At 37.6% G+C, this 66,977-nt stretch overlaps 3 protein-coding genes and 2 pseudogenes across 6 annotated transcripts in view; 3 read left to right on the top strand and 2 right to left on the bottom strand.

The window, feature by feature from the left end:
* The window catches only part of LOC107583709 (epsin-3-like), a 26,864-nt gene extending 7,815 nt beyond the window's left edge, over window positions 1-19,049 (top strand). For 2 of the 3 annotated variants that reach the window (XM_016269994.1, XM_016270000.1), the window contains 10 exons: window positions 1,532-2,247; window positions 6,911-7,029; window positions 11,427-11,504; window positions 11,630-11,734; window positions 13,781-13,867; window positions 14,294-14,432; window positions 15,869-16,039; window positions 16,183-16,278; window positions 16,994-17,224; window positions 17,321-19,049. In XM_016269994.1, the coding sequence (XP_016125480.1) occupies window positions 1,650-2,247; window positions 6,911-7,029; window positions 11,427-11,504; window positions 11,630-11,734; window positions 13,781-13,867; window positions 14,294-14,432; window positions 15,869-16,039; window positions 16,183-16,278; window positions 16,994-17,224; window positions 17,321-17,607 (1,911 nt within the window). In that variant the 5' untranslated portion in view covers window positions 1,532-1,649 and the 3' untranslated portion in view covers window positions 17,608-19,049. The remainder of the gene's footprint in view (window positions 1-1,531; window positions 2,248-6,910; window positions 7,030-11,426; window positions 11,505-11,629; window positions 11,735-13,780; window positions 13,868-14,293; window positions 14,433-15,868; window positions 16,040-16,182; window positions 16,279-16,993; window positions 17,225-17,320) is intronic. The other variant, XM_016270009.1, reaches the window with a different exon arrangement.
* Window positions 19,050-21,997: 2,948 nt separating this feature from the next.
* LOC107583744 (ADP-ribosylation factor-like protein 16) lies at window positions 21,998-27,122 on the bottom strand. 2 transcript variants are annotated; one of them, XM_016270054.1, is made up of 5 exons: window positions 26,924-27,122; window positions 26,795-26,845; window positions 25,935-26,051; window positions 22,451-22,566; window positions 21,998-22,349 (listed from the first exon to the last, which is right to left on the bottom strand). In XM_016270054.1, the coding sequence occupies exons 2-5, from the start codon at window positions 26,834-26,836 to the stop codon at window positions 22,178-22,180; spliced, it is 447 nt and encodes a 148-aa protein (XP_016125540.1). In that variant the 5' UTR covers window positions 26,837-26,845; window positions 26,924-27,122; the 3' UTR covers window positions 21,998-22,177. The 2 variants fall into 2 exon arrangements, with proteins under 2 accessions (XP_016125540.1, XP_016125531.1); XM_016270045.1 differs by having other exon boundaries at window positions 26,795-27,122.
* Window positions 27,123-28,098: 976 nt separating this feature from the next.
* LOC107583735 (Ig lambda chain V-I region NIG-64-like) lies at window positions 28,099-30,875 on the top strand (annotated as a pseudogene).
* Window positions 30,876-41,938: 11,063 nt separating this feature from the next.
* On the top strand, window positions 41,939-42,356 carry LOC107585771 (Ig lambda chain V-III region LOI-like; annotated as a pseudogene).
* A 2,584-nt stretch (window positions 42,357-44,940) lies between these two features.
* LOC107583726 (germ cell-specific gene 1-like protein) lies at window positions 44,941-53,771 on the bottom strand. Its single transcript, XM_016270023.1, has 5 exons — window positions 53,471-53,771; window positions 50,568-50,615; window positions 49,782-49,934; window positions 47,531-47,642; window positions 44,941-45,220 (listed from the first exon to the last, which is right to left on the bottom strand). Exons 1-5 carry the CDS (start codon window positions 53,769-53,771, stop codon window positions 44,941-44,943), a joined length of 894 nt encoding a protein of 297 aa, XP_016125509.1.
* Window positions 53,772-66,977: the final 13,206 nt, after the last annotated feature.

Here is a 66,977-nt window from a genome sequence, read left to right on the forward strand (position 1 = left end):
AGCGCTTCTGAATCAGCGACTGTAAATATGTTTTGTTATTAGTTTAAGTATTTGCTATTGACTGTTCAAATGCGGAGTTTTGCACAGCGCAGAGTAACGCGTCGTGTGTGTGTGTGTGTGAGGGGAACAGGGTCACATCACAGGAGAGTGAACTGCCTGTCAGAAATCATAGCACGTCAGCTGTCTTAACCGCGGCTTGTGTACTGCATCATCACTGTGTCTGTCACGCGACTCTGTTGCCCTTTCAGGCTTGAACTGATGGTAAAACTAACAACATTATTAACTGTCTTGATATTTACTTTGAAAGCTGACGCTCGCGATTATGGTAAGGGGCGTTACATTTCTGACGCGTGATTGCGGTGTTCGGCCAATCACAATGCACTGTGTCAGCTGGCCAATCAGAGCAGACTGCGCTTGTCGGAAGGAGGGACTTTGTAGAAAACAAAGTGTTTGAGAGAGGCGGGGCGTAGAGGACCTACAATAATGTACAGTATTTGAAAAATAATGTGTTTTTTTGAACATTAAATCATGTCAACATATTCTGTTACACCAAATACACTGCTACTTTAAAATAGCATCATATGACCCCTTTAATATATTTTAAATGTACTAAATTGCAACTTCATTACAAATGTGTAATTTTAAATATATTTAAATCGATGACACAGTTTTAATATGATATTAAATGATTAAAGTATATCTTAGTTTACCATAAATGCTTGTCAGTACATTCGGCAGTACACATTTAACTAATTACAACACTTACAAAATATTTACAACAGAAGTAATTATGAAATGACATGTAGATGTACTAAAGCTATACATAAGTGGGTCAAAAAAGCATTTTGATGGGGTTTAATGTAAATTTACACTATAATGCATTTTCAATTAATTGTAAAAAACATGCAGTTAAGTGTCCAAAAACATTACATTCTGTTCACACTGAAGTATATAACAAATAAAATATTTCATATTTTAGTAAGTTTATTTTTATTTTTATTGATGTTATTTTAAAATAATTTATTTTAATTTTACATTTTTATGATTTAATTAATTATTAGATTTTCATTAAACTCACAAACCCCCTTAAAATCCCCATTTTGGGAAACCTTGACATAATATACTGTTTAATGCACTTCATGTTGTTAATTACAACGAATTTAATATTTTCTTACTCTTTGTATTTTTATATCAATATAGTACAAAATTATCCTATTTAAATCAATGTGATAAATGAGTTAGGTCAAAAGGTAGTCTGATTATATTACCTAAAACATGTAATGGATTACGTTACTGACTACAAATTTTGTCATGAAATTTGGAATCAGTAACAGATTACAATTTTTAAGTAATCTACCCAGCACTGATAATAAGTACTCTTTCTATAAGTATGCTAAAATGCACTTCTTTTCCAGAAGGATAGGCTTGCCAAAAAGCTAATGAATCCATTGAAATATCAGGTGCATGTTTTTCCAAAGAAGTTCAGGGAATCAGTCCATTGCAATGAGGCATGTATCTCTCTTTTTTTTAGGCTAACAAAGCTGTAGATTCTACTGGAGATTCCTGACCATTGCGTCTTCGTGGCACACACTGCATCGCATCTCTTCTATATCACAAACCATCTTCATCATCCCACACCCAAAGTCATCATGACGACCTCTTCTTTACGGCGCCAGATGAAGAACATCGTGAACAACTACACGGATGCAGAGATCAAGGTCAGGGAGGCGACCTCCAACGATCCGTGGGGTCCTCCGACCTCGCTCTTGATGGAAATCACAGACCTGACCTTCAACGTGGTGGCGTTGACCGAGGTCATGGGCATCATCTGGAAGAGGCTCAACGACCACGGCAAGAACTGGCGGCATGTCTACAAGGCCCTCACTCTGCTGGACTATCTGATCAAGTCAGGATCAGAGCGAGTGGCCCAGCAGTGCAAGGAGAACATCTATGCCATCCAGACTCTGCGGGATTTCCAGTACATCGACCGGGACGGGCAGGACCAGGGCATGGGCATACGGGAAAAGTCCAAGCAGCTGGTGGCTCTGCTCAGGGACGATGAGCGGCTCAAGCAGGAGAGATCGCAGGCGCATAAGACTCGTGAGCGCGTGACAGGAACCAGCAGTGCCATGGGTTATGGATCTTTACCACCTCCCTATCCTGGACGTCACACCAGTCAGCCTAGCGTGGAAGTGCTGTATGGGGAAGAGCATGGCAGGGTGAGGCACTCACCTTCCTCTGTCAACTGTGAGTATGACTGTTCATATTGTTCATGAATGGCCAGAATATGTAGGTAAAAATTACACACTCATGGGGCAGTTGAATATTAAGTTATGCACAATAATTTAATAATTTACCATTGTCTTTTACTGTTTTGATAGAAATATAGTCTTGCTAGTGTGTGTATTGATCCAGAGATCAAGCCTGAAATGCAGTATTTGCTTATCCAAGTCAAAACTGAAACTATAACATTGTGATTAGATATGGCAAAAAAACATGTTAACAGCAAGTTCAATAGTATATTGAGTTATGGGGTTTAGGTCAGTGGATAAATGGATCCAGATGAATTGGCATGGATCAACAATTTACTTTTAAGCTGGGGCGATTACAGGATTTTCATTTTAGGGGGGCTCAGCCCCCAATGAGGGTAAGTTAGGCTATAATATATAGGCTATATACTGTATATATATATATATATATATATATATATATATATATATATATATTCAAATAACGCATAAAGTATATGTGCATATGTGCTTTATTTTCACTGAAGGAAATCTGTGGTGTGATGAGGGGTGAATGCAGCGAAAACTTAGGCTACAGTAGATGAGGAACCGATTGCTCCCCCATGATATTTTGTAAACTGTATTTATGACAAAGAACTGCACAGATGAAGATATAACAATCTAGATAAACACACACCTTGTCCTCTGTTTCTTGCTCTGCGCCGCCGCGGTCTGCGGATTGAAAGAGAACATGCTGAAAGGAGGACTGAGGGGACTGAGGTGATCAAGAGTTCGTGCAACGTTTATGGAACTAATCGCAAAATTTTAGGGGGGCTGAGTAGTCATTTTAGGGGGGCTATAGCCCCCCCAAAATGGCCTAGCGACACCCATGCTTTTAAGGATGCACCGATATTGAAATTCTTAAACTTATAATTTAGGCATCACAACATTATAATGTACATTATGAAAGTTAATTTTCGAGTGTTAGATGAACATTTAAATATCCAATAGACCTTAGTCAGGTTAGATGCCAAATAGAATTTAACACGGATGAAAATTATTTTTTCGCCAACTCACAACTTTCAAAACTATTTTATGGAGGTTTTGTCTGTTCTTTTCAGAAAGACATTTTATCAGCTGAACAATTGGTATGAAATTGAAAAAAAAAAAACTTTTAAGATTACAATTTTTAAGACTGTAATTTAAGATTACTACAAGTGCACGTTCAATACAATTAAGCATATTTCTTTTTCACAAGGGATAGAGCACATTAAATATGGTAACAGGAAGCTTAAATGTGCTTGCTTGACATGCAAGAACAAATCTCATTGGATTTCCTTTGAAGTTTTTGAAGCGTCAAATTTTGGGGCGAATGGACTTTGAGTGAAGAAATCTGTTCTGAAGGTGAATGAAAGTCATACAGGTTTGGAATGTCAAGAAGATGACAGAATGTTCATTTCTGAATGAACTACCCCTTAAATGTTTGTCAGGAGTGAGCACATATTTGTTTCACTTTGATTTCACTGAAATGAAGAGTACTTCCTTCCTTCACTGACTGAGGATTTGGAAATGGGTTTTATAATCAATCAGCTGCTGAAGTTAACTTAACCAATGAGTAATCTATGTCAATAGTGACAAATGTGTACACACATTGTTTACTTAGAGAGGTGTATCACACACTGCCTTGTGCTTTTAACCCAAATGCTTAATTCTTTTGGAAGTTCTACTTCCTCTTTTTTTTTTAGTTTGATCCCTACGGTTTTAATGTGAAGTGCCTCATCCGTATAGATCTGATCACTTGATGCATGTGTAACTGTGGACCGGATATGCATCTACATTCTTCCCATGTTCAATCATATACTCACTCTATGAAACTCTTTTCTTACATGTATGTTAATTTTTGAAGGCTTCAGGTTGATTTTTGTCTTTGAGCAATGCTGTTTTGAAGAGATAGTTCACTCAAAAATGACAGTTCTGTTATTTACTCAATCTCATGTCTTTCCAAATGGTATCTTTCACCTGTCGGACATACATGAAACTTTCACACAGAGAATTTTGACGCAGCTCGCTTCCATATATCAGTAGTTGCTTAGCATGGCTTCTTCAGTTTGGCCCACAGTTTAGAAACTGAAACTGATGAGCTTTGAGCTGTTAAATCAATGGCATGTCAATACGCGTCAATAATAATAAATGCATCAACGATGTTATTCCTCTGCATATTTACAGAGAAAAACACAGTGAAACACAGAACATTTTCTGTTGTATTTTCTGCCTCATTGAATTCCTCACATATTTATAGAGCTGAACTCCAGTATATGCATGTGGGGAATGTGCCTCTACAGCATTTATAGTGAAAATATACATATAAATATGGCATTAAATGTTGGGATAAGTAATTTTTTCACCAAGGATGCAATTGATTGTTTAAAAGTGAGTGACAACAATTATAATGAAACAAAAGATTTCTGTTTCAAATAAATTTGGTTCTTTTGAACACCAACTTTCTATTCTTGAAAGAATCCTGAAAAAAAAAAAAAATGAGGCAGCACATTTGATCAAATATATGCAGCCTTTGAGCACTTAAGAGATTTCTACCAAAAACATTCAAACATTTTACTGACCCCAAACTGGTGGTGTATATATGCAATTACTTTCTAATAATCCGCTTATCATGTAATTAATTTGATTAAAATGTGTAATTTGTACAATTTTATAGTCATGATTTTTTCTACATTCCAGGGCCTCTCTCGTACAGTATGACAGACCACATCAGTTTCTACAAGGAACTCTTTGACATTCGATAATCTACTGAAATCAAACCTTTGATGACATAAGGAGCAGTGTGGTTTCACTTTTATTTAAAATAAACCGACATGTTTGTAATGATGCCAGGTATTTTGGGAAAGTACAGAAATTTCCCATCCTGTGTTTCCGTGGGTGCTTAGTGAAAAATGTGTTAAAAAAAAGGACAGTTCACCCAAAAATGAAAATGACCCCATAATTTACTCACCCTCAAGCCATCCTAGGTGTGTATGACTTTCTTCTTTCAGACGAATCAATCAGAAAACACAAAAATGTCCAAGCTTTATAATGGCAGTGAGTGGGTGTTATTTTTCGAATAAAGCACATCCATCCATAATAAAAAGTGCCCCACATGGCAAACGCGTTGATTCACTACAGGAGGACTTTATTCACCCCCCGGAGCCATTTGGGACACTTTTTATTATGGATTGATTCGCTTTATTTGATGTCTTTTGGACTATTGAAAAATAACACCCATTCACTGCCATTATAAAGCTGGGTGAACTATCCTTTTAATGGTCACCGTTTTCAGGGTTAGATGGTCATGAGCCTTGCAAAGAGTCGACGAGGTGAAAAGTTGTGATTTGTGCCACAGAGGTGCCAGTGGTCATGTGGAGTTGACCGTATCTCTACACAAGTGCATTCCAGGCCAGATGCAGCCATTCAGAGCCACTGTAGTGGAAGTGATCACAACTGGAAAACGGCACTGCCAGTTTCTAGTTCTTTCCTCTGTTCTGGTCCAGGGCTGTTTTCTATGAGAAAGCAGTTCTATCTTCTTCTTCTTCAAAAAAAAAAGAAAGAAAAGAAGAAAAAAAAGTATATATATAGACAAGGTTGTAATTCACAGTACAAAAATAAATAAATAAAATACAACAACAGGGTTAATGTACAGACATGAAAATAGCATGCATAATAACATATATAATATTATATATTAGTCATTATACATAATAATAAAAATGAGGGATTCATTGAAATTACAAAAGTTTAACATTTTATTAAAAAGTTGAATTTTTTACTGAAACACTAAAACCAAAATTAAAGTATATAGGAAATATAATTGTATATAAGGCAGTTTTTATATCAACTTTTTAATTATATAATTATGTTTCTACTCCAGTTTATTGTTGAAATATAAACATTTAAACGGTGGCTGTAATAAAAACTTTCAATTCAAATACATTAAATAATGAAAACAATGGATTAATTAAAAATATAATGAATATGTAATATAGAGAATATATTTAGCAAAACATTTTTCTAATTAATGTGTTTATGGACATTAAATTGCTTTTTGGATATAAATGTAACGTTGTGTGATGTTTGTCTTTCTGTGGCTGAAACACTGATTGAGGGATTGCATAAAACATGATACATTTCAATAATTCAATACTGTTACCTTCTGATGTTCATTCATATTTATTTCATGCTAGTAGTAAAGAGGAAGAGATGATTGGTTCATGTGCTGCTTGAACTGATGCGCTACAACGATCTGTCACAACACATGAAAAAGCATCAAAACCTCCAATTAGGGTTTGAAAGCTCAGACTTAGTTTAATATAAAAGTAACAAAGCACAAAGCTCATTGTGATTAACGTATCAGAGGTGCACTACAAATACTGTTTAGTCTAGCTTTATTCATGCATAATATGGGGGGTTATTATAATGTAAGCCCCATTTTCCCCTTCCCTCCTGTCCTGCCCCACACAGACACCCCATTGTTTCACCAGCAGAGTAAAACAGGCACATGAAACCAATTCCAGCCCGGGCGTGGAAGAACAGTGATTTGGGTGATTGTTTAACATTCAGTGGTGGTACCAGTCCTTTCTCATCCAAAGCAAGAGGTTGAATCAAGCATTTTCTCTTTTTCTTCCTCCCAGCCTCCTCTTCCTCCTCTCATCTGGCCCCAGATATGGAGCGCGCCCGGCCGCAGACGAGCGGAGAGGAGGAACTCCAGCTGCAGCTGGCCTTGGCCATGAGCCGAGAGGAGAGCGAGAAGGTGAGGTTCACACACACACTGTTACACACACACACACACACACACACACACACCTATTATTAATTGCATCAGGATCACGGGTTCTCTAGTGGTTTTGGTTCAGGATGCAGATTTTACTTTGGTATCACATGGTACTAAAAATATCTGGTAACACTTTATTTTAAGGACCAATTCTCACTATTAACTAGTTGCTAGCATGAATATTACTAGTGTATTGGCTGTTTATTAGTACTTATAAATCACATATTAATGCATTATTCTGCACGACCATATTCTAGATCCCTTAATCCGACCCCATACCTAAACTTAACAACTACCTTACTAAGCAGCAAATTAGGAGTTTGAGGCAAAAGTCATAGTTAATAGTCCCCAAACTAAAGTGTGACCAACTATGTATTGTACCGTAGTAACAAAATCAATTAATCTTTCTAAAGTAACACTGTCCAACAGCAACACCAACTGAATAAGTTAGTTACTAGTTAGTAGTTAACAATTAGTAGTAACAAATAAAAAATATTTCAGGGTGCATTAAAGAAGTCTTTATTTTTGTTTCAATATACATGAAAATCTTTGAGAATCATTAACTTGTACAGCCTCTTACTGATATATAAACACTAGGAAGACACAAGTGTGATAAAAGGGGTTTTATTAACAAAAGGATAGACAAGAGTAACTAACAGCTACTAAATGGGTACAATGAATGGATAAAGTGCAAAATATTGATAGATGCAAGTGACTGAGTTGGATGTTACTACGTTATCTTATGTAACGATAAACTGTAGTTTCCTGGAATTAATAAGGCAAACCTTATTAAGATTCAACAAATAAATCGAGAGGTTATTTGTTATTAACTGACATCAGCTATGTAAAATCTAATGCAAATAAGATAATCATAAACTGACAATACACTCTACTGCCAATGGTCTCTGGAAAGAGGTTTGGAAGAGTGATAGTTACGTTCCACGTCTGGGCCGAGACATCTTCCACTTGTTGACCTTGGCCACGCTGCAGTGGGAGAAAGGAGTTGGATCCGTTTCACAGTCTTGAACACGAAGCACTGGTGAATGATGAACTCCTGAGCAGGTCCATAGTCTGGAAACACGCAAATGGAGTAGCCTTGAAGGTGAAGGGTCTGAAGTCTGTACAGACGATCCGAACAACCTGGAACCTGGAGAAGGATCGCTTGATGAGACGATTCTGAAGTTGTGGAAGAAAATCCTAGCAGTTTGGAACTCACAAATGGAGGATCCCTAAAGAGAAGGTTCTGAAGTAGTTGCAGAAGCTTGTGGCACTAAGCTTGTGGTCGTTGTTGCTGTGGCAGTTTCCAAACTCCCCAAATTCACTCCTTGCAGAATTTCCTTGTTTCTCAGTAGTACAACAACAGCAGCTTAGCATATCTTGGCTTACCACATTTCTCTTAGCAACAACAGTTTAGCACACTTCTTTGTCTTGAAGAGAACCTCTTCCTCAGAAGGAGGGATTTGCAAGTTGGTTTCAGTTCCAGCGTTTTGATTGGCCGATGCTGTCAGAGGTGGTCATGGTATGGCCCCTCTGACATTAGGTCTATTTGCTTAGCTTAAAGTCCAAGTTTAGAACAATGTCTTTAAGGTTTTTCCTATGCATAATTCACTTTCCAAACCAATTACAGATTAACCTACACATTGTGCCGAAAATATGAAGACCAAACATCAAAGGGTAATGCAGAAAATTTACCCATGCATTCATATATACTGTATATACCTTAATAGGTAAGGTTGCATACATTGTTGTATCACCTGCAGCACTCATTAAGTATATACAGTTCTATAAATGGATTTGAAGAAGGTTTATTCACTTTTGAATTCCATTTTGTGTGAATGCATGTGAATATGTGTCTTTCCTTTGTGGCTTTGGCCACCTGGCAAAACTTGTATCTCCTGTGAGGGGAATTTACGATCATTCACACTTTGATGAGAGAAACGGAGACAAAGCCGCTCCTGAGCGGGGGCTACTGTATGTTAATGTTAACTCCCTTTCCACAAGAGGTAGTGTTATTTTATCTGAAGACAAAAGGTGTGCTTTGTTGTCCACAAAACCTGATCAAATCAAAATGACGCTTTCCAATCATCAACTGCTGTCCACTACAATATGGATAAACTATTAAATGAAAATTGGACTTTTGTGGATGTTACACAAAAAGTACATTAGGTCCAACGTTAAAAATGGTATTTCACTGGGTTAGTCCCTCTTTTTTGTTTTCTTCCCATTATATTCCCATGGTATCGCGTTTGATCTCGTTCTGTATGGCGTATCTTGTCAGTGTCTGCGCTTGCTTGGCTATTTGTTGTGGAGAAAATAAGGAAAGTGCGTTCAAGTGCCAGCAGAAAACAATGTAAAGAAATAGTCTTTGAGAGAAGCAGTCTTTATCAGCGGAAGTTAAAAGCAGCTCGTAAGTGTATTTAATTTTCTCATTAGTGTTTAGTGCAGTTGTCGTTGCTAGAAAACGCTTGTTTTGTTTACTGTGTAGAGACGTGCTGATATCTCGTTTGGTCTCGTTCTGTATTGCGTATCTTGTCAGTGTCTGCGCTTGCTTGGCCATTTGTTGCGGAGAAAATAAGGAAAGTGTGTCCAGCTGAATTAATTTAGTATTTTGTTAGGCGGATATAAAAAAGGGTCATTTGATTTGTATTATTTGTATTTTGTTATTTATTTTAATTTTAGTTACATTATGTCTGAAGTTATTATGTCTGTATAGGTCTTTTATCAAGTTTTTAGTTTTATTTAATTTTAGTTATTTTAATACTTCAACAAACTAAATGGAAATGAAATAATATATATATTGAATTTATAAATGTGTATGTACATATACAGTATATATGTATGTGTGTGTGGTTGTACATACACATATGTAGTTGTTTTTTTTAGTGTTTGGCTTAGTGTTATGTTAGAATCATTATTATACTCTTATACCTTTTGTTCTTTAATATTTTGAATTGTTTTTAGCTTTATTTTTTGTTTTTCATTTATATGTTAAGTTTTGAAATGTTGTTGTATGCATTTGTCATTTTTATTTAATATCTTTATTTTTAAAATGTGTATAGGTAGTATAGAACAGTTTCTTTCCCCAGGCAATCTACCTCATGAACAGTTAATGTTCACCCATTGTGCAATTAAAGTACAGTATGTGCAATAACCTTATAATTATTTATCACCCTAAACCCTAGTACATCCCTACAACTTTTTATTTTATTTTATTCTATTCCTATTCCATCTATACCACACCTGTACATACAATTTATTCTTTTGTTGTGGTTTATATTTATGCATGTGTATTTTATTCACATCTAATTTTTATTATCTGTGTGTTGTTGTTGTCTCCATGTACTGGAAGCTTGTGACACTATAACAAATTCCTTGTATGTGCAAACATACTTGGCAATAAAGCTCATTCTGATTCTGATTATAAAGTTTTAGCTTTTAGTTTTGGATCTGTTTTTAGTTGTTTTAATACTACAATTGATTGCTTCTGTTGTCCTCATTTGTAAGTCGCTTTGGATAAAAGCGTCTAATAAATGACTAAATAAATAAATAAATAAATAATTCAATTATATCACTTGCTTCCAAATAGAAAATCTAAATTAAATTGGCTATTTAATAAAAAAGGATCACTATCAATAGAACACTATCATATATCAAGACAGGAAAGAAGCAGCAATTTCATGGGGTCTTTAGCTCATGAGAGGCTGTATGGAACTTTTCATCTAATCTGAGACCTTTGATTTAATGTATTAAAATGGCCTTTTGTAATGCGCTTCATGGAGGCCACTTCTCTTCAATTAGAAGTTTGTAACAACTCATTATTTACCCGGAGGCTTTAGTACAGCACCAAATTTCCAATTAGCATGTGGGCAAATGATTTGTTTTTGTAGTGCACTTGAGGTGAGACCGACATGTTGCTGTCTCCATTGCATTAGCATCCTCACTCACTGATAATGCAGGTCTAACTGAAGCTACAATGACTCTGAGTGCGTTACTGGACTGGTGCTTTGATCTAGCGCTCATAAATCAGACCGGGTGAAGCTGCTCTGTTGTTCTGTTGATGTTTAGGGAATATGTGTTATGCAGGATGTGCAGTACTTTAGTCCAAGACCCATCAGCCTTTTAATACACTATTGTTCAAAAATTGGTAAGATTTTTTGAATGACAACATTGATTCGCTTATAGTCTGGGGCTTATTTTCACTGATCCAAGCAAAAAAGTATGTGGTAAAAAAAAAAATGGAAATGGAGAATGGAAAAGTCTTTAATTTAATCCTCTAATGAATAACTGCACCACTTTTGTTTGTTTTTTAGCTAAAACTCGATTGGCTCTCTCAGGTTCGTTTGCTCCGCTCTAACCTCGTTCCTCTTTTCCTCCAGCCCGTTCCTGCTGTGGATATTGATGAACAGACGCAGCTTCAGATCGCAATGAGTCTCAGTGAGGAGGAGGCACACAAGGTACTGCAATCCCAGGAGTCACCGCTACACCTCCCCATCACCTATAAGTTGCCCAGTAGTTTCAGTAACATGCCTTTATGTTGTAAGTGACACTGCTTGCATGTTGTCTGATTGTATCTCTCTAGCCAGCTCCTCCTCCTCCTCCTCCTCCTCCTGCTGCTGTTCTGGACATGGATGAAGAGGCACAGCTTCAGCTGGCCCTCACTATAAGTAAAGAGGAACATCAGCAGGTATGACCCTGGGTCATGAGTTTTAAAACTTTAACAATATCTATTAATCTATGCAAGAAATAATTTCCTACATCTAAAACTGGGAGTGATGATATTCACAAAAATGGGGTCTTGAGTGGCAAATTTTTAACGTTCTACCCGCAAATGTAAGTATGTGGAAAAGCACCAATAATTATTTATTGTGTTGTTATTTACATAGATTTTTAAATAGTATTTAAAGAGCTTGGCAACCCTTCTGAAAAAGAAGTACACTTTAGTATGCACTTTAGCAAAATATACTTTAAAAGAGTATACTTAAGTCTGAACTGAATGTAATGTTTTAAAACAATTAATTGCATGTTAATTGCTATTAAATTATGAAATATAGTATGTATAGTATGTATATGTATTATAGCCATTTTATATAATTAATATTACATTATCTGCAAGTATACTTTTTTTTAATATACTTTTAAGGTTTAAAGCACAACAAGTGCATATTCAATACAACGAAGCACACTTCCTTTTTCACAAGGGTATGCCAAAGTGTAAACACAATGAAACATAATAAACTCTGATAAAGAAAACCTATTTCTGTTTAAACCATATAGTCATGAAGAGTTTTATGATTTTAGAAATATCAAACCATTTTTAAGAAGGCAAATGTCACAGCATAGCAGGGTCAACAGAAAGTGAGGGGCAAATTCTACATTTTCTACAAAATGCATAATGCTTTTTTCTCTATTTTGTAAATTTGAAATTGTGATTGACAAAAAAAGTTAGTTATTAATTAAAAAATATCCTTCACATTACACACTATCAGCATCTATCACATTTTTTTTTATTGTTAATTGCATCGGTATTATGTCTAAGGAAATGGCCATACTTCAGTTGTTTCAACCTTTCAATGGCAAACAGTTACACAGGTATTTGTACCACAATTGTACATTTTTATGAATTTCACAAGTAGCCTAGAGCCTAGAGGGGTCATTTCATGATGGAATCAGATTTTCCTTGTGTTCTTTGAGTTCAGTGTACTTTGAAAACTTGCTGTAATTTTTAGAACTCAAAACGTCCTTCCCAAACCAAAAAGACCATTTATTGAAACTAAACTGCCAAAATTACTTGTTCTGAAATCCTTGAGCTGCCCATTCATAGATTGTGTCCAAAAGAGGACAAGTGGTTGGTTTTGTAGGCAGTATCCAGAGGTATGAAGGCATCAAGGCACATTCAGATTCAGTCTCACATTTTCCTAACATACTGTCTACTCCGATATCTTCATCTGGTCGTTTTTTTAAGGCAGCCGTACATTAAATTAGTTTATAAATAATAAATAGTTTTTCCACTCATGATTCAATTTCTACTAAGAAAAAAAGCACTGTAGTCATTAAATATTCATTTGGTTATCTCTCAGTTAAATTTGTTCTTGATCATTACACATAATGTTATGGTGTGTTGGGAGTGAGTTCAGTCCAGTCCAGACCAGTTTCCTCAGGAGGTGCCTTCATACTAAAACATTACCTGTTTAGTCACTGACTGATTGGGCAGCAAAACAGGTTTCAGACACGACCATAGTGAGGAAATATGGAATAAATAGGAAAATGTTATTATTTCCGATACTAGAAGAACTGTTGACTATGAAAAGTGCAGTTAGTTAGTCAAACCTTGTGGTGTTCCTGGTTGTATGTAGCACCTACAGCTCTGCATATCCCAGCATTAGGAAAACACCTGAAGTTTGTTTTTGACAACATTGATGGTCACTTTAGTCTCATTCTGTCAGTTTTAATGGTGTATTTCAGGGCGGATAGTTTTATGACTTTGAAGCTTTGAAAAGTAATTTATTGAAGGATGAGGGAATTGAAACTATATTGAACTTGACAACAAACGTGCATTTTGCCAGAAAGAGTACAGCAGAAACAAATGGCTTGTTATATAAATTACATGATCATACACATCTACATGAAATAGTGGAAAAAGTATAATAGTGTGACTGTGCATACTTGCTCTAGTTGTGTTCTTAAGGATGTCTTGAACTCTGACATGTCTTCTATGTCTGTTGGTTACTAGGAGGAGCAAAGTCGGCAGGGAGACGAGTCGTTGCTCCAGAAAGCACTTGAGGAGAGCAAACGAGAATTGGAGGCCAAAGGAGGAGGAGTATGAGACTCTTTTAACCTGTTCACTCTTTATAAGCACATATAAATGAGTCTTCTGAATGCTTTTACTAAGAACAGATAAACAGATTGATAAATCATGTGTAGCCGTTCCTACGGTAAACAAGAGGACAAAGATAATAACAGACATTGAAACTGACAGGTACCAGGTGGTGTGGACCACCATTCGAAACATACGGGAAAAAGTAAAAAAAATTTGACCACTACTGGAGAGGACTTAATGTGCTTTGGTCTGTTAATTGAAGCTGGTTCATTTTTAGTTTGTCATATAAATTCAAGGTACTGTACTGCAGTGAAATGTCCCCATTGCAAGGTTTTTGTGAACGCTTGTATATAGATGCATGCTGTATTGACCTAAAAAATCTTTCTGAATGTGCTGAAAGTGCTTTTCTGTCCTTTCCTTTGGCAGTCTGCCATGCTGGATCTTGCAGATATTTTTGCTCCAGCTCCTGATGTGCCCTCTGCTGCCAGTTCTTGGGATTCATCTGGAGGCCATAGTGGCTTAGCCCAGGCTGGTCCTCTGAGGTCTGACTCCTGGGATAGTCTAGGTAAGCTTATATGATTGTATATCAGCAATGCACTCTTAAACATTAGAGGCCCACTAAGTATTTTAGATACATATAACATAATACAGTGCATAAAATGTGTCGCACTTCGTGGTGGCTGCCGGAGCAAATTACGAAAATTACTTTTTTAGCTACACCAGCCAATGGCTGTTCATTTGAGAGCGTATTTTGGCCATAAATATTTCTTAACAGTTAGACATTTTATTTTGCATTTATTTTATTTTATGTGACAGAACATGGGACAGTTGAAAGGAAACGGTAGGAAAATTATAAAGGAGTGGATTTGACCAAAGTGGGGTTTGAACTCAGGTTGCCCTCACATGAGCAAGATAATGCAACGTGATCATTATTTTTATTTAATATAATGTTCCTCAGTAACACTGGTAACCAAAAATGTTTGCTGCAACTACGTCAGTGACTCTCAGCCTTTTTGACTCCAAGGGCCCCCATCATCAAATACAATATTTATGGGCCTCTCAAGAAATGTATGATACTTCTCCTATAATGTCAAAGCTGCTCATTTTCAAACTTATGTATAGAAACTAAAATAATTAAATTCCATAATTCCAGTAGACGATTGTTCTTCCTGGTTTATACTTTTTATTACCAGTTTAGATTAGTTTTTTCCATTTTGTCCAAGATCATAAGAACCCTGGTTTTTAAGTAAAAATGTCAGTTATTAAGGGAGCAAATTAAAATAAGAAACACGTATACATCTTGATTTTTAGGTGTCTTAGCTTATTTTAAACTAAGGATGTGTGAGACTAGTCAACTAGCCTATATTGCTGCTGCTATCGACACTGGAAATACTAGTCATTTACAATACATAAATTATTTTTTTGCACATTTATGTTTTGCATTATATTTTTACAAAGGCTACATTTAACTTGTAGTCATGTTAATGTTACTCTTTAAAATCAATGTTATTTTGAAAAGTGTATATCTGGAGCGTAAAACAAAATCGTTTAATTTCTGTCATGTGTATAAGTTCTTTTCATACACGAGAAGTGCGATAAAACCTGGACACACAGGAGGTTAACATGGTTTAGTATGGTATTTGAATGTTTGATTCATAAAATAAGTAGGCTACTTAAAATGGATCGCATATACAGTCTTCCGGGGTTTGTTAAATTAGTCGTCTTGCACATCATTTGTTTTGTCTTATTTTAAATAATTTTAAGCCATTATTGGGCCCCTTTGGTATTGTGCTGAGGCCCCCTAGTGAGCCTCAGACACCTGGTTGAGAGCCACTGATCTGCACTGATATGTGTCAGTATGAAGTCCATGACTACTGTTGTTTCGGCCAGTAAAACAAACAAAAATTTACTTTAAATTAATGTACATTTCCAGCAATATTGCCTTAATAATACAACCTTACTATCTGAATTCCACACACTTACTGGATTGTGTTGAAGCAGAGCCCAGCTCTTTAAGCCATCAACATGGAAGCTCATGGATGGCGCCTCCTGCATCAAGTATTCGTTCCCAGCCTTGGGCGCAGCGACAGCCACATCCTGACCCATGGGATGCCCCTCAGAATGCTCCAAGCCCTGTGTCCATGAATCAGACCTGGATCTCCCCTGCACGTGGTACAAACTTCAACTTCTAGTTAACAATGTAGATTTGATCGCTGGTCATACCTAAAGATGCTAAATATACTAAATACACTAACTGAAGATGCTATTAATCCTATATAAGTCCAACCATTTTAGATTTGTTGTAAATTCTGTAGGAACTGGAGTGGATCCCTTTTCACCCCTAGAAGTAGACAAACAAGGATCTATTGGCCCTCTCAAAACTCCATCCCCTCGGGCAGGAAGTCCCTCAGGCAATCACAATGACTGCTCTTCTTAACCTAATTTGTTTTCTATTAATTTTAATATATTAATATTAATAATCACTCATTGCGATTGTAATATATATATATATATATATATATATATATATATATATATATTTGTAATATATGTATATATTTTTTTCCTTTTTTGTGAATAGTTTGAGTTTGTCATTTAAAAATATTTTATATTTACCATTAAAAGGTTTGGGGTCAGTAAGGTTTGTTTAATTAATGCTTTTATTCAGCAAAAACACATAAAATTGATAAAAAGTGACAGTAAAGACGTTTATAATTTATCTTTCTATTAAAGATTCCTGAAAAAATGTATCACAGTTTCCACAAAAATATGAAGTAGCACACCTGTTTTCAACATTGATAATAAGAATTGTTTCTTAAGCAGCAATGCAGCACATTAGACATTGAAGACTGGAGTAATGATGCTGAAAATTCAGATTTGCAATCATAGGAATAAATTACATTTGAAAATATATTCACATAGAAAACGGTTATTTTAAATTGTAATATTTTCACAATATTACTGTTTAACTGTTTTTTTGATTGAATAAATGCAGCATTGGTGAGCATAAGAGAGTTATTTAAAAAAACAAAAAAAATTAACATTCCCTGAACTTTTGAATGGTAGTGTGCATTTTGTATTCATTTATTTATTTATCTCATTACTTTGTTTTATTCATATTTTTAGATGACGATCTTTTTGATGAAGCTATGGATGGAGGTCAGGCAAATATAAATGGCCATAGTAGTCCTGAGCCTTTCGATATGTCTTCCCTTGGTGAAGGTCTACCAAAAACAGCTCCTCGAACCTGCAGTACTCCAGAGGCATTTCTGGGTCCCACCGGAGCATCACTCGTCAACCTGAATTCTTTGATACCCTCCAACCCTCCTTCCAAGAACTTCAACCCGTTTTTATCAGGTTTGAATGCAGCACTGGACTATTATCAAACTTCTTGTTGTCATGTGTGTCTAAATCCATAATATTTTAATTGATTGAGGACTCTTTCCCATTTAGGAATAGCTGCTCCATCGGCCTCTAATCCATTCCAACATGAGCCGCCCCGTCTCACACTTAATCAAATGCGCCCCAGCTCCACATCTCCTGTACCCACATCCCTCCCATTTAATGCCTCTCTACCCATGGCTGCCAGCAACCAGCCCAGCTCCCTGCCTACTACCTTCACACAGTCTGCGCAGGTCCCGCCGCTGATCCCTGGAAACTTGCCGCAACCGCTGCTACCCCTGTCAACGACATCCACGCTTGGAGATCCAGACCAACACAATCAGAACCCGTTCCTATGAGCAGATCCAAACAAGCTTTTGAAATGACAATTTAACCACTGACTTGACTTAAAACTGGAACACACTTTTTTAAATAGTTTTTTCTCTTTTCACAGCTTCCTGATTTTGCTCTATGCAGTCACTCTTAAGAGGCGTTTACACATACAGCGGTTTCCAGTGACAAAAAACATTCATTTTCAACAATGGGGACCAATGTTGAAGCAATGTGGCGTATCCAGTGATGTGACAAAGTTGAGAAAAGTTCAATATTATACAAATGAGCAGTTATGTAATGTGGAGACCAATAGACACTGGTGCACATGTGATCCATCTCCTAAGATACTGTAGGTCAGTTTCAGCAAAATGGATAAGTTTGTTAAGGTCCAGACCCACCAAACCGACATTAAAGTACTAGTGGCAACAAAAACCAACTGTCTGCGAAATGGAGAAGTCTGTTAAGACCCAGACACACCAAGCCGATGTCAAAGAAATAGCACTGGCGAAAACCAACTGTGGTGTGACCTAGCGTCGCCTGCGTCTGGACCAAAAATTTGAGCTTGAACATTACTAAGTATCTCCATACCAGCAGGTGGCAGTAGTCTGTATTCATCATTCAAAAATGGAAACTTGTATCGGTCTCTGTGCACATACAGGGTTAAAATTAAAAACTAAGTAGAAAACTATTTACCGACACTACACCCCATTTGTAATCAGATTTTCAAAAAATTTGGCCAGTTGTGCAGTGCACCAATAACATTAGGGCATTTAGCAATAAGAGCATCCACAATGACCACCAATACAGCCACTCAACGACCTCCAGTCATAAAATTACTGTATGTGTGAATGCCCTTGAACTATAATCATATGTGTGAATGTCAACCATGCATTATATGGCGATACAAATCGATGCTGGCTTTATAAGAAATGACAAATAAATGGCACAATTTAAAGGTTAAGAATATTTAATTCGACTCCCACAGCATCAGTGTCACCGTTAAGTATTATAAAAGTTTTTGGAAAGGATAACGCACTTGTTACCAAGCACAAGTCCAAAGCCTCTCATACATTATCATATTCTCTGATTTCCTGCACCAATTTCTAGCTCTGCTTTAGTGTCCCTTTCTTGGTCTGGAGTATCTGATGACTTTCAGTGCTGTCCTTTTATTTCCTTGACATGACTGGTATCTGTGAACAGCCGATCACATCCTGATGGGTCACACACCAGTATGACAGATAAAAGCGACTAAGATTTTTGGGGTCAATAATTTTAGCAGCAAATTGTAAATTATAAATAATGATTTTGTAATATTGGGCATTGACTGTTGAATGAATAGACCTCCAGCAAGAGAATGTACTTACAGTGGTGTTCAGATTGAATTGATGCAACATACTAACAGAATGTAAGAATGTGAGACTGTTGCACGTTGCTTATCAAATGCAAGGATGAAGATTAAACTGAATGACACGTCTGGTTTGTCTTTGTTTATGGTTCATGCTCTCCACCTCTGGCTTGCCTTTTCTTAAATATATGGTATACAGTACTAGTCAAATATTTGGACACACATACTCATAATTTATTATATTTTCCACATTTTAGAAAACTATGACATAACACAAATTGAAGAATGGAAATTGAGTAATTGTACTGTACATCTCAGCAATTCAGATGGCTGAAGATAATGGCTATACACGTTGATTCCCAAACCAGGGCCCCTGATACACTTTGATTTGGCCCATCATGCCATATTATAAGTCATAAGAGTGTGGGTGGGGAACATGCCACTGAAGAATATCTTCATTTCAAATGTTTTTTTTTTCAACATTTACTTTTTAATATATTTTATTTATCATTTATATTTGTTTTTTATTTTTTATTTTTCAATTTGAATTTTAATATCAAATAATTATAGGTATAGTGAATTTGCTTTTGCCAACCTAGGGAGGTGAAATAATGTAGTGACGGGTACTCACGTTGTGATTTTTGGATCACGTGCCACTTTAGGTGCAGTTATGAGTACATCAGATAAGAAAGATTGGTGGGATATCTAACTTGTAGAACCTCTTACTGTGTTATCAACACAAGGAAGACACCAGTGTAATCAAATAAATTATATTAACAAAAGATAGACAAAAGGAATCAACAACTACTAAATGAAATTGAAAGTGACGTGACGCGTAGCCAAGGATGGTGTCCCATATTCAGAATTTGTGCTCTGCATTTCACCCATCCAAGTGCACAAACACACAGCAGTGAATAGTACACACACACACCCATAGCAGTGGGCAGCCATTTTTGCTGCGGCTCCCGGGGAGCAATTGGGGGTTCGGTGCCTTTCTCAAGGGTCTCAGCTCAGTCGTTGTATTGAAGGTGGAGAGAGCGCTGGTTATTCACTCCCCCACCAACAATCCCTGCTGGTACCCGTGACCTTTGGGTTACAAGTCCAACTCTTTAATCAATAGGCCATGAATAAGTGATATTTCCATTGTGGTCGAGTGAGCAGTCCAATGGCAGTGACTTTTTCCACTGGTTGTGCTGGTAACATTGCATTGGGGAACAGAGCAGAAATTCATTTCAACAGCCTTGAACACGAACCACTGTAGGATGCTGATCTCCTGGAGCACCAAAGGGTCCTAAAATCTGGAACACGCAGATGTGGCCCTGGAGTAGGTGCAGAAGGTCCTTAATCTGGAACACGCAGACGAAAGTACCTTGAAGTGAAGGTTTGCTCACCTTGTTTACAAGCTTAACCTTGTTACAAATGTCTGTGTGTCTTCTGCCTCTCTGGGTTAGAGACTCAGAACTTGGTCAATCCACTTTGTCACTCTAGGAAGGAGACTCAGGACGTGCTGCATCTGTTGTTGTCTTGCTTGATGAAGACTCTGAAAGTAGAGTATCTCGTTCCTCACTGGAGGCTCAGAACATGATCAAATCTGTTGCTGTCTCAAAAGCTGGAGACTCGGGGTGTGGAATGCCTGTTTCTGTCTCTCTGGACAGGAGACTCAGAATGGGTGTGTCTGTTGTTGCCTTCCCTGTAGTGGGCTGCAGGCTCAGAACGATTTGTGTCTGTTAGTGTCTCTCTCTTCTTACAGGACTGAGACTGAGAACTTTGTTGATCTCAGAACGGTGTATCTGCTATTGTCTCTTTGTACGGGAGACTCAGAACGGTGTTTCTGTTAGTATCTCCCACCACGCAGGCCAGAGACTCAGAACACTGGTGATCTGTTTCTTTCTCCCCTTACAGGACTGAGACTCAGAATGGTGTATCTGCTATTGTCTCCCACCACGCAGGCCAGAGACTCAGAACATTGGTGATCTGTTTCTTTCTCCCCTTACAGGACTGAGACTCAGAATGGTGTATCTGCTATTGTCTCCCACCATGCAGGCCAGAGACTCAGAACTTCTTGTGTCTGTTAGTGTCTCTCCCCTTTCAGGACTGAGACTCAGAACAAGGAATGTCTTTTAGAAGGGTACCTTTACCCATTTCTGATGAGGAGGAGATTGCAATTTTGTGCTGTGATTGGCTGTTTCCATCAGAGTGGGGGGACTCGGTCTGGCCCATCCTTCTTTCCTCCTGTGTAACTTATTTGCATATTCCAAACACAAAGTTAGAAAAGTTTCACTAAAGATTTACCAGTGCATTTCTCACTTCCAAACCACAACCAGAATACCTTTGGCAACGTTACGCATTGTCCAAACATGATTGAAAAAGACTGAACTGTCATGCATGCATTAATTTGTCCATTAACAGCTGAGTTTGCGCAATACTTATTTCTCTGAATATATATAAGATGGGCTTGTTGTAGTTTGCATCAGTTTTAAGGTTTGAATGGATTTGGATGGATCTGTGTGATCTCTCTTTGTTTCACCCACTGCTGCTGCATCCGGAGATCCTAAGGAATTTTCATGGTGGTCACAGGCCAAACCTTAGGAATCAGTCTCTTGGTGGGTGAAGGGCAGAAACTGCATTTTGACCAATGTGAAGTCCTGTCCTAACCGGGCTTGGTACCAGAGGTCGTCTTCTTGCCTGGCTGTTGTCCTAGCATCTTTATCTGATGGTGTTGAATAGTTTGCTTATGTTAGTCCAACAAAATTCAATCAAAATGTAGCAAACCTTTGTCCACTGGTGTGGTCAGAGAAGGGCCCCACCATAAAAATGGCCCCTGAAATGTGCTGTTCACCACCTAGAATATAATGCAACATTTACTTTGAGCTCTCATTTAAGTTAAATTTTTGGTCCTTCTTAGTAAACCGTTTGTAAACTTAGTAAACACCTCTGCTCTAGATGGGACGTCTTTGAGCTTTGCGCTCACGCCTGGCATCTTCTGCAACTTGTGCAAGGCATGGTTCTAAAACTCTTGCACTCAAGTTAAAAGTTCAATATTTGAAAAAAAATGATCTCTAGATCTTGCAAATTAAGCGGTTCCACAGAGCACAGGAAGTCATACATGTTTGGAACAGCACAATGGTCATCAAAAGTCCTCCAAGTTGAGCTCACGCATGAGATGACTGAAAATCACAAGTGTATCTTCACGTCACATTTGTCTGATGTTTGTTTACTGTGACCCCCGCAGTTCTCTGCATCCATATCTATCACGTATCATGAGAGTGATTTGAAAACAGCCAGCTGAGCACATCCTGAAGGCCCTGTCCGGAGCGAGCGCTGATCTCTAGTGTTGTGATCGACTGAGGTGCAGTTCTAATGATCTCATCCATCCTGAACAACGACTTCAGCTCCACAAAAGAAATGGTGCATGGAAGATCCCTGAGGAAAGAAATGGACTAAATGGAGTGAGGAGTGATATGTTTAACATGCTGGATTTAGTCAGTTGTCAACAAGTGAGAGTGAGTGTGAACTCAGGTGACCTCTTGTTGAAGAGTATGAGCACAGCAGCAGAGTGCAGTGGCTCCGCAGAGAGAACAGACAGCAGCTGGACGCAAGACGACGAAATCTGGACAATGTTGGCACAGTCCACCACAAACTAAATTAAGAACAAATGCATATCAATCATGATGAAAACATTATCACATAGTAAATGTATCTACAGTCTCTCTCAAGGACTGTAAGCAATCTTCCCATCCGGTGGATGCTAACTGAGTGACTCAGATCCAACGTGTATAGCCATTATCTTCTGCCATCTGAATTGCTCTGAGATGTACAGTACACTACTTGCGAAATGTTAAACACACTCGATTCTTTAAAGCTGCAGTCCGTAACTTTTTTTGGTTAAAAATGATCCAAAATCAATATTTGAGCAAGTACATAACCAGCCAGTGTTTGAAACTATCGCCTTACTTTAGCCTGATTCACAACGGTCATCTTATAATAATGTTTTCTAATTTGAGTGGTACGGGTAGGTTTTCGTGGGAAATTCGAGCATGCCGTTTATAGCCTTTTCTCTTATTAAGATGTATAATACTTAATTAAATGTATCATTTTGATGGCGGATTGTAATCCAGAAAGGATTATGTGTTTATGAAACACGTGAATTAAATTAAATTATATTCCAGTTTTAAATGTGCTCTTGTTTCATGTGCTCTTGGGCAGACTTGTTGTTACTTACTTGTTCAGATGACAATATAATATCCAGTGAAAATGCTTATTTGAGTCATATATTCCAAGACGTAGGCTAGACTTAGGGATGTGCGGGTCTAGTCGACTAAACGGTACAGCTCCTACTAGTCGACACTGAAAACAAGTCGATTACACGACAGAAAAAAGAAAAGAAAAACAAAAACATGATTTTATCATTCAAATTACCATCATTTTAACATTGCATTTAAAACATTTTAAATAACAAGTTAAAATAAAACTTTTGAAAAATAATACATTATTTAAAAAAGTTTATCTGGGCGGAAACCTTTACCTCAGACCTCTCATGCTGTTTTCTTCGTGTCAGTTGCGGCGAGTTAAAAAATTACCATGCGAAAGACCAGAAGGTGTGGGATTATTTTGAATTAGAAGGAAACGGAAAAGTTTTGTGTAAACTGTGTAATGTCAAATTGTCTTACAATAACTCTACTGGAGCGATGCGTAATCATATTCAATACAGGCACGTAGGCGTTCGCTTAGAGACTAGCCAAAGCCAGCAAATGTCAATCACGTCATTCACTACAACCCGCCGGCGCTGTGATCCCGTCCGCGCCGTCTATTGCTCTAACGAAGACCCACTTCGGTGGTGGTGCGGGATGTCCAGCCGCTTTCTGAAACTCTATCGGCTTGCTTTTCATTATCTCTGCGTGCCTGCGACTTCAGTTCCTGCCGAGCACGTTTTTTCAAGTGCAGGAATTTTATTGTTAATCGCCTCAGGTCCCGTCTTTCACCAGACCACGTTGATAAACTGAACAAATAATGCATGGTCTGAGTAAGCAAAATGGGCATTGTTGCATTGTTTTGTTTTTAGACAATATAGCCTACACGATGTATGGTTTTTAAAAGCCATTTTAATGCTATTTCTTGATAAACCTTCCTATTGTTTTTGACTTGTGTTTTAATATGTTGACTAACGTTATATGAAGATTAAGAATTCTGTCAGGCTATTGATTGATTTTCCATTGTGCTGCATTTCCCCAGCTGATTTAAATAAATAAGCTATGCTTTGACCGACGTTGAGTGTATGCTCTTCTTTCATTTCTTTTTAACCACCACCTAAAATGAAATGATGATAACGTGAGGCAAGTGCAACTATATATTTCAAATATAGGCTCTTATATATGCTACACGCACGCACAGATGTTTTTTTTTTCTTACCATCTTTTGGGGGTTTCTTGCTTTTAGACTAGTCGGATACAAAACTTTAGTTTAAACGACAATCAAATTAGTCGTCGCGCACATCCCTAGCTAGAATCTGTGAGTGCAAAGTGCAATATCCACACCGATGCGGTGACTGACTGCCACATACTCCTCAAAACATTAGATTCATCCGTGCTGGAGCCGTGCCGCCAGACAACCCACGCAAAGAAGATAATTCCGCACACAGCTGCAATTGCAGGTTTTCAAACAGAGATGGCGACAAAAAGGCAAAACTTACTTAGGTTTAAAGGGTTAGTTCACCCAAAAATGAAAATTAGTCCATACATTACTCACCCTCAAATCATCCTAGGTGTATATGACGTTCTTCTTTCAGACGAATCTAGTCAGAGTTATATTAAAAATTGTCTTTGATCTTTCAAGCTGTTTAATGCCACTCAGCGGGTGTTTCATGCATCCATCCAAAAGCAGTTAAATAAAATGAGCCCATCCATTAAAAAAAAAAGTGTCTCACACGGCTCCGGGGGGTGAACAAAGGCCTTCTGTAGCGAATCGATGCGTTTTTGTAAGAAAAAACTTTAATGTAGCTTGCACTCACTGTTGTACACTGGAAGCAGTTCCGGGGGAATTACTTATGAGGTCAGTGCTGCGCATGCGCCAGTGAGTCTCGTGAAAACCAACGTTTGTTAACCAGGAGCAAAGGAAGCAATGTTTCCTTACTTTAGCAAAGGAAAACCAGTTTCCTCTTGGCTTATATTGAAATCCTCCGACATTCTTCTTTACAAATCCTTGTTTTGTACTTCTAATTAGTGACCGTTGTTTTGTTTTGATCTCTCCCCTGCGCTTCCGCGTGCATCACTTCTGAGCGGCGCATGCGCAAAGCTGACCTCCATACGCCATCCGCCCGGAACTGCTTCCAGTGTACAACAGTGAGCGCAAGCTACATTAAAGTGATTATTACGTTTTGAATATGGATCTTTTTCTTACAAAAACACATCGATTCGCTACAGAAGGCCTTTGTTCACCCCCGGAGCCATGTGAGACACTTTTTTTTAATGGATGGGCGCATTTTATTTAACTGCTTTTGGACTGATGCATGCAACACCCGCTGAGTGGCATTAAACAGCTTGAAAGATCAAAGACCATTTTTAATATAACTCCGACTGGATTCGTCTGAAAGAAGACTGGATTCGTCTGAAAGAAGAAAGTCATATACACCTAGCATGACTTGAGGGTGAGTACTTTATGGGCTAATTTTCATTTTTGGGTGAACTAACCCTTTACTATTTCTATTTGCATATATAACTATAAAATAAAAGACATATGGAAGTATGGGAACTTAAGTAGTGGCCAAAAATCTAATTTCTCTTATATCTTGGCTTCTGTACTATTTATTTATATTATAATTTTTTTAACATGTTTTCACTTTCATTTTTCTGTCACATTTAACTTTAGGTCTTAATTTTTTTTAATTTATTAATTATTATTATTATTATTTTATTTATTTTTTTTACAGAGTCAAAGCAGATGGCAGGTGGGCTTCTCTTGTAAAGCAACCACAAAATGGACTGATGAATAGTGTAAATTTCTGACACTCACTATAACAGGTGTGCAATCTACATAGTATTTTGGCCAAATGGGACCCATACAGCCTCCCAACTCTCGTACGGTTATCTTCCTCTTCCGGAGTATAAGGTCTGTGAGGTTGGTGCCGACCTAACACACACACACACACACACAAAGGTTTGTTTTTATGGTTTATGGGGACTCTCCATATGTGTAATGGTTTTTATACTGTACAAACCGTATTTTCTATTGCCCTACACCAACCCTACCCCTAAACCTACCCCTTACAGGAAACTTTCTGCATTTTTTTTATTTTCAAAAAAGCTCATTCTGAATTATTTATAAGCCTTTTGAATTATGGGGACACTGAAAATGTCCTCATAAATCACCTTCTCTTTGTAATACCTATGTCATACCCATGTTATTATACAAATTTGTGTCCTCATAAACCACATAAACACACACACACACAAGATTAATCTTTATGACATCTTTAAATAATCTTTTATCTTTATTTTTACAAACAAACATAAATCCTTTTGTTCCTGCATTGAGGATGTACTTCTGAACTTGTATTAGTAAACATGCTCATTAAATAAAAAGAAAATAGCTTAATACTTTGTATTTATTTTTATATTTAAGATGACAATGTACTATTAAAATAACTTTAATATATCAACTCGGGTACCATGTTTATCCACTATTAAACTAAACAAAAAAAATCATACTGACATCCTCAGTTCCAATGATTTCCCAACAGATTGTGCAGATGGCACAATCCAATTTATTTTAACACGCAAACATATTGTTTATCTTATATTGCTTGTGAAATCTTTCAAAAAGCGTTGTTTTCCTAACACAGCAACATTTAGTGAACGGGACCTCGGGCTCACCGTGGGCAGCGTGACGGGCGCTTCACCCAAATCCACGTCCATCTGGCACAACTGTTAGTGCAGATAAAGAAGCCATATTCATTAACATTAGAGCAACAGTTTTAATATCACCTGCAGCCCAAACTGTACCTGACTGCAAATGTGAAACTACATTAAGAAACTCTTTAGGGAAGCACAGCATGCAGCCTATCTAACATTAGTGTAAACAGCTGGTGAAGGATATTCTGTAGTCGCTTCAGTAAAAGCGTTTTTACAACTCCAGTTGCACCGAGCAATAAGCACATCGCCACGACCACTTAACCTGAGCGCAGATTTCTGCTTTTAAACGAGTGACTTCTAAGCGTGACATGGATAGATTTCCTCTGTCGCCACGGCAACGACGCTATTTACACAATAAAAGTCTCCATGCGTCATGAATGATTCTTTTTTTTTGTGATTGGCGCCCTCTAGCGAGCTGTAGCAGAATCGACTCTGTTCCACATGCAATTAGTTTGCAAATTCTGTAGAGTATACCGTCTATTTTAGTTAAAAACAGTATGTGAGCCAGTAGCACCGTTGTGACACGACCTTATTATAATGCACGTTTAAATGAACAGAATACTAGCACAGCCTGCTGCTTATATTAAATACTGCAAAGTACACACTCTCACCTACTTTTTTAAATAGCATATGAAAAAAATAAACATTTTAACAGCATAAACGTTTTAAACTGTAGTATGCTACATTGTTTTCATCTTAACCCATCACATTGCATGTTTAATTCAGTTAGTGTTGTTATCTTCTTTGAAATAAAAATATTATTTAAGGTTCATTCATCACACACACACACACATGCTCTAACAGCTTTTGACTATTACCTTCAAACAAATCTGTTTAAGATAACTTGAAGATTGACTAATGCAGTATCACAGCCAACCAGGAAGGTCAAAACTGCAGTTAAGTGCATTGCATTGTGGTACAGTGTTCTATGCAGTAATCTGTATACTGATGTTTTTGACAAATGTAGCAGGTTATCCAAGTAAATGTGCACATTATACTTTATACATACTCATTCATTTGTAGCTACATCCTGCCCTTCAGAATCAGATCAAAGATCTGATAAGTTCTCGATAATGACATTTGTAGTTGTATGCAAATTGAAGAACATTAAACCAGTTGCTGTTTGAGGATGAAGTGATTGGCTGAATTCTAGTGATCCTCCCACTTTCAGAGTTTCTCTTCCTCATCTTATAGATGAGTATTTCATTCTCTCTTATTCTCTTCATCTCTTCACTAAACTCAAACTCAGTCGTCACACAGGCAAGATGCTGATAATATTCTACTGCTCTCTATTCACTCTTCTGTCATGTAAGTTACTGTGCTTTTAATTTTAAACTTGTTCTCTCAAGGATGTCAAGGTCGATTAAATTAATTTTATTTATTATAATTTTACAGGTGTCAAATGTGTAAAAGTGATTACACAGAAACCCTCTATACTGACAGAACAAAAAGGGAGATCTGTGACTATGGACTGTAATATTGAAAAGGAGGAGGGTAATTATGTCGGCTGGTATAAACAGATTCCAAATGCAGCTCCTCAGTTTGTGTTGAGATCCTATCATTCTCACGACTCCCCTGACAAATATGGGGATGGTTTTTCCTCCAGCCGCTTCACATCTAATGCTCAGTCAATAATTCATTATAAGCTGATCATCAGTAATGTGGATGTGGATGATTCTGCAGTGTATTATTGCAGCTCATGGGACAGCTCTGTTAGTGAGAGCGTATCACAGTGATTCACAGCATGACAAAAACCTCCACACTGCTCACTGAACAACAATGTTCTTAAATTCAATATACATTACGGCCAGTTTTACAGTTGTGCCATGATTGCTTTATACTTCATGAATATATACTTAAATCACACTCAATATACACACACATGTAAACCTGATGAACAGGCCACTTGGAGGCATGCAGGAATGGATGTAATTTGTTTAATATTCATTTATTTAAAATGACAAATTAATGTAAAATTTAACAGTAAAAGGAATGTTTTGATGTATACATATATATAAATTTACTTTGGATGTTTGTTTTCTATATTCTATATTAAGGTAATATTTGGCATATCTAAAAAAAGGAAAAGAAAAGATGTGCACCAGAGACAGATGAAGAATTTCTTCTAGTGGATGCAGTGAGCTGTGACTCTGCTTTACCAACACACATAGACACATAATGTTGGGTTTTCATGTTTTATGAGGACTCTCCATAGACATGATATACTGCACAAACATTATGTTCTATCCCCTAAACAAAATAAATAAACAAATAAATACATGCATACATAAAAAAAGTCACACAAGGTACAAAAATTCAGGTTTTACTATCATTGTGGGGACATTTTGTCAACACAACGTAGAGTTTGCCTGGACCACACACACACACAAAAGTGTTTTGACACACAATCTCATGTAAAGCTTGTGTTTATTCTGCAGGTGTCAGTGGAGTGACTGTAGTGACTCAGAGTCCATTAATCAGTCAGTAAAGGAGAAACAGCTAAACTGCACTGTAATCTGGGGACAGAAGACAGAAAGTCCCGTTGGTTTGGAAGGAACGTTTCCTTTAGTGTCTGTCATCAGTAGAGCCATGTGTTCATGTTCAGAGTAACTTTATGACACGGAACAAAACTGATTGTGAATGGTAAGTAATCTTTCCACTTTTCTTTTCTTTTACTGTAGTACATATAGTCTATACTTCATTGTAGATATATAAACTCATTATTTTTTTAAAAATAGCATAAAAAGTGTCAGCACCTAAATATATACACAGTGCCATATAAATTCATGTACATTTAATCCAACAAAAATCCAACAAACTACATACATACAGCACTATTTAACTTTTATGTTGCAAGTTACATTTTTGTCAAAGACACTGAGATGTGTGTATTAAAATTACATTTACTGGATATTTACTTCTTTATAGATTAATTGTTTAGATGCTAAGAATATTCTGCAACTTCTTTAGTAATCTGTCTTATAATTGATCTAATCTCTTGTAGTGCTTTTATCATGTTTTTCGCCCTGTTTGAAACTGGACAGTCACTGGTCACTTTATGCTTTTGCTAAATGTCTCCTTTTGTGCTTCTCAGAAGACAGAAAGTCCTGTGGGTTTGGAAGGAATGTTTCCTTTAGTGTCTGTCATCAGTAGAGCCATGTGTTCATGTTCAGAGTGACTTTATGACACAGAACAAAACTGATTGTGAATGGTAAGTAATCTTTCCACTTTTCTTTTATTTTCTTTTACTGTAGTACATATAGTCTATACTTCATTGTAGATATATAAACTCATTATTTTTTTAAGTTAATCATGTAGTTCATTTACAGTTAAATGTGTGAATGATTTTTTTAAATAAAAAGAACACTATTTAAACTGTTTTGCAAATTTTTTTGTTATTAAGCTTTTATTAATTAATTGATAAACTACATGGAATATTTGGATTCATAAAATTTGTTAAACTGCAGGACCATTGAAAATGAGCTAGTGAAGACAAAAAGATGATTAAAAATAGCCTAAATATATACACAGTGCCATATAAATTAATGTACATTTAATCCAACAAAAAATCATTTACATTTAATCCAACAAAAATCCAAAAAACTACATACATACAGCACTATTTAACTTTTATGTTGCAAGTTACATTTTTTGTCAAAGACACTGAGATGTGTGTATTCAAATTACATTTACTGGATATTTACTTCTTTATAGATTAATTGTTTACATGTTGATGTGTGAAATTTTAGAGATGTAGAAAGTGTGAAATGTACAGTCAGACTTTAATATTTCAAATGTTTGGCTGAAATGAAGGTTTGTTTGCAGATGTTGATGATGATTTGTGTTTAGATGCTGCTGCTCCTGCTGAACATCCTCCTTCCATCCAGAGAAGAGCTGAGCTCCAGTAAACTCACTCTGGTGTGTCTGACATGTCTTGAGGCTTTTGCTGATGTGTGTTGGCTTGTGAACGGGAACTAAGTTACTTAAGGCGTTTCACTGGATCTGCTGAACAGCAGCCTGATAAGAAATTCAAGATGAGCCGTTTTTTAACCATTACATTTACATGGACAACAATACTCAGATTTTAATACGATTAAGACAATACTCTGATTAAGAATCTACCATGTAAACAGAGATTTTTGATTACCTTAATCCGGCTAAAGTCATAATCGAAGTAAACAGAAATCGAATTAAGACATGAGTATTCCTATTTTAGTCACATTACTGAAGTGCAGAATAGACATGTAAACACCTTAATCACATTATTTCTCATCGTGTAGGACTTTTCGCCGCATTTTGCGACAGGATACACACAGGGCAGCAGTGTTGCCAGATTGGAAATGTCCAAGTATCGTACCAGAAGCTCAAAATTATCGTATTTGGAAGAAAATGATCGTACACTACTCGTACAGAATACGATTAATCTACTAGACTAGAGCAACAACTTTTTGACACAACCTTCAAATCACCACAATAAATAAATAACTATGCTAGGGCCCTATGAAATACGTTTTATTTGTTCCCAAATTCTTTTTTTTTTTTTTTATTCCAAATAAATTTTTTTGGGGATTCTGTTTTTTTTTTCATTTTAATTTTTCTGGACTCCTTTTTAAATGGTTAAATTAAATGTTATTAATCAAAAGCACGTCTAATTAAATAATGAAACGTATACAATTCAACATCAAATCTATTAAAAAGTTTAACAAAAATTACATGTTTAGGGTTTTATGAAATGTTCTATTTTTTTCACCAAGTTTATTGTTGCCAAATTCTGTGTTTTAATATGTCTAATTATTTGAATGCATAAAAACTACTTTTATTTATAGCCTTATGAAATGTTTTTTTTTTCTTTAGAAATTCTGCGCTGCGTATTTTAATTTTTCTGGTTATCGAATGAAGGCATAACACATTAAAACTATGCTAGGGCCCTATGAAATACGTTTTATTTGTTCCCAAATTCTTTTTTTTTTTTTTTATTCCAAATAAATTTTTTTGGGGATTCTGTTTTTTTTTTCATTTTAATTTTTCTGGACTCCTTTTTAAATGGTTAAATTAAATGTTATTAATCAAAAGCACGTCTAATTAAATAATGAAACGTATACAATTCAACATCAAATCTATTAAAAAGTTTAACAAAAATTACATGTTTAGGGTTTTATGAAATGTTCTATTTTTTTCACCAAGTTTATTGTTGCCAAATTCTGTGTTTTAATATGTCTAATTATTTGAATGCATAAAAACTACTTTTATTTATAGCCTTATGAAATGTTTTTTTTTTCTTTAGAAATTCTGCGCTGCGTATTTTAATTTTTCTGGTTATCGAATGAAGGCATAACACATTAATTTAATTTATCTTTTAATTAATGAAAATTAAACAAATTGTTTTTTTTGGCAAACAAAGGGGATTTACAATTAAATTTAAAACATGGAAGAAATATTGTGATTATTCTATGGCTGATTTCATGGCTTCGTTTTGAGGAGGTTGACTTTGGAAAAAACACGTTCTGAAATTTCGAAATTATCGTACATTATGGGATTTTTTCATTATTGATCGTACATCGTACAGAGGTCAAAATTATCGTACAAATACGATAATTATCGTACGTCTGCACTGCATGGCAGTGTTCAACCATTTGACAGCAAATAAAAGAGCTTCAACACCGCCGTCGTCTGTATGCACGTGCAAAATGGCATCACATGGGGACGTAATAACGTGTGCCATTAATCGAACTATGTACTATAACATGTAAAACGGGAACATGAAAGGAATATTCTAAAAGAAACTCATGTAAACACCATAATCATAATATTGGCTTATTTAGAATAAGGTAAATAATTAGATTACTGATGTCCATGTAAACGTAGTCATTGAGAGCTCAGAGTGGGACAAAGACACAGCTGACATGTGAAGTGACTGTTGACTCAAAAACCACCAGTAAAAGCATCAAGAAATCTGACTGCAGCGACTGAACTGCTTGACCTCCTCTTGATTTATGTGATAGTATTTCAATTTGTTTGCATAGAGTAGAAAACATTAGCTATTAAAAATAAAGTGCCTTAGCTGCTTCATTTTCTGAATGAATGTCATGTTTAATTGTACATTACTGTGCTTTATAAACTCAAATAAACTGCATGTTAAACAAACCTTTCTTATTACTTTGTGTCCAATGTATGCACGAAAGTATATTTTAGTTTATTATTTTAGCATCAGTTTATTATATTTTTATGCAGTAGACTACTATTAAAAACAAAACATGTTTCCAATTAGAATATCTGATCAATTTTAATTATATAATTTAATTGATTAAAAAATAGAAATCAATTAAATATGAATAAAATAACTATCAATAAAACATTCTATTGAACACTATAAACTAGTACTGAAAGTCAAATTCATTTGCTGATTCCACAGGACAGATGTTATTTTGAAATGATCATTTAATAATGCTATTGATTAAAGAGATTTTTATGCATCCTCTGAATAGATCTAAAAACAGTGCTGAAGTTTGTCTTCAATTAATGCAGTGATCTGTGGAGATTTTCTTCAGGACAGGAAGTTCAGTCCTGACACAACACCTGCTCTCATAATCAGCTCTGTGTAAATGATCAGTTTCTCTGAGCTCTTTTTATCGATTCACTTGATGTTCATCCAACCAGACAAGAGCATAACAACAAATGATCATGGCAACTTCGGTTATACATGATTAATAATATAGGAGTTAATAAATGAATGAAAAATACTGGCAAAAATATTACACAACATCAAGTCCTCTTACTAAAGACAATCCAGTATACTTGAAGACTTATAATAAATGTGCTTAGTATTTTAATAAATGTGTTTATGTAAATAAATTGTCTGTCAGTCATTCAGTGATGATTCTTGATGCTGTATGATTGATGATGTCACTGAGAGGCTCCTCCCTCTTCATTCTCTTCAGTCTCTTAAAGGGGTCATATGATGCTATTTTAAAGTCATTGTGCACAGAAAAGAATGGAATGGCATTCTATTCTGTGTGCCAAGTCTGTGAGAATCCATCGCTCTTTTCACCAGCCCGGGTGTTCAGATAAACTGTCTCCTGCATGTCAGTTTAACCTTATCAGTTAACAATAATATTTGTTTCTCTTTGTCAGCTCACAGCTCTTTCGCCCGTGCAATAGCTCGAACTCCCCAATAATCAACAAACAGACCAGATAGGAGAAAACAAGGATGTGACTGGAGGATACAGTGTTGTATAACAGCACAGATTTTGGGTAAAGGGGGGAAAAGCTGTTTTATTTCAAGCTAAATTGTAGTGTTTTACAAAACAACTTGATTTCATAGATAAATGGGTTGTTTTGCCGTATCTGGTCAATCCTAGATTTTCTATGGATAAAAGAACATTTCCGTAAATCAGATTTAAAGAGGTAGTTCATGAAAAAAGAAAATTATTTAATCATTTACTCTTATGTATTTCCTTATGTCGTCCCATAGGACTTTTGTTCATCTTCGAAAGACAAATGAACATTAATGAAACCCAATTTTTAATGAACCTTTAAGCTCCAAAAAATAAAGGCATCATAAAGTCTTGAATGAAAGTTGGTCACTTTATTTTAAAGTCCAATTCTCGCTATTAACAAACCATTAACTATGACTTTTGCCTCAATAAACTACTGATTTTATGCTTATTAATAGTTAGTTAGGTTTAAGTTTATTGGGTAGGATTAGGGATGTAGAATATGGTCATGCAGAATATGTGCTAAATATGTAGTAATAATCAGACAATATGTTATTAAAAGTATAGAAGAATTCTTTGCTAAGAATTGCAAAGAAGCAACTAGTTAACAGTGAGAATTGGTCCCTATACTAAAGTGTTACCTGAAAGTCAATGTCATGAAACAATATGAGTGTGAATAATTGAGGATAGATTTTTTGTTGAACTATCCTTTAAGCAAAAGTCTTAATTTGCTCTCCATTTCATCTCATTACGGTATGATATATATAAAAAATAAATAAAATAAAAAACCTCTAATTGGTGATTATTCATTCCTATTTGTTTGGGATGATACAGCACAATGCAGTATGCACACCTGTGAAAGAATCCTCATGCTGGGGTAACATAATTTGTGTGCAATTAGGGTTAGGGTTAGGGTTAGGGTTAGGGTTAACACATTATAATACACATTATTTTGTGTATTTGGTGTAACAGAATATGTTGACATGCTTTAATGTTCAAAAAACACATTATTTTTCAAATACTGTACATTATTGTAGGTCCTCTATGCCCCGCCTCTCTCAAACACGTCGTTTTCAACAAAGCCCCCTCCTTTCACAAGCGCAGTCTGCTCTGATTGGCCAGCTGACCCAGTGCATTGTGACTGGCCGAACACCACAAGCATGCGTCGGAAATTTTACGTCCCTCACCATAATCGCGAGCGTCAGCTTTCAAAGTAAATATCAAGAAAGTTAATAATGTCGTTAGTTTTACCAAGCCCGAAAGGGCAACAGAGTCGCGTGACAGACACAGTGATGATGCAATACACAAGCCGCAGTTAAGACAGCTGACGTGCTATGATTTCTGACAGGCAGTTCACTTTCCTATAATGTGACCCTGTTCCCCTCACACACACACACACATGACGTGTTACTCTGCGCTGCGCAAAACTCTGCATTTGAACAGTCAATAGCAAATACTTAAACTAATAACAAAACATACTTACAGTCGCTGATGCCAGATTGTCATAGCAAAGTGTCGCGTGACAGACACAGTGATGATGCAATACACAAGCCGCAGTTAAGACAGCTGACGTGCTATGATTTCTGACAGGCAGTTCACTTTCCTATAATGTGACCCTGTTCCCCTCACACACACACACACATGACGTGTTACTCTGCGCTGCGCAAAACTCTGCATTTGAACAGTCAATAGCAAATACTTAAACTAATAACAAAACATACTTACAGTCGCTGATTCAGAAGCGCCAGATTGTCATAGCAAAGTCGGAATTGACCCTTTTTTTTTTAGAAATAGCCTTTGTACTGTTAGCCAGCCTTGTACTCTTCTAGGTTAAAAAAAACTGTCGTCCATAAAATGCGTTGCACAAATTCGAACATCTGGGTTGTGCTGTTCTGTTGTAAATAAATCTTAACCAATGATTACTAATTGCATCTACTTCCAGAAGGCCAAATAAAGTGCTTTTGCTTTCGCACTGAAATACACGTCTGCCTGACATGGCTACATCAACACTACTGCGGTTCCTGAAACCACGCCTTCTTTCTTTGCATGCACATTTGGGCGGCATTATGCTAATATTTCCAAATAGTGACATATACATGTGGGGGCATGTTAGAATGAGCCGTTTTAGGTAGGTGTGGTTGACTCTTAACTTTTATAAAGAATATCTCTTTGGATTTGAGACTTTAGTCTGTAACCTTACAGATCTTCTTTATGCACCAAGAGCTTGTAACACTCCAAAGAGAAAGAAAAACTTGAAATCGCATCATATGACACATTTAAAGCTCGTCTCTGATCGCTCTCCTCTCTTCAGTCTGTTCACATCACACACTCACAACATGCTGTCAGTCTTCATCATCCTTATCGTCACTCTGTCATGTAAGACCTCACCAGACTGCAGTTAAAGATGCTCATGAATGTGTCACATGTGAGTATTGTGTATCAGTGATGCAGTGTGTTTATTCTGCAGGTGTCAGTGGAGTGACTGTAGTGATTCAGAATCCTCCATTAATCACAGTCAATAAAGGAGAAACGCTCTCGTTGGTCTGTAACACAGGCAGCTCTACTGATGGTGGATGCTGGTATAAACAGGTCACAGGAGAAATGCCTCAGTTTGTTTTAAAGGGGTCCTATTATGCTTTTTCACTTTTTCAACTTTAGTTAGTCTGTAATGTTGCTGTTTGAGCATAAAAAATCTACAAAGTTACAAAGCTCAAAGTCCACTTCAAAAGGAGATATTTTATTTAACAGAAATCACTTTTCAAAAACTACAATGAAGTACTCGTTTGGACTACAACGCATATTTTCCGGGATTTGTGATATCACAAATATCGACGAATGGGATGAGACCTGGTTGAGCTGCACTTGAGAAGGCAATGAGTGTTATCACTATGTCGGAGACACGCTATCTTTCCCAAGGCAAACGAACTTAGAGTGGTTACAATCATCCGGGTTTAAATCACACTCAAATTGATTTGATTTTGAGCAATATTTACACTGAAGCTGCAGGTGGCTATGGTAAGGGGCATGACATTTCCCGACCAGGCGCTGAGTGTTGCCAATCACAACACACACTGGCCCAGCTAACCAATCACAGCACATTTCATATTTCAGAAGGCGGGCCTTCATTTGATGATTAAGTGTATGGGGCTGTCACGTGATGAACGAATGACTCGGAAAAACCAGAAGACTCAAAACAGGTGAACTACCTGACTAATTCCAGTACAGAACCTATAGGATGTTGCGCATGCGCGACTGAACGAATCACTCCCCGAGACGACTCGTTCTTCCCGAGTCACATTAAAGATTCTCAAAATGAACGAATCGTTCAAGAACGACCCAACACTAGTTCATGCCAGACTGGGGTGAGAGGTGTTGTAATAATGTAAAATATAAAAATGTGTTCTAGTACACCCCCAAAACAAAATCAAGACTTTGTAAAAGAGCATAATAGGACCCCTTTAAACTCTTACCACAGGTGGAGTTAAAGATGCTCATGAATATGTCACATGTGAGTATTGTGTATCAGTGATGCAGTGTGTTTATTCTGCATTACATCATTATATCAGTGATGCAGTGTGTCTGCTTCTAGACAACAGATGAACAACATGAAGCATTTTCAGTATCTCATGCTCTTATCAAACTAAATTATGGTCGACCACTTAATTTAGGTAATGTGAATATTACTTGCTGTGTGGAAAATTGTAAAAGACTTTATTAACTTTTGTACATATGCACCATCCCACACATTGAACAAATACCTTTATTGTACATTCAACTTTGTACATTGACTCATATACATATTTGGCCACATATATATACAGTACACATCTGACATGAGAACAGAAAAAAAAACATTTAAAATAGTAAAACTTAACAATAAATAATGTGTATGAATCTGGAACAGTAGATTTATGTACAGATTTGTGCATTATTTACTCTATATAGAACTGTATAAATAAAGAGATATGCATATGTATTTACATAATACTTGAGAAAGAGGCAATAATTAAGGATGTAGAATGAATTACAGAAATGTATTACAGAACACAGATAATGATTAATGTGTTAGCTGTTTAAGCTGGAGATGGCATGAGGGAAAAAGCTGTTTTTATGCCTAGATGTTCTAGTGCACAGAGATCTGTAGCATCTGCCTGAAGGGAGAAGTGCAAACAGGTTGTGTCCGGGGTGAGAGGGGTCTTTGATGATGTTAACGGCCCGTTTCTTCACTCTGGAGTTGTACAAGTCCTGAAGACTGGCCAGGTGCACACCAATGATCCTTTCTGCTGTCCTAACAGTCCGTTGCAGTCTTCTTGTATCTGATTTGCTGGCTGACCCAAACCAGACAGTTATAGAAGAGCACAGAACCGACTCAATAACAGCTGAGTAAAACCTCTGGAGTTGTACAAGTCCTGAAGACTGGCCAGGTGCACACCAATGATCCTTTCTGCTGTCCTAACAGTCCGTTGCAGTCTTCTTGTATCTGATTTGCTGGCTGACCCAAACCAGGCAGTTATAGAAGAGCACAGAACCGACTCAATAACAGCTGAGTAAAACTGTGTCATATGCACCTGTGGCAGGTTGAACTTTTTCAGCTGACGAAGAAAAGTACCGGTACAACCTCTGCTGGGCCTTTTTCACAATGGAGTCAATGGCTGTGTCCGAAATCGCCCCCTATACCTTTAAATCGTGCACTATTTGAGGGAACAGCCATTTTTAGTGGTGTCCGAAACCATAGTGGACATTCTCGAGTGCATTCATTCAATCCCACAATGCACTGCAAAAACGAGTGTACAACTGGTGCACGCTCAACGGCTAGAGAATGCCCATAATGCACCGTGAGAATCACGCCAAATGAATTCCCGCATCTCGCCAGAAGATGGCGCCCGCAGCTGAATAATCAATCCGTTCATTTTTACAAAGCGCTCATCCATGGCGTACAGCATAATGTACAACACGGGTATAAATTAATTGTAAATTGATTATTAAATTGTTTGATTAGGGTTTATACATAATTTCCGTGACAGAGTTCAAGATAAATCCTTTAATCTTACTACTGGAGCTGCTAGTTTGCTAGTTTCAAATGATTAATAAACAGCAAGCACAAACTATGCAAAAGCGGCATTCCTTCCGGTGCACTCAGTGTCCGAATTCACTACTCGTTTTCATTCACTCCTTCTAGTGAACTGAATTAGTGACCTAATGTAGGGAATAGTGAATGAGGGTATAGGGTGCGATTTCGGAAACAGCCAATGTGAATGTCCCACTTCAGGTCCTGAGAGATGGTGGTTCCCAGGAATCTGAATGACTCCACTGCAGCCACAGAGCTGTTCATGGTGGGGAGTGGGGGAAGAGCAGGGGGGTTTCTCCTGAAGTCCACGATCATCTCCACTGTTTTGAGCGTGTTGAGCTCCTGGTTGTTGTGACTGCACCAGACAGCCAGCTGCTCAACCTCTTGTCTGTAAGCAGACTCGACGTTGTCCTGGATGAGACCGATGACTGTGGTGTCGTCTGCAAACTTCAGGAGTTTGACAGAGGGGTCTTTAGAGGTGCAGTCATTGGTGTAGAAGGAGAAGAGCAGTGGGGAGAGAACGCAGCCCTGAGGAGCTCCGGTGCTGATGGTGCAGGTGTTGGATGTGAGTTTTCCCAGACTCACTAGCTGCTGCCTGTCTGTCAGGAAGCTGGTTATCCACTGACAGATGGAGGTGGGCACAGAGAGCTGGGTCAGTTTATTCTTAAGGTGTTGAAAGCGGCACTGAAGTCCACAAAACAAGATCCTTGCATAAGTCCCTGGTTTGTCCAGATGTTGGAGGATGTGTTGCAATCCCATATTGACTGCATCATCCACAGACCTGTTTGATCGGTAAGCAAACTGCAGGGGCTCCAGCAAGGGTCCAGTAATGTCCTTCAAGTAGGCCAACACCAGTCTCTCAAATGACTTCATGACGACAGATGTTAAAGCATCAGTCATTAAGTCCTGTGATTTTTTGTTTCTTGGGTACAGGGATGATGGTGGAACATTTGAAGCAGGAGGGGACTACACACAGCTCCAGGGATCTGTTGAAGATCAGTGTGAAGATGGATGATAGCTGGACAGCACAGGCTTTGAGGCAGGCTGGAGAGACACCGTCTGGGCCTTTGGCTTTCCTTATCTTCTGCTTTCTGAAGACTTTGCATACATCCTCTTCACAGATCTTGAGTACAGGTTGAGAAACAGTAGGGGGGAGGGAGGGGGAGGGTGTTGATGACTGTGCTGTGAGACAGTCGGAGGTGTCAGACCAGTCTTTTGCTTTTCAAACCTACAGTAAAACTCGTTCAGGTTTTCAGTTGATTGGCCTCAGTGCTGGGGGATGGGGTCTTGTAGCTGGTGATGGCTTTCAGGCCTTTCCACACTGATGTAGAATCATTACTTGAAAGCTGTTTTTTAGCTTTTCAGAGTAGCTTAACTTTGCCGCTGTATAGGGGAAATTTCTATATAATTTCTATATAGGGGAAACCGATGATTTTGAACTAGTAATGTTGTGATTATTGAAACTGAGAGCCAATATTTCCATACTTCTTTGACCTTTTGTTGAAAACAAACTATTTTCCCGATGAACTAATGATCTGACACACTAATCAAAGGACTCTGGTTAATTTGTGAACTGGGTTGATTTTTTGTGAAAAATTGTTAAATTGTTTTCTTTTTGTTATATTTGAACAATATACCCATTACTATTTGACAGTGACATTTTTTTTGTGTGGTATGATTCTTTGATGTTAGTTACAATTACACTCTAAAAATTGCTGGGTTGTTTCAACCCAACTTTGGGTCAAATATGGACTAACCCAACCCTCGGGTTAAAAATTTTACTGAAAAATGTAACCTAATGGTTGGGTTGAAACAACCCAGCATTTTTTAGAGTGTACTTTGTGTCAACTTTTTTTTTTTTTTGGTAACGGGTGGTTTCAGTTATCCTGGGTTGAATTCTTTAAATTCTATTTGGTAGATTTAATTCTGCCTGGCGCCCGAATTGGTAATTGGTAAATAATATTGTAAGGAACTAAGTTTCAATCAAATTCCTCTTATTAGTGTGTGCCACCATTGAGTGAGTGTTTCACTTCTGTTTGTGTCTCTTCACAGACTGAGGAGGGTTTTGTATGGCTGAACATATGAAATGTATCACTGTGGTATTCGGACAAGGAACAAAACTCATTGTGACTGGTAAGTCATCTTTCCCTGTTATAAAATTGTTTTCCTTGCTGTATTACATATAGTCTACTTCTTGTAGAGATATAAACTCATTATTTTTTAGTTTACATTGTAGTATATTTACAGTTAAATGTGAGAATTCAGTCACAGACCGTTTTATCCAGAACCTCCAGTAACTCGGTAATCTTGAAATATACTGAAAAGACTTGTTGTATGTTATATTCAGCTATTATTATTATTATTATTATTATTAGCATCAGAGCATCAGCTTTGTGTTTAATTTGATAGCATTTTAAAAATACTTTTAAAAAATAATTTATGTATCAGTGAAACAGCATGTTTTTTTATGTAGATAATTAGTTATGTTTAATGTGTTTTGATAACCTTATCACAGTAAATTAGTAACAACCAAACAAACAAAAAAAAATCCACTTTAGCAAGATTCAGGTGTTCCTTCTGTGATTAAGTGAAAGCACATGTTGAGTGTTTCAGATGTGTTGAGCGTGTGTTGTCTGAGGGGGACGGGTCTTTTGCTTTACTGTCTTAAAGTTTCTCTTTCTGGGGTGCATTTCCCAAAAGCATCGTTTGCTAACTATGGTGGTAACATTGAACTCTATTGGTAACGACAGAACTTGTGACCATAGTTGATTTTGGGAAACACACCCCTGATCTCAGCAGACCTCAGCAGATCCCACATCCACCATGATCACAATATTCTGCGCTTTCTTCACACTTCTGACCTGTAAGTTTTCATCATACCTGATGATTTAAAGTGTTTTGACACACAATCTCATGTAAAGGTTGTGTTTATTCTGCAGTGTCAGTGGAGTGACTGTAGTGACTCAGAGTCCATTAATCACAGTCATTAAAGGAGAAATGGCTAAACTGCATTGTAAAATGGGGACAGTAACTACTTATTCTGCTAGATGGTATAAACAGACTCCAGCAGGAGTTCCTCAGTATGTCTTAAGATTTTATCATGGCTGGAGGAGCTCAGTTAGATATGGATCTGGTTTCTCTGCTCCTGAATTCACATCATCACATTCATCTAAATCATACATCAGATTATAGTCTGATCATCAATAATGTGGATGTTGATGATTCTGCAGTCACTTTTTAATTTTTATTAACAGCTCCAAATAGGACAAATATACCATGACCATATAGTATGTGCTATATTACAAGTCTTCTGTGGCTGTACAGTATGTTGTTTTTATGTTGTCAGAATCTGTCGTGAATCCTGCTGTGGTGAATCACAGTGAATGAAGGACATGAAGTCCCTCTGAACATGAACACATGACTCTACTGATGATGGACACTAAAGGAAAAGTTCCTTCCAAACCCACGGAACTTACTGTCTTCTGAGGAGCACAAAAGGAGAAATTTAGCAGAATGTCCAAGCTGCTATTTTACATATAATTAAAGAATAAAGTGACCAGTGACTGTCCAGCTACAAACAGGACATAAAAGCACCATAAGAAGCATGAATGAGATTTCAGTGTTACAGTGCAGTAGAATTTTTATTAGCAGTGATCCACACCATCAACTATATGAAGACTGCTTTTGATCAAGATAAAACAGAAAAATTAGTAATTTTGTTTGAATCTGAAACATGTCTACATGAAGTGACCTTCTCATGTACCCTTCCCTATTGGAGCCCTTTGTGAAGGAATTCAGTTGTACTTCTGTTTGGAAAATATTGTCCCCTTCCTGAAGTGGATTTGCTCAGTGTTAACAACAGATTTATTTGCAAATAATCTTGGAAACCTCGTCTACAAATGAACAAAAATAAAGGATGAATGACATCAACTGGTAAAAAAAAAAAAGATGACAAACAAGCAGTTTTTTGTATAGCCAAGCTCCTCATGCTGAAAAAAGACTGCATGATTATGAAGTTACTTATTGACATCATGACACTTAATCACTGTAAGAGCAGTAAAGAAGAGAGTTTGGGGTTAAAATTTGTGTTCGAGTTCATGTTTTGGTTCTGTGTCTCTTGACTCTGAAACTTTTGTATGAGTGAAGGTGTGAAATGTATCACTGTAGTATTCGGCCAAGGAACAAAACTCAAAGTGATCGGTAAGTGAGTTTAACTCTTGACAATTAACACAAATTAAACACAAATTACAATATTTTTGCTTAAGCTTTGAGTTTTTTCATGTGAATGTTTATATTTAAAATTAATCTTCAAAATAACATTTCAAATTTTTAATTAAGTTATATGACGGAACTCATTCTGAAGTATGTGTAGATGCTTTTAAAGGCTTATTATTTACTCACCCTTATATATGTAGGTATTATGTTCTTTTCTTTTTTGATATACTTTGGACTACATACAATAGTTTGATAACATTGTCTGGTTAGTGTCAAAATAAGGTTAACTTCAATATTAAGCTCGGTATACTTCTGTATTCAATTCCATTTATCATTAAAATGTGATGTCCAATCAATACTGTTATTTTCATCACATTTATTATATCATCATTCTGTAGGCTAACTGACAGTTTAGACCACCAACTATTAACATAGTAAACCAGCTGTGGGAATAGTGAGATTTATGGTGATTTTTCAGATTTTTTTTACTAACATTTTAGTTAAGGTGCACTCAGTGTACTATGTTTTACTGTGTCTATGTGAGTATTAATATGAGGGGTAGTTACTTATGAGCATTGGCAGGTTAATTATTCTTTTAATAAGAAGCGCTATATGCTTGAATCACTCATTAGGTAAAATGTAATCGATATCATTCCACCAAAGGCAGAACTAATCCAGAAACCCACGCATACACCCGTAAGAGACTGAGGGATTTCACGCATCCTACAACAAGTGTATCTACAAGACAGCTGGCATTGACACAAGTCTGTAATAAATGTGGCACTGGAGCGTGTTTTAAAGTAGTCTTTCTGCCAGAGGCACTGAAATGTTGGTCCAGATGATGGCAGCCTTACCTCACTGTGGTACGGCTTGAAAAATTCACCATCAGCCAAGTTCATATGAAAAATAATGACATTTCGAATGAATAAATATGCAGTAATTAATTTTAAAATGTTTAAAATAATAATAACAACAATAAATTGCGTTCCGGGCCCCCTCTCCCTCATCGGGCCCTTGGAATCGTCCTAACCTTCCCCCCGTTACGGTGCACCTGCATGGGGTAAGAACTTGATGAAAATTAAGCTTTGCCATCAGAGGAATAAAGTTACACATTAAAATATATTTAAATTGTAATAATATTTCACAGTATAACAGTTTATACTATATATTTGTTTATCAAATAAATGCAGCCTTGGTGAACTTATTTCAAAACATTTAAAAATCTTACAAACCCCAAACATTGAACAATAATGTGTCTTCTGTGTGACAATTTGCTGTTTTATGGTTTTGTCATAAGACAAAGTGACTATTTAAAACTGCTCCATAGCATTTTTTTGTTAAAAGAACTACAAATTCAAGATTTTGTCAAAGTAGTTGTTTTCTTTTAAAAAATGTCAGACTTATTTTTTAATTCAGAACTTTCCTTTAAACCTCAGTTATCAGCATATGCATGAGGTTCACAATAGCACAGCGAGTATTGCCAGAACAGAAGCAGCACTGCTAAATAATTGAGTTCAGTCCATATCCTGCTCTGTTAACCAAAGCCCTATGATGTATGATGTAAATGCACAAAGAAATGTCTGTGTTGAAGCAGTGTCCTTCATGAATTTTCAGCAGTATTCTCTGTCCCAGTTGTCCAGTATTGTAGGGCTGAAGCAGGATGGTTCGTTGCCATTCACATACAGGGCAGCGTGTTGGTCTGCTTGCTCTTGCAATGAAGTGATGTACCATAAGTCTTCTGGCATGTCCAGCTCCAGAATCTTCTGCTTGATGCGCAGTTTCTTCTCAATGGTCCTCCTCTTGAACTTAAACTCAATGATGGTTTTGGTGTAATGGTTTAGAACTGTGACCGCCGAGCCCATGCAGGTGCCAAAGGAGCCCCATGCCAGACTGACAGAAAGAGTAGAGGATGATAAATTATCATTTGTACCATTCTATTTTTGCATTAAAATAAATAATTTAGTATTTAATTTGAAAAGTTTAATTTAAAAATGTTTAAAACATTACTGAGATATGTAGTTAATGCACAACATTTACAAGGGAAAGTGCATATTTATGGTACTGTCACTGTTTATTGAAGTTTTTCACCATTTTAATCATCTTGTTTTTTTATTTTTATTGTTTTGTATTGAATGTTAATGGTCCAGTGGTGTGACAATTTTAAGAACAGATATCAGTTTCAAGGTAGTTAAATACTAACTATTCAGGTTACATACAGTTAGAAAATGTTAGAAATATGTGTTAAGTTACAGTTGTATTCATTCATTCATTCAATTACTTTTTTACAGTGGTTACTATTTTTCATAGTATGATGTTTCATGAATTGTATTAAATCCAGTCAGTTTGGTCTGCAAACATCATAATAAATATGAATTATAATAATAGTATATTGAACCCACAATAATTAAAAAAACAAAAACATACACAAATAAATTGCCCTGTTTTTTGATAATCAAAAAAATTAAAAATGAATTATATATATATTTATACATATATATATTACATATATATATATTGTTATACAAATGAGATTTCAATTATATTTTGACCACAGAACTAGGAAATGTTCAGAAATCTGATCATCTTAATAATTCAGAAACAATTAGTTTGAATTTTTCACACTACAGGACAAATTAGCTTCCCAAAATTTTGATGTTTGTGCAAAAGACATTTTCAAGTCTAAGATCAATTATCCTGCTTGATCATCTGGCTTGGCTATTAATAATGAATGGCTGCTGACAAACTTATGTAGGGTATCAGACCGAATAAGACAATCTAAGATTTGGTCAAAACATGGTTGAAACACGAGGAGTCCAAAATTCCACAAGAGGCCCAAGACACAGGATGTCATAAATCAGACCCTAGCCAGTCTGAAGCAAGCCTAACCAACTCTTTCACAGAACAGCTTTCAACATTAAAACAAAAGAACACTTATTGACAATTCCAAGGAGATTGTCAATTTTGGGGCAAGTTATCAAGAATAATGGTCAAAAGAGATGCACAGTGTGACCATCACATGGAAACATGTGATAGTGATCACAAGCTCTTCGGATTGACTTTTAGGAGACAAAGAACAGACAAATTCCTTATGAAAGACCTCTTAACCTCTGGTCTTCATACGTTCACAGAACATGTCCTTATGTTCAGAGAATGGCACAGAAACTGCATTTCCATGTAAATATGCATCTAAATGACACTAAAAGGACCTGAGCAACTAATCATTTCTATGCATAACTCCATATCATGTATGTAACCTACATGTGACTTATCAGGTCTTAATCATTTATTGTGTATGTATTTTAATAACTATTGAATAGCTTAATGGTTCGTATTCAGGTTTGGTATGTGTGAGTTTGAGAATTCATGCTTGAAACGTTTATTCCAATCACTTCTTTGTCAAATGTATCATATTCTTGTTATAGAAATCATGTCCAAATTTATACTCTGCCAGAGCGGGGAAACTGGGAATGTGAATGATGAGATAACAGTTGATTTATGAATGGGGAGGAGAAACATTGCAACACCCTGAGCAACAATTGGTCGAGGTACCATTTGGGGTGTGTTAAACAGCCTGGTTTAAATACTCAGGACACCATCAAACTTAGCGTACCTCCAGATCCTAGCTGAACTGATGCATTTAATATAAATTTTAACCTAACTGAGGTTTTTTTTTTACCCAATTTTAACCCAATGCGAGGCTTAATTAAGTGATTGATGGTTGTTCAGATCTATGCAATTGCACATATTGCTGTAAACTTGGGATTTCACATTTCATTCTCTTAAACTAATTATTTCCTCACTTTCTCTCTTTCTGCAACTTGTGTGAATGCGTGTGTTCATGTGTTAGATTAGTTTATGTCTTAGATTTATCCAATAAAGCCTTATTTATATTGAAAAGAGAAGTATCTCGTGTTTTGTGCTCACAAGTTAATGTCTTAAACTGCCGACCTTGTTACTGTGCTAATTAATAGTGTTTTCACTATATTTTGGATATAAGTATCCATTGCAGAATTGATGTCAAAACGAGTCGTTCACTGAATCGCTGGCCGTCTCAATGATCAGCCGTAAAACAGTGATTCTGTCCAAATTCCCTTACATATTATTGGTGGAGTTCCCTTTAAAATCTTAAATGATTCCCTCTGAGCTAAATTGACCTGTTTCCCTTACACTTATTTGTGATGTGTCATTTGTGAGACTCACAGATAGGACCAGCTATAGTCCCATGTCTTAGGTCTCCAGTCTTCTGGACCCATCTGGACAGCCAGCTGGAATGCCGTGGTGAACATCATATGTGCAACCATCCCGAAAAGGCCTGGGGCACAGAAAAATTACAGTGTATAAGTTGTCATTTTTGGCTTTATCCACAATATGTCGATAAAAGTTTCAGTATAATGGACTATACAAACTCTGTCCAGTTGCAAAACTAGCTTTATAAGAAGCAAAAAAATGATTATTATTACATTATTGCACCAGTACCATTTTTGTATTACATTATTGTGTAGTATTAATACATTATTGTACCAGTCATTTTATTACATTATAATAATTATTCTCATTTCTGGGGTAGCATCGACTAATGGTCTGAAAAGAAGGTAGTAAAACTTTTTAATGTGACACACACATGTTCTGTTGATTATAAGTTGAAACCAAGTAAACATTAAATGAAACAGGAATTTATATTAGATTAAAAAACCCAAAAGCTAATATTTCAGAAGCCCCCACGCTACTGCCATGCACATGCATATGCATCATATGGCAGGTGCTGCTGTGCATCAAGTGTGTTGGTGAGCATTCCTACAATCATCAGGATTAGTGCAAATATAGGGGGAGGGAGGATGGTCTCCGCTGGCCATGTCATGTACCAAAACCACTAACCCCCTCACCAATCCGATTACAGCACAAACCATCAAATCCCCACGCTGTTGGGACAGATCGCTTATTCAGACCAGAGCAGACAGGCAGCTTCCTGTCCAGAACAACCTTTTGCCCACCCCCGCGCACATTCACTGCAAAACATATTTTTCTTAATAATTTAATTTTTCTTTATTTTTTGCTTGTTTTTCAGTAAAAATATTGAATTTTTTAAATTTTTTTATTTGCTTTACTCACAAAAAAAGTGTAATATATTAAGACTTTTTTCCCCCAGAGAATATTTATGCTTAAATTTAGATTATTTTCCTTGGTAAACTGTTTGTTTGAATTGTTGTTGTTGTTGTTGTTGTTGTTGTAACAAAACAAAACAAAACAAAACAAAACCAAACAAAACAAAACAACTGCCTTATAATTCAAGATATAGGTTCTTGATATAGTATTTTGATATTTTATGAAATTTTGACTTAAGTAAAATGTTTCAAGGATGTTTACATATTTTTACTGGACATCAAGACATCAAAATTTTACAGTGATTTTTAAAACATTTTGAAAAACATTTCCCCCTCTACATTTTTTTTTTTTTTTTTTTTTTTTTTTGAGCTGACAAAAAAAGGTTTAACTTGCAATTTTGGCTAGTAGTGGGCACAATAATTTTTTTGTTGTGAGCAGCTCTGAGGTGCAGGGTTCCTTTCTGAGTCTTTTTCTGCTGTGTAACATCAAACAAACAAATGAATAAATTATTTAATAAATAACGCAAAATACAGACTCTGGGAGACACTTTTTCCAACCTTGTCTTTCAGGGCTAGTGCGACACTGCAGGGATGAACAGCATTGCTTTGTTGATCTGTGCAGCATCGCTGACCCATCATTGCTCAACTTTTTCAATGTATAGTGTAAGCTGAAAACACTGTGAAGTCAAATCCATTAACACATTAAAGAGATAGTCATAGTTCACCTAAATATGAAAATTCTGTCATCATTTACTCACCCTCAAGTTTTTCCAAACCTGGATGAGTTTCTTTCCTCTGTCGAGCACAAAAGAAGATATTTTAAAGAAACAGTTGATGGTAGCTATTGATTGACCTCTATAGTATGGATAAAAATTCTATGAAAGTCAATGGCTAAAGTCAACTGTTTTGTTACCAACATTTTTCAAAATATATTTTTTTGTGTGTGTGTTCAGCAGAAGAAGGAGACTCATACAGTATTGGAATAAGGGTAAGTAAAGTAAGGGAAGTAGGGTAAGTCTGCTGCCTACAAAGGTTCTACTGTCTTAGGGTCAGAGAAAGTGCTATGGAAAATGCTACAAAAGTGTTAATTATATGGCTGCTTGAAATAGAATAGAACATGAGCAGGATGCTCAATCTAGTAATGTAGAGCATGTGGCTGAGAGATAATGTTATATCATATTGTACTCCTACAAGTCGGCAAAATAAACTTTATAGCAAATATATCCATTTTAAAACAGGCTTATCTGAAACAAAAGGCAATTAACTATAAATAAATAAGCAAGCAAGTCTGTCAATGTGTCCCACCCCAACTTCGCTCATCTCTTTTTTAATTAATAGAAATTAGTTACCTGAGAGAGCAGTGCACAGAGCTGCAAAGGCATTGAGCTTGAGTCTGTTTATCAAGTTAAAGCATGGGCACATCTCTATCACCATCAACGCTCCACCAGTGAACAGCAGAGCAATGTACAGACACTCAGCTACAATACACAGCCAGAGCACTCCTGAGAGAGAGAGAGAGAGAGAGAGAGAGAGAACTGGTAAGAATGGGAATATCTCTTTTTTAATCACCTGAGACATCATTGTCCTATTGTTTTTTACATTAGTGCTTACATTTATAAATCATTTATACATTATTTACATTCCTTCTGCATATATTGTAAACATAAGAAGCTTTCAATACAAGATGACTATTACAAACCATAAAGTGCCAAAATGGACAGCTGTAATACAGTATTTGTTATTTATATTTTTATGTTTATCAGATGTAAATATTAAACAAGTGATATTTTTGTCTCTTTACATGTTCCTCTCCTCTATTGTATACATTTTAGACAATATGTATTTTAATAGCAATAAAATGTTGTGCTTTGTGCTCCAAAAAAAAAAAAAAGACATTGAAATATACAGTATATATTTTGGTTTCAATTTACCACCAGAAAGGTGTCTGGTGTCTTTAATTATCATTATGCTTTTTGGTCAGCTCTAAACATGTTTCTTTCTTTCTGGTGTAAATACTGAGAATTTAAGGTTTGATCAATAATCAGTAATTGAAGATAATAGCAGATAATTTGTTAACGATACTGTATATTACAATTGCTTATTGTTCATATGAATAACACTTGTTACTTACCCACCTCTTTCATGATCTGGTGTGATCTCTAAAAAGCTTCTACAGTTAAATCCTATAAAGAGAGAAAGTTCTGGTAAACATTGGCTACTGTCTCCAAATGTTCATAAAGGAATTCACATTCAGTAACAATGAACAAGAACATTTACATAATTTATTAAATGTTAATGTTAATTTATAACTAATAAACGCCAATGTTCAATGTTAATTCATGCTTGTTCATTATACTTAAACTAATATTCCCTTTCATAGGTTCACTTAATGCTGCATTGGTAACTGATGCTATGGGAACACCCTCAGGTGTGACGATTGTCTGAACCCCATATAGAAACTTTATCATAGCATCTCAGCCGTGCATTTGAGACACTTCAGACTCTGAGGAGTTTGGCAGTGGGCAGACTGGCATATGAGAATAATTTGGTGCTTTGTGCTACCAAACATTTGGTTCGCATGACTCATAGCTACTGCTTTTTAGCTGACCTGTTAGTAACGTAGAGAGGGCAAGCACCCTTCCATCACAGCATGGTTCTCAGACAACAGCAGGCTGTTCATATACTTCATTAGAGTTGTGCTGATAGACGATAGTATCATCTATACTATACTTCATATGACAATGTACTCTTGTTTACTCCATGCGACAAGGCTTTTGGAGTTCAGGAACTGTGCCTCATGTCACACATCCATGACATTGTGTCCACAGTAAATGGCATCCTTATGGTTCACACTGTATCCTTTTTGCTGACTCAGACAGCTCTTCCTGTAGAATTGACTCCCCTGCTCTCAGTCTCTAGTCTTTAGTACCCAGTCCAGGAAGATCTAATTTATGTAGAGGCACAAAACTATTTTAAAACCTTCCAAACTCTGTCCTCAAGAAGGTACTGTAGGATTAAGCAGGCACATGGTCAGTAAGAGCAACTGACTTCTCTCTCTGTCTCCAGTGTGAAGACATCTGTCAGCTATGTCATTATAGGTTCTTCAAAACATAAAACGGGAATGACTTCCAATTTCGGCACAGTCTGCCTCATTTTATTAGAGTGCTCACCACAATTATTGCCATTTGGGAGGCTCGTATTTTGGGGCAGGAAGTTATTCCTCTTTGGAGAGAGGAATGAGTGTCACCTTCTCAAAGGCTTTATATGTTCAGGTGTCAAAAAAGTATATGGGGGTCTTTGCCTTTCTTTGATTTAAATCTACTGAACTTGCAGTTTGAGGATGCTGATGGAGTATATCACGACACAGATTTGGCTGGGAAATTGGTTTGTCATTATAGATCTGAAGGGTGTTTACTTCCATATTCAAATCAATCAGAGATGCAAGAAGTTCCTCAGGTTTGCTTTTAGGGGTAAAGCTTACCAATTCTTCCTGCTCCCTTTCAGCCTAGCCTTAGTGTCTTGCACAATTACAAGGTGCATGGATGTTACTCTGGCTCCATTGGACTCCAGAGTATTTGTGTGCAGACCTTCCTCTTCGATTGGCTAACTGTAGCACAGTCCGGGGACTTGGTGTCACGATTCTGAGGGTTGATTCTGTTGGTGTCAAGGTCTAGGGTTGAGGATGGATCCCTGGAGGACTGTTCTACTGCAGAGCCAGCAGACCATGTTTTTAGGGACAGTATTAGCCTTAAGCTCGATGCAGACATGGCTGACTCCTGCTCGTGTTCAGACCATTTTTTAAACGAGGGCTCCCTCCACTAGGAGGCTTTGTGCTCTCAAATTGAAGCTATTTGACTTTTGGTGTAGGAATCGCAATTTGGACCCAGTTCACTGCCCTGCTGGTTCAGTGTTGGAGTTCCTTAAGGAGTGTTTTGACTCCCATTTTATGTGTGGGACCAGATGGTTGAGACTTTTCTGGCATGTTTGTGTTCCTTTTTGAAACTATCTGTAGTTTTAGAAGGGCTCACTACTCTTGGTTTGAACTGTTGGAGTCAGTCCCTGAGAGGCTTCTGACCCTTATGCTCGTTCTGTTTATGGTTTTAACATTCCTAAAGGGTTACTGATTTCTTCCTTCATCAAAAATTGAGGAGAATAAATTCTTTTTACATGGGCTTCAGACAGTTGTCACCCCTGGCAGTGTTCCCATAGTGTCAGCTACTTCCTTTTTCAGGGAACGTATTCAGAGTTGTTACAGTAATTTATACTAATATCCTGTGATGTCCACTTCGCAGGGCACTTACGGTCAAATAGAACAAACGTCTAAAGTGATAAGAGAAACATACAAAATATGCACAGCGGTGGTACACAAGGACTGGAACTGAGAACCACTGAACTAATACATTAACTAATGTTAACAATGTAAGCTATGTTGAGAAATGCATTAGTATTATGTACAAGTTGACATTAACAAAGATTAACTAATGCTGTTTACAATTCTTGTTTGTTGTTAGTTAAAAGAATCGTTCACCCAAAAATGAAAAAATGAATGAATTTCTTACTTCTGCTGAACACAAAAGAAGATATTCTGAAAAATGTGGGTAACCAAAGAGTTTCTGGCCCCCATTGACTTCCATAGCATTTTTCCTGGCTATGGAAGGCAATAGTGACCAACAATTGTTTGGTTACCCACATTCTTCAAAATATCTTCTTTTGTGAAGAAGAACAGAAGAAAGAAATCCCTAAACAATTTCATTAAGACAACCTTGTTGTAAAGCATTACCACATTAATTTCTCCTGAGTCCAGTGCCAGAGCTTGAAAATGAACTACTCCAAATGTTCTAGTACTGACTGAGTATTTGGCATTTGGAAGTCAGTCTTTGTTGAGATACTGTCTGTTACCTTTTGACAAAAGGAACACTGTCCAAACATGCTTTCACTTTTACCAGTCACTAGTGGAACCTCCTACTATTTATTCTCCTAAATTACAGCCTTGTGCAGGCAGTCCATCCATAACAAAGAGCCAGTGATGTTGTCTTACCTATTAAGTCCACGGTTTGTTCACAGGAGTACCAGATCCCCACATGGAACTTCCTCATGAGGAACTTCTCCTCTCCGGTCTCGTAGATGTACTGCACCAGCCGTGTGTCGTTGATGTTGGAGCTGTTAAAGCGGATGCAGTATGTCTGCTTGACTTTCACTGGCCCCATGCAGAAAGGCTTTACCACCTTCCTGGTCCCCTCACACCAGTAGCTAGTGGTGACGGCCGAAACGGCCAAGGCGAACGCCACATAGTTGAGCGTGAGAGCCAGGGATGTTCTCTGAGCATGCTGTATACCCATAGTGCTCCAGGAGGCACGAAGAGACAAATAATCCTGGTTTTGAGGTCCTTGCTTCGGACATTCAAACTTTTTGGAATTGGTATCTTCAGGATTATTGGGTTTTGCAGATCTGTCCTTTCTTCTCCTTGATAGACCAACTGGATGAGTGCAGAGATTTCACAAATGACAGATGCTCTATTTCATGCCTAGCTCTAATGCTATCAGGCTCCTATGGTTTGCTCTAACTCACCATGCGACCCCCCTCCTGACCCACAATTCCCTTCCCCCATCCTTTTCACTGTTATCATTTCAAAGGGCAAATTGTATGTTAGACCTTGGTTTTCTTCTTCCATCTAAACCCGTAGCTTATTTTTGTGAGCATAGCAATAAAACAGATTATCAATCAGATTATTCTTCAATCTGATGCAGGGCTGTTTGCCAGCATTTCAGAGGAAACTTCCCCCATTTTCAAGACGGCCTTTCAATGAACTGCAAAAGATTTTTCAACAATGGTTTACAGTAAAAAAAGATAAAGATAAATCCGTAACATCTTTGATGCTGTGAAGAAGCTCTTACATCTGTTTGTGCATGCAAGAACTGTTGCTTTGTACACACACACACACAGCTTATATGTGTGTGTGAGCACATAAAGCAAATCCTGTCCAATTTGACAGCTGGATGACTGATGCAGGATATTTCACACAAATATAGGGAAACGGCTGTGGAAAATATGTTTAAGGGCTGACAGATGTCAGCATAAATGAACTCTAGACCAAACCCACAAGGGCTTATGTTATAAATTTTAATTTATTATTTATTATTCAAGAATTCACAAGAGAATAAATAGATTAGCATTGCATTTTTATTAAATGCTTAGACATTTGTTGTTATTTACTCACCCTCATGTCTTCCATGGAACACAAAATTAGATATTTAGCAAAATGTCCATGCTGTTCTTTTTCATACAATGAAATTCCAGTAACACTTTATATTAGGGAACACACATTCACTATTAGAGTTTTCCCTCAATAAACTCCTAATTTTAATAGTTAGTTAGGTAGTTGTTAAGTTTAGGTATGGGGTAGGATTAAGGGATATAGAATATGGTCATGCAGAATAAGGCATTAATATGTGCTTTATAAATACGAATAAACTGCCAATATGCATGCTAATAAGCAACTAGTTAATAGTGAGAATTGGTCCTTAAAATAAAGTGTTACTTTATATATCCTTATATAAAGATTTTGTTTTACTCTTCTTCAGAGCCATAATTTTCATCTTAAACTAAACAAACTATGAAAATCCATCAGGAAAATGTGAATTAAGGTATGACAATTGTAAATAAACTAAAACCAATTCAATGTTAAATATCAATGTATACAGCATGTATCACATTTGTGGCATAATTTATATCAACTTTTCTAAATTTGCAGCTGTCCCACTGTTGTGGAGTCACAACCAGTAATTTTGCTTCAGTCATTTTTTCTTTCTTTTTGAGAGTTAGTGCACTTGTTTATCAAGGAGACAACCGTGTCTGTAAAGAGCTTGAGATGAAATATGAGATATGATGCAAATATCACATCTGAGCAGAATATTTTTGGCTGTCATTTCCAGTTAAACTGTAATTTTGCCAAAAGTGTAAAAAAATCACATTCAATACGTTGAACCTTGTTCACAGCATTTTTTTGCTTGTGCTATATAGCCCATAGTTAACTTTAGGATTTTTTCCCCAGTGCCATTTTATATGAACGGATGAGGTTGGAAATATAGGAAAAAGAAGGAAATTACTTTTTTCTCTCTCTGAGGTGTGGTTGAACAGGAAATGCCAGGACTGGATGAAGGCTCGTAATATCAAAGAACAGTGGTGGATGTTTATGTAATATGGAATCCTGAGGTTTATCTGTTTCTGGATATCTCATACTTTGTCACAGATATATTCATTTTACAGAATGTAATATTTTATTACTTCTACCTACTTTTCCAAAGGCAGATTTGCTTTTTTTAAGTGTTTCCGGAAATCACTCACTACATGCATTGCCATACATAATATGGTACAGGCTGAATCTTTGTCCTTGCCTTATTACATACTGTATTAGATGCTTGAGGTGCATTGCATTGAATTTTTGCAAGGATTTTAATTTTGACTTTAAAATGACGTGCTCATGAAAAAAGGACAAAATATGCAAAGCAACCAAATATAATTATCAAAGTAATAAGAAATGTATAACATAGAACAATGAGGAAAAATGAAAACAAACTGTTGAGTCACACACCACAGCAGAATTTATTTAGTTTCATTTTTAAATGTCCAAACGAGTTTTGTGATGAGCCACTTCATACATTCATTTCAGAACTAATCCATTAATATCTGTGTATGAGTTTGAATGTTAAAGGACATGAAGAGAGATTGTAATAAGGATCACGCTGCCCACTTGATTGTGGTTTTGCTGTAATGTCCTGGAAAAGGGACGCTAAAGCATAAAACTGCTTTATGTAATCCTTACCTGGATATCCTCCCATGCTAAACTTAATTGCTTTTGTGTTGTTTCTTCTACTCTAAAAGACATTATAAGTGTTGGAAGATGGAAGTGTTGCAACATGTTGAAGAAATATTCTAGGTTTTATTATTGTAAAACAACAAATTAAATAGGCACTGTCTATAAAACATGTAAAATGTTTCTTTAGTAATTTTGAAATCACAATGTCAACATTAGATAATCCTGTTAAATGACTGAATACAGTTGATTACATAAATCAGATTTGACCTCTCTCAAGCCAAGCCACAGAGCTCATATGAAAAAGAATAACAGTCATCCCTTAACAATCAAAAACTCAAAGGACACCCATCTTCAAACTCTTTCGCAGGCTTTGGCTGGCTACTTGACTGGTGATAAATAATATGTTTAATAGCTGAGACCGTGCACCCTAGATTTGACCAGTCCAGGTCTGGGCAGTGCAACAGTCATGGGGATGTGCTTGGCGTCAGACATAAGCCCAGTTTCCTAACCCAATGACGCCATGGCAGTTTAACCAGTTAAGATGTGTTAAGGATGTGGGTATTAGATCTGCCTGACATGATATGATGAAATAATCACTCTGCATGCGAGTATACTCACCACTACTGGCACCAGGACAAACACAATCCAAAGGTTGCTACCTGTTCTATCTACTATCTAAAACAATATTTACTATTATTTACTAATTCTATTTTTTCCATTATTTATGTAATGTTGCAGAGGAACTATAAGTCATTGCATATAGAAATGTTATATATGACACATATTGCCAAATATATAGAATGAAATTGCCATATGCTACCTATAAGGCAATAGGCTATATAATGTTCACATACGTTCATTATCTGAGTAGATAACGTACTCGGTTACAAACGTAACCTCGGTTCCCCGAGTACTGCGTCTTTGCTAGAGGCTATGGGAAAAAGTCATTTTTTCTCCTGAACTGAAGCCTTTTTCAATCACGCAGTGAAACTGCACGGCCATTGGCTAGTGCAGTATGTTTTAAAAGACGAACCAATGACTTGGCAGCGGTGCTGCACAAACCTATGGCAGCGAAGCCCGCCAAAGCCCACCAGAATGGGCAGAGACATCTGGCTATATAAACGGCCGCTTCGCCATAGGATTCAGGTTACTTTGACTGAAGCGACGACTGAGTCGTGCAGCTGCATGGCACGGCTAGCAACGCAGTACTCGTTCACCTTTTCAGGGAACCGAGTTTACGTTTGTAACCGAGTACGTTCCCTTTCGATACTACACTCGTAATGCGTCTTTGCTAGGCGCTATGGGAACAGTACAATCACGCCGTGCCATGGCAGAGGAAAGACAATGATAATTTTTGTCTTAAGCACCTCAGGGCCCAAGAGAACAAGAACAATAAATTCCTCCAGGCTTAACAGGCTAAGCCTCATGAAGGCCTCACCCAGCCGAGTGATCGTTCCAGAAGACTTGCTCAGCCTCCGCACTAGGGTTGGGTACCGAACTCGGTACTTTTAAGGGTACCGACCGAATTGCGTCGGTACTACCAAGTACCGATTCACGTTAAATCAATCAGTTGCCAAATTTCGTTACCTGTGAACGCATCTGGGCGCATACGCTACAGAGAGAGAAAGAGAGACTCTGTGGCGTGATGTCACCCCTGCAACTCGTTCAAACAACACACAGGGCAAACCGAAATGTTCTGAAGTGTGGTTACATTTCTAGGGCCATATGGTTTCTGCGAAAACGCAGACGGGATCATGGAGTCCATTCATAAAAACGTGCGGAATGCCATGGAATTCGTACATTTGGACGAATAAATCAAAAGTAGCCACTGTCACTTAATTCGAATTGCGATATGAACTAGTGTCTGTGAATATTAAAATGCAAAAAGACAGTTTAAATATGAATCCTGCATGTTCCGCTTGCTTCTGTATGTATGAATGGCGGAAACGCGGTTTTGTTTACCACACAAATACTGAAGCACGCGTGATGCTCGCGGTGATTTTCGGCCTCTGCGTCTCACTATACGACGGCATGAACACAAAAACTTAATCCCCAGAGCTGCTGTGAGAGTCAGAGAAAACTAGCATCATCATACTGTATACATGGCAACCTGTCAAAATAAAAGTACTGTTTAACATGTAACAGAAATATATTACTCTTGTATTACTTTTGTACAGTATAATGTACATCTTTAAATATTCCATTTTCTATCAAATTTAAATAAAACAATTAAATGATAAAAATAAATATTACAACCAGATTAATCACTTAATTGTAGAAAAAAATAATACAATTATTAGCCTATTAAAAAATGTTTTAAAGGAATATTCACACAATGTTTCTTCCATGTATTAATTTCAACAGTAAACCTCAGTTTGTTTGCCAAGAAATAAAAGGGTTTAATTTTCATTTGATTTAAAATAAATAAATGTTTAATGCCTTCATTTGATTTTCAGAAAAATTCATCCAGGTTATAGAACCTAGCAAAAGTGGACGGCGAGGCCCAGCCGGCCGCCGCACCAATTTCTGCAATGGTCACGCCGCTAGACCACGCCCACGAAGAGGCGATGCCTCTAGTTGAGTGGGCTCGTTCTCCAACGAGGCATTGTAAGCCCAAGGAAGAGTAGGCTAGCAAAATAGCGCCAATTATCCACTTAGAAAGTCTCTGCTTCGTGACCAGGGGGGTCCTTTAGCGCGGCCACCGAAGCAAACAAAGGGTTGTTCCGACTGCCTAAACTGGGTGGAATGCTTGATGTAGACCTTCAGAGCCCTAACGGGGCAGAGTAAATTCAACTCCTGGTCCTTCTCTGAGGGAGGAAGCGCAGAAAGGTTGATAACCTGTGCTCTGAATGGAGTCGAGAGCACCTTAGGTACATAGCCATGTCTTGGTTTCAGGACGACCTTGGAGTCACCAGGCCTGAACTCCAGGCAATTAGGGCTTATAGAAAGTGCCTGCAAGTCCCCCACTCACTTGACCGATGCTAGAGCTAGTAGCAGAGCGGTTTTAAATGAGAGGGACCGAAGGTCAACGGACTGCAGTGGCTCGAAGGGAGGGCCCTTCAAAGGCCTTCAGAACAGTGGCAGGTCCCACGTAGGGACAGTGAGAGGCCGAGGCGGATTTAGCCTCCTGGCTCCCCTCAGAAAATGAACAACAAGGTTGTTCTTGCCGATCGATTGGCTTGTTATAGGGGCATGAGAAGCCGGTGTTGCCGCCACATAAACCTTGAGCATGGACGGGGAGCGTCCCTTGTCCAACAGCTCCTGCAGGAAGGACAGTATCACAGATATGTCGCAAGTGAGCAGGTCCTCGCCGCAGTTTGAGCACCAGGCAGAGAATGCTAACCATTTAAGGGCATAGAGGCGTCTTGTCATCGGAGCTCTAGCCTGAGAAATGGTGTTCAATACACTCTCTGGGAGACTAATAGGCTCCCGTCGAGTGGCCACAGGTGCAAGGCCCACAGCTCTGGCCTGGGGTGCCATATTGTCCTGTTCGCCTGGGAGAGGAGATCTCGCCTCAGGGGAATAGACCACGGGGCTGCTATTAGCAGCTGCGACAGCTCTGCCAACCAATGCTGGTTTCTCCAGAGCGGGGCCACCAGGAGCACTTTGCGTTTCTGTTCCCTGATCTGCCTGATTACCTGTGGAATCAGGTCAACCGGGGAAAAGTGTAGAGAAGGAGGTTGGGCCAGTCGTGGGCGAACACATCCTTGTCCTTGGAAAAATAGATTGGGCAGTGAGAATTGTCTTCTGAGGCGAAGAGGTCTACTTCCGCCATGCTGAAGATTTCCAAATGTTTTGAACTGTCTGCGGATGAAGCATCCACTCCTCTGAGGGGACCTTGCATCATGACAACATCCTCAGTTCAATATGGCCGGAACGTGGGCTGCTCTCAGCGAACGTAAGTTTAGCTGGGCCCATTCCAAGAGGCGCTCTACTAGTACAAGGAGCCGCTGATGTCCCTTGAGGTCTGGTAGGAAGGTTTTTACAGGCCCGCCATACCGCCAACATTTCGAGGCAGTTGATGTGCAGACTGCTTTCCGCTATCGACCAGTGGCCGAACGTCGGTTTCCCTTCTCACAGAGCTCCCCAACCTGTGTTGGAAGCATCTGTCGAAACCACCTTCCTCCTGTAGACCATTCCCAGGGGAACTTCCTGTTCCATCCATTGAGTGTTTATCCAGGGGGTCAGGGCCATTACACAGGCCTGATCTACCCTGATAATCAGGCGTCCATGACGCCACGCGTAGGATGGAACCCGCAGTTTCAGCAAGTGCTGGGGGGGGCGCATTCACAGCAGGCCCAACTGTAGCACTGGAGATGCTGCAGCCATGAGGCCTAGAATTTTCTGAAACCTCTTGAGGGGGTGAGAGGCACCAGCCTTGAAGGAGGACATGAGCCTCTGTATGATCAGGGCGCGTTCATTTGAGCCGAGTCGAACACTGTTCCCAGGAACAAGACTCGCTGGCTGGGAAACAGTGCGCTCTTGGCAGAGTTCACCCTGAGTCCCAGGCATTTCAAGTGGCTGAAGAGAAGGGCTTATGAGATAGTGACTCTGCCTCCGACTGGGCCAGAATGAGCCAGTCGTCGAGGTAGATGAGAACGCGGATTCCAGTCTGTCTTAGAGGGGAAAGAGCCGCATCCATGCACTTCGCGAAGAATCTGTTTCCCATACGTGTCTAGAATCTGAAGCTGTCAGTGGTAATCATTAGTGACAGCATTCCCTTTCAATCCACCTGAAAAGATCAAAACCGCTCATTAAAAGAGGGGTACTGATGATCTTTGTGTAAACGCGCAGGCAGATCAAAAGTGCTGCGGGTGGGCGGGGGAGAAATGCGAAAGCAGGGACAGACTCACGCTTCAAAAGTGAAAGCAGCCTCCGCGACACACACACACAAATGCGAAGCTGCGCTGCTCGATGTAACGAGGGGCGCTGATCCTCACGTGTAACACACACACAGGTGGATCAAGTGAGGCATGCGGGATGTGTGTCAGTGTAAGATCACTCAAGCCTGAACGCTCAAACCGCAAATTCGCCGTTTCTTCCTCCGAGGTAACCGGGAGGGGGAGAAACATGAGAGCGGGAGAGGACCAGCGAGCGAAGCAGGAACAGACTGGGGCTTTAGAATGAAAGCAGCCTGTCTGAGCGCAGCTTCAGCGCTGAGCACACAATGCAAAGCTGTCAGCAATAGAGAGGTGACAATGCTCTGATCCACCCAGGAGGTTAGAGCCGCTCGATGCAACGAGGGGCGCTGATTCTCACGTGTAAAACACACCGGCGGATCAAAGTGCAGTGGGGAGAGCACTTTGAAGCTTCAGTAAGGCTCTGTGCCGGTGTGCGATTGCTCAACGGTTGCTCAGACCCGTGGCTCTGCTGCTTCTATCTCTGAGATTTGCTGAGAGAGGAGAAATGAGAGAGAGAGCATTCCATCTCAGTGAGGTGCAGTCTCTGCTTGGGGGCTGCCCAGACAGGAGACGCACTCACTACACCTCTGCATCATTTCTAAGAGGTAAGTTCTTAAAAGAGCACATTTTCTGGCAACGTTGTTGCAAATGTCGCGCTGCGAGTGTGGCTCGGTGAATTAGCTGGAATCTCTGCTGCTACGACGCTGAAGGCGGCGGGAGGAGTGGCAAATAAGCCGAGCAGAGAGGTCGCTGGTCCAGCTTAATCTGCTGCGAGGCGTTCAGATTAAACTAAAGTTGTCGCTGAAGGAGAAGAAATCTGAATCCTATGGCAAAGCGGCCGCTTATATAGCCAGATGACTCAGCCCATTCTGGTGGGCTTTGCTGCCGAGCCATTGGTTCGTTTTTTAAAACATATTGCACGAACCAATGGCCGTGCAGTTTCACTGTGTGATTGAAAAAGGCTTCAGTTCAGGAGAAAAAATTACTTTTTCCTATAGCGTCTAGCAAAGACACAGTACGAGTGTAGTATACTGTGTGAGTGTACATAAATAACAATAGTACAATTTGTATATGCATATGTTAATAATATCTACATGACATTAATAATATCTATATGGTATTATATGTAGCAATATGTCAAAAATATTATATATTTATTTATGCAACTTTATTAACACAACGTATATACAAAAATCTCTTTTCATAATTTGTAATTATTTAAATACATGTCTATCTTTTATATTTACTCATATAATATCAGCATGTATTGATTGGTTTTAGGATGGATATACATGCAGGCCTACATAACATATATGTCCAAAAATTTATATGATTAAAGGGGTCATGAACTGAGAAATCAAAATTCCCTTGATCTTTTGACATATTAGAGGTCATTGTACTATATGTAACGGTACTGTAGCGAATTTAACTCATGGGGAAATATGAATAATTAACCATAACTAATTATGATTAATTATTAATATTTTAGATCCACTGTAGATATTTAGCTGACCACTCAGGGTCAACCGTCTTGTCAATTCTAAGAACGTTAATTTCCTGGTTAAAGGAAATAACTTTCTTACTGTACAATTCTATAAGTTTGTAACGTAAATCTGCATGATTATTGACTCCGGTTATGAGTAAACAATGAACACGTCAAGTGTGATACAAGTAAGGTTTTATTAACACATATGAGAAAGCCCTAAACCATCAAATATCTCCCCAACCTCACAATGTCCGTTCCGCCCCTACCCCAGAACCAACAATCGCCTAAAGTCAAATTACCAGCAGTAACAAGTAGTGTTGCTTTCGTCAACGAAAATTATGACTAAATATCGTCGTCAACGAACCTTTATCACGTGACAAAAACGAGACGAGACGCGACGCGACGTAAATGCTGGTCATGTGACGATGACTATAATTAAATGTATAATGCAATATTGTTGACGAATAAAAACGAGACTAAATGTGGTTTACAAAATAAAAACTATGTTAAAATGTCTCTTCATTTTTGTTGACCAAAATGAGACGAAACAAAATGTTATAACGTTATTAATAAATATTTTATTATTATTATTTTGCAGTATTTCTGTTTCCTGTGTCTCACTTCAGGGGCTGCATCAGGTCGCACTGCGCAGATGCAGGCGACGTCACTTCCTCAATAATTTAGACCAGTGTTTCCCAACCGGGGTGCCGTCTGTCGAGAGCAGGGGTGCCGTGTAAAAAATCCTTTTTTAATATTTTAAATTGCTAAAATGTTCAAAAAAGCAGCTATTATATAATATCCATTTCTAATGTCGCCAATAATTAGAGATGCACTGAAATGCCGGCTTCCGAAAATGAGTTCACCGCTCAGGATTTACTTTCACATGGTGTGACGCTCTGCGTATTTTTCCGCTTTATGCGTGTGAGTGCTCAGTCGCTCACGGCCCATGTGAGTGCTCCACTCATATACCGTTCATGCTCATCGGAACAGCAAAGGCCACTCAAAAATCAAGCTGACAGGAAACATCTATGTAGTACAGTATTGTTTCTGTTTGCAATAGCCCTACTGTGTTGTAACAAGGTGTGGTAAATGGGCAACTCTGGTAACGCTGCCCTCTCATTCATTGATCTTCTAACCATAATGCTCATGTGTCCTCTGATAATAATAGCTTAGTTAGACCTACCCGAAAAACTAAAAAGCAATTTATTTCATTTGTAGGCCTATCGTGATTTTTTTTATTTGTGCTATCATTAGTAATTTCTTTATTTGTTCTTATTTTCTTATTAACTGCTTAGCCTCCTTGTCATTTTTTATTCAATTCAAAGTTTTAAATCAAGCTATCTCGTGCTACTGCAACAAAATTACCCAGCTGTAAAATCAAAACTTTGTTTAATTACCATTATAACTAGCTATCTCACAATGTTTACATATTAATAAAAGCCTACATTAAAATCTGTCATATAAATTGGTCTCTTCATTAGAAAGTAGCCTACTGATTGCCACCATTGATAGACACATTTTTTTTATAATATTAAAAATATCTGTATGACATTATATTCTGCAGTTCTTCCCTGTTGTACCGAATATCTATACTTTTCAAATTATCACATCGAAGTTAGAAATTCAAATATTGTGACAAAATTAATTTTGTAGGGTGCCACAAATTTGTTAAAATTTCCAAAGGGTGTCACGACTAAAAAAAGGTTGGGAAACACTGGTTTAGAAGACGAAAACCAAACAAAGTTAAGTCTGACAGAGAGAAAGGGACGATGGCCGGCCAGGTTCGTCTTTATTTTAATTTATGTGCGTGTACTTCTCACATGTTTGGTTGGTAAAATAAATGTTGTAAATTCAAATCAGAGCGTCTTCCGTGTCTGGAATAGATGTATTCTTGAGTCTATAAGGTAACAATAATATAATAAGATAACCTTGTTTGAAATGGGTTTGACTAAAAGAACATTTTGGTTTCGCCTATACTACTAGGTACTTATACTATATTGACTGGGTTAAATAGAATTGCATTTCTAAAAAGAGACTAAAATACAATTTTCATTGACTAAAACTAGACTAAATGTCATCAGTTTTCGTCGACTAAAACTAGACGAAAATAGTCATGGATAATTCTGACTAAAATAAGACTAAAATGCTCAGACTTTTAGTTGACTAAAACTTGACTAGACTAAAAAGAGTATGAACGTGACTAAAACTAATAAAAACTAAAATGAATGTTTCACACAAAGACTAGACTAAAACTAAAATTAAAACAGGCCGCCAAAAACAACACTAGTAACAAGCAGACGAATTTTCACAAAGTAAGTTGACTGGTTCAGAATCAACTATTTAATTTCTGGAAATCAAAAATTAAAAGAAAGTTTTAGTCATCTTAACCTGAAATCTGGAAAATCAGTCAGAGAAAATAAACACTGAATAAACAAATATAAACTGAGAAAATAATGACAAACGTATCAAAGATACAACCATTAGGCCCTTTTAAGTAAACAGTGTATACACAATTAGGGTTAATTCAGCTTTTTTCACAGTTTGGAATAAACACTCCCTTAAGGAGAACATTTCAACATTTTAGAAAACAAACAAACAAACAACAAAAAATCTCTTTAACACAATTACATCGTGTATTTCACCCTATTCAAATGAACATTCCTGCATTTCCTAAAAAAAAAACAATTTTCAAAACTCACAGGCTGCTGAATTAGGCTGTGCAGGCTGTATTTTCAATTCTCTTAAATCCAACGCAGTCCACTTGTAAAACTGTTCAAATGTGTAACAAGTGGCTCAATGCAATCTCTCCTGATCGTTCAAACTTCTCTGCTTTTACCCCTTAATTCGTAGGTTTCTGAAGGAAAAAGGAAACATTTTACTTGAGTCGAATCCTGCAATGTTATTCGATGGCAGGGTAAACTTGTGTGTTCCCCGAAAGGCGCTGATGTGGATGGTTTTCCCCGGTAAATCCAGCCTGATGGCGCAGCACATTCACAATCTCCGAGCAGCCTCCTTTTTCTTCCCGTGACTCATTCCGAATCCCGGGAAAAGTCAATTAAATGAAAACAAGCAAGTCATACAAGTTGTTGTAACTCCAGTCTTCACATTTGCTTGACAGCAACATTCAGTTGCTTGTTAGTATAACTGTTACGGTTAACAGCTGTTCAGTCATGCACAACTCACATCCGTAATCACTTCTTCTGACCTTTTTTCCCTCTGCACACACCTAAATGTTGGGACAAGCCCCTTTTCTTTGGTTACGTATAAAAAACATTTTCAGAACTCAAAACTTGCTTGTTAGTCTAAAAACAGCTTATATTGATTAAATCCAATCTGTCAAAACGACAGGTTGTGGAATGTGCCCTTGATGTAATAGTGTGGCTAAACCCCGCCTCCACAGAAGATCAATGCCTGCTTCTACATCACTGCCTGTTTAGCCCCACCCACCGATTCACGCATGTAGTGTAAATAACGAGAGGAAAACGCAGGTCTACGCAGAAACCAAATGATAACGATGCTCCGAAAATAACAAGACACTGTGCAGTGCCAAATTGTGGAAAAACACAGTCTTTCTTCTGATCCCAACATTAGGAAAGAGTGATCAGTGGATGAACTTTATTTTTAACGAAGATCCAGACCATGTCAGTAACAACTTGGTCCTTTGTTCACTTAATTTTAACTTAATTTTTGAAAGATTGAAACTAAAAAAACGATGCTGTGTCGACTATATTGGATCCGACAGTACTGTTGCACCACACAAGTGTGAGTAACTGTTTTTATTACGTGGTCACTATTGCTTTGTCTGTAATTACAGATCATTTGATATGTAGTGAGTATTTATGCATTTTTAACCTAAATCACAGCAGTGTCCATCTATGAAGGATGTAGGGTGTCAAATATACCATACTGTTAGCCAGTCATAGCAGTGGGCATTTACTTCTGAGTCTACAATCCACCACTTCTATTCAAACAGAGCGTTCTGATGAGGGGGTCAAAAATGGACAGAAAATAGCCTATTACTTCTAAATTATGATTATAAGTGGACATCAAAGAACAGTACAAAATAAAAAAAGGCAGTTCATGACCCCTTTAATAGCAAAAATCATCTGGGCCACATCTGGCCCAGACCAATCAGAAGTTCTGGTCCAGATCTGCGCAACAGACTCGAGCCGGTGTCTTTTGGCACAACGGGCCAATACCGGCATGGATGCATGGATCAGGATCTGGACCAGAACTGGGCCAGCTCTGGACCAGATGCGGATTCCTTTATGGTGATTTGGCCCAAATGTCCAAATGTGCTGGGCCAGCTCATTTTGTATATATATATATATATATATATACA

This window comes from Sinocyclocheilus grahami, unplaced genomic scaffold (assembly GCF_001515645.1).
Source record: "Sinocyclocheilus grahami isolate Dianchi unplaced genomic scaffold, SAMN03320097.WGS_v1.1 scaffold5.1, whole genome shotgun sequence".
NCBI classification, from domain to species: domain Eukaryota; kingdom Metazoa; phylum Chordata; class Actinopteri; order Cypriniformes; family Cyprinidae; genus Sinocyclocheilus; species Sinocyclocheilus grahami.

Coding starts and splice junctions, on each gene's coding strand:
- LOC107583744 (XM_016270054.1), bottom strand. CDS start 26,836: ATGGACGTGGATTTGGGTGAAGCGCCCGTCACGCTGCCCACG. Junction 22,567..25,934: donor TAGATTGCACACCTGTTATA/GTGAGTGTCAGA, acceptor TTCTTAATTTAG/TTTGTGGTGGACTGTGCCAA. Junction 22,350..22,450: donor CTCATACTCTTCAACAAGAG/GTCACCTGAGTT, acceptor TTCTTTCCTCAG/GGATCTTCCATGCACCATTT.
- LOC107583726 (XM_016270023.1), bottom strand. CDS start 53,771: ATGGGTATACAGCATGCTCAGAGAACATCCCTGGCTCTCACGCTCAAC. Junction 50,616..53,470: donor ACAAACCGTGGACTTAATAG/GTAAGACAACAT, acceptor CTCTCTTTATAG/GATTTAACTGTAGAAGCTTT. Junction 49,935..50,567: donor CACACCAGATCATGAAAGAG/GTGGGTAAGTAA, acceptor TCTCTCTCTCAG/GAGTGCTCTGGCTGTGTATT.